The sequence below is a fragment of the Eretmochelys imbricata genome, chromosome 14, assembly GCF_965152235.1.
Source record: "Eretmochelys imbricata isolate rEreImb1 chromosome 14, rEreImb1.hap1, whole genome shotgun sequence".
Taxonomy (NCBI): Eukaryota; Metazoa; Chordata; order Testudines; family Cheloniidae; genus Eretmochelys; species Eretmochelys imbricata.
Window position 1 is genome coordinate 48,551,778 of NC_135585.1, and position 69,354 is coordinate 48,621,131.

General features: G+C 49.9%; 4 protein-coding genes, 1 long non-coding RNA gene and 2 pseudogenes across 5 annotated transcripts in view; 2 read left to right on the top strand and 5 right to left on the bottom strand.

The window, feature by feature from the left end:
- The first annotated feature begins 4,196 nt into the window (after positions 1-4,196).
- Positions 4,197-9,143, top strand: LOC144275127 (uncharacterized). Its single transcript, XM_077834262.1, is given in 4 exon segments — positions 4,197-4,283; positions 4,817-4,943; positions 5,450-5,563; positions 5,873-9,143. Coding segments are annotated over 4 exon segments (3,270 nt in total). The 5' UTR covers positions 4,197-4,259; the 3' UTR covers positions 8,878-9,143.
- Positions 9,144-12,624: 3,481 nt separating this feature from the next.
- LOC144274131 (zinc finger protein RFP-like) lies at positions 12,625-17,886 on the bottom strand (annotated as a pseudogene).
- An 8,185-nt stretch (positions 17,887-26,071) lies between these two features.
- On the bottom strand, positions 26,072-30,502 carry LOC144275128 (uncharacterized). The gene is given in 9 exon segments (XM_077834263.1): positions 26,072-26,431; positions 26,669-26,702; positions 26,705-26,780; positions 27,025-27,083; positions 27,086-27,421; positions 27,424-28,602; positions 28,940-29,054; positions 29,559-29,696; positions 30,254-30,502. Coding segments are annotated over 9 exon segments (2,208 nt in total). The 5' UTR covers positions 30,377-30,502; the 3' UTR covers positions 26,072-26,283.
- A 16,422-nt stretch (positions 30,503-46,924) lies between these two features.
- On the top strand, positions 46,925-51,469 carry LOC144275125 (uncharacterized). The gene is made up of 4 exons (XM_077834261.1): positions 46,925-47,170; positions 47,704-47,830; positions 48,337-48,450; positions 48,760-51,469. The coding sequence occupies exons 1-4, from the start codon at positions 47,048-47,050 to the stop codon at positions 51,108-51,110; spliced, it is 2,715 nt and encodes a 904-aa protein (XP_077690387.1). The 5' UTR covers positions 46,925-47,047; the 3' UTR covers positions 51,111-51,469.
- Positions 51,470-54,951: 3,482 nt separating this feature from the next.
- LOC144274463 (zinc finger protein RFP-like) lies at positions 54,952-60,526 on the bottom strand (annotated as a pseudogene).
- Positions 60,527-65,038: 4,512 nt separating this feature from the next.
- LOC144274464 (uncharacterized) lies at positions 65,039-66,928 on the bottom strand. Its single transcript, XR_013347881.1, has 2 exons — positions 66,607-66,928; positions 65,039-65,621 (listed from the first exon to the last, which is right to left on the bottom strand). It is a non-coding gene; the product is annotated as an uncharacterized LOC144274464 (long non-coding RNA).
- A 1,787-nt stretch (positions 66,929-68,715) lies between these two features.
- Positions 68,716-69,354, bottom strand: part of LOC144274462 (uncharacterized) — a 6,382-nt gene continuing 5,743 nt past the window's right edge. The window contains 1 exon segment of the mRNA XM_077833301.1: positions 68,716-69,354. This exon segment is cut by the window's right edge and continues 373 nt beyond it. The gene's annotated coding sequence lies outside the window, so the exon portion shown is untranslated.

Sequence of the window (69,354 nt, forward strand, 5' to 3'; positions counted from 1 at the left end):
GACCTGTGCACACACAGCGCCTTTCAAGGGCATCAACCTTGGAATCTCGCCCAGATGACATGAACCGTGGGAAGCCTCCCAGGACTGGGCTCAAGGCCCGAGAGCAAGGAATGCGGTAGATAGAAACTGGTAAATAAGAATGTTGAACAAAGCCAGTGTATTCCTTTTATCTGTTGGAGAATGTAATGCGCGGGGGGAGAGAAAGAATAAAGGGGAAGGTGGAAAGCTGACAGGCAGAAGCCCATTAGCAGACCAGCCGCTTGCTTGCTAAAAGCTCTGTGCTGTCTTGTCATTGAACCGCCACAATCTGATGTAGCTAATTCCTACAGAGAGCAGTTTCTCACACCACAGGTACGTGAGACTGCTATCTGTAGGAAGTAACTTCATCAGATTGCAGTGTTACAGATAGCACATCCCTGCAGATTGCAATTTCTGACCCGTATATGGGTGTGAAAATGCTATCTGTAGGACCAGGCTACCTGCAGCAGCAACAGGTCCTACGATGCTAACAAAGGCCATCTGATGTAGCTAATTGCTGCAGAGAGCAGTCTCACCTACCTACAGTGTTGAGAAACTGCTATCTGGAGGAATTAGCTTCATCAGATTGCAGTGTTGCAGGTCTCCCATGACCTTCTCATAAACAAACTATGGAAATGCCACCTAGATGGAGCTAAAATAAGATGGGTGCAAGTGACTCACAGGCTGAAAGGGCTGAGTCAGGTTGAAAGGGCATAACCAGTGGGGTTCTGCAGGGATCAGTTCTGGATAAGCTTCTATTCAAAATCTGAATGAATGATTGAGATAATGGCATAGAGAGTACAATTATAAACTTTTGTGAATGATAACAAGCTGGAAGCATACAAAATGGGAAATGACTTCCTAGGAAGGAGTCATGCGGAAAGGGATCGGAGGGTCATAGTGGACCACAAGCTGAATCCGAGTACTGTGGAAAGGGACCTATGCAAGAAAACAGACGGTCACTCTGGGATATCGGCTCTCCTCTGGGCTGATGAGCTCTCAGCTGGAGTAAAAATTGGAGAGAGGCCAGAGAAGAGAAAAAAAATTAAGGTTTAGCAAACATGACCTGTGCGGGAAGGAGCCTCTGTTTACAAAAGCTGTTTCTTACAATCTACACATAGAAATAACTGCTACAGGGAGCGAGAGGGAGAGGGAGAGAGCGAGCGAGCACATTTCTACGCGTAGCAATTTCACCTACACTGCAGTGGAAGAAGCTGCTGCCCGTAGGCATTTGCTACATCAGGTAGCAGTTTACTACACTAGCAGTTTCTTACCCTCCACTAGGTATCGGTAACCGCTCCCGGTAGCACATTCCTAGGCGGAGCACTTGAAAACACGACACCTGACACAGAGAGGGGAGGCGCAATTGACGGGTTGATCGCTAGGACCCAGGAGCGGCTGGGGGGCGGCTCTGGGGGGAGCGATCGCGGGGCTCAGGCCCGGCCGCAGGAAGTGACTCGCAGCCGCTGCGGGGACTCTGGCTCCCGGCGAGATCCCCGCGCCCCGGCGGCTGGTGCTGGGAGCCCGGAGCCCGGGCTGCAGCCGGGAGAGGGGAACCTCCAGCCGGGCCCTGCCCGCTGCTTCCCGGGAGCCTCTCCCAGGGCAGAGCCCCCAGCCCGGCCAGGGCCCCTTCCCGGCCCGGCCCCTGCCCCGGGGCCCCGCTCGGAGGGAAGGTAAGAGAGACCCGCTCCCCCGTCACCCCCGGGCTGCAGGGGGCGGGTTTGGCCCCGGGCTGCTCCCCGCGGAGCCGGCTGCGATTCCCTGCCCCGGGCCGGGAAAGCTGCCGCAGCTCCCGCCGTGTGCGGGGCGGGGGCAGGATCACGTTACCCCTCCCCCCCCAATCTGCTGGTTTGTTTCCCTGCCCCTAGCCGGGCTGGTGTGGACGGGGGCTGCAGATCAGGGAGATGGGAGGGGGGCAAATAGGGAGGGGCAGAAGGTTGGCAGGGGCTGAACTGGATGCAGGATGGGGGGCCCCAGCTGGGGGTCGGGGAGGGAGCGGGGCCCAGGGGTACAATCGGGGGGGGGGGCAGCACAGGCTCTGGATCTGGGCTGGTGGGGCCCTGCTGCACCCCCTGGCTTGAAGGGGTTTCCATCCTATCCAGGCTTTACAGTTTGGTTCAATGGCTCTCAGCCCCCCTGTTATAAATATAAAGGGAAGGGAAACCACCTTTCTGTACACAGTGCTATAAAATCCCTCCTGGCCAAAGGCAACATCCTGTTACCTGTGAAGGGTTCAGAAGCTCAGCTAACCTGGCTGGCACCTGACCCAAAGGACCAATAAGGGGACAAGATACTTTCAAATCTTGGGGGGAAGGCTTTTGTTTGTGCTCTTTGTTTACGTGGTTGTTCTCTCTTGGGACTGAGAGAGGCCAGACAGAAATCCATCTTCTCCAACCCATCCTAATCCAAGTCTCCAATTTTGCAACCAGTATAGGTAAGCCAGGCAACGCAGATTCGTTTATCTTTTGTTTTATGTGAATTTTCCCTGTGTTAAGAGGGGGGTTTATTCCTGTTTTCTGTAACTTTAAGGTTTTGCCCAGAGGGGGATCCTCTGTGTTTTGAATCTGAATGCCCTGTAAAGTATTTTCCATCCTGATTTTACAGAGATGAGTTTTACCTCTCTCTCTTTTTTTTTTTAATAAAATCCTTCTTTTAAGAACCTGACTGATTTTCCCATTCTTTCAAGATCCAGGGGTTTGGGTCTTTGATGATTTTGTAACCAATTGGTTAGGATATTATTCTCAAGCCTCCCCAGGAAAGGGGGTGTGTAGGGTTTGGGGGGCTATTTTGGGGGGAAGACGTCTCCAAGTGGTCTCTTTCCCTGTTCTTTGCTTAAAACATTTGGTGGTGCCAGCATACTGTTCAAGCACAAGGCAAAGTTGGTACCTTGGGGAAGTTTTTAACCTAAGCTGGTAAGAATAAGCTTAGGTGGTTTTTCATGTGGGTTCCCACTTCTGTACCCTAGAGTTCAGAGTGGGGAAGGAACCTTGACACCCCACTGTACAGATTGTTTCAGCCCCCCTGCCTGGGACTAGGAGCTGGGAAGAAGAACGAGGTACAGCTGCTGGGGGATGAATCTAGGGCTGGGGGAGGCAAGTCCCCCTCCCACTGCAGGGGCAGGACCCCAGACCCTGAGCACCCCCAACATCTCCCCCGACCTGCTGAGCATGTGGCCCCAGCCTTCCCGGTCCTGGGGCCCAGGGAGGGCACATGGCCCGAGCCTGAACCCCCGGGGGCAGCCTAAGGAGAAGCCTGACATGCTCCTCACAGGGGCTGTGCACCCCACCTCCGCAGTCCGCTGTGACTCTCAGCCAGCTTGGAAAACAGAAGGGTTCATTGGTTGCTGAGAAAACCGTGTGGAACAGAGCTCGTTAGCACAGAAATCAGGAGCATTCAGCAAAGTCCATCTTGGGGGAAATCCAGAGTCCCGAGCCCTGGGCTCTCCCCGCTGAGTCCCAAATCAGGAGACTGACCCACTTCCAGCCCCGCATCCTCAGAGACCTCAGGATACAGGCTGTGTCTGTGAGTCCCAGAGCTCCTGCCCTCAGTGACACAGCCAGCTTCAAACCCCTGTTACCAGTGTGAGTGGCTGAGCTGCCTAATGAGAGCAGAGGCCCATGGCAATGGGACAGTCACCCGTTCTCCCAGGTTGAGGGAAGAAGATAAAAAAGGAGAGCGGAGAGACTTGAAGGGCAGCAGCAGCAAGAAGTGGGGAGGGAGGTTCCCAGCTCCCAGCCCTGCCCAGATCCATTCCCTGCACCCCCGGGCAGTCCGCTCTCCTGGGAACAAGAGCAGGGGCTGAGAGAGGAAAAGCCAGTTGCTCGCTCTGCTGAGCACCGCACTACGGATGGAGATGGGGGAGAGCTGGAGGGGGTCACAATACACTGTGGGGCAGTACCCTGAAGTGACTCCTTTGATCTGCTCTTTTTCCAGCATTTGGCTCGGAGATGCTGCTGTGGGGAGGTTTAGAAGGGAGGTGGTGGGTTAGTTCTAAGCGGGGGGGGGGGGGGGGGGGGGCTGGCCGGGGAGGTAATGAACTAACTGGGTTTGTTCCCAGCATGGCAGAGTCATAGAATCAGAGCGTCTGTCTGCAGGGAGAGAGCCTGGGGGGAATTGGGGAGTGACATGGACTCCAGCCCCTTATGAAACCTGCCCAATCTCCCATCTCCTCTTACAGGCTGAGGAATCGCGTCCACATTTTGCTTCAGATTGTCCCATCTTGCAGGGGACAGGGCAGGGAAATGGCTGTGATGGAGCCAGCTGAGGTAGGGGATTTTCAGGGAGCTTTTGGTGGTGGGGGAGGGGCATCGTAGGGGGGTTAATCACCCGGGGTGGGACGGGGTGCGATAAACCTGCTGGAACGTGATCAACCTGGGCCTGATTTTCTGAACAGGCCCATTGGCGAGTGGGGGGGAGGGGAAACAATCCCCCATTTCTGAACCAGAAAACACCCCCCTGGGGAGGGCTGGGAAAATGGACCAGACTCCCAGTGCTGGAACCTGACCCACTGACCAGAGGCTGCTGTGAAATACGAAGGGAAGCTGTCAAGGTTCCTGTCCCTGTCCCCGGCTCAGAGCTCTGCTTCCCGTCTCAGCCTATGGCTGGCAGGCATGTGGGAAATGAGACGACCCTGCCCCGCTCCGTGTGCTGGGGAGGACAAGGAGCTCTCACCTTCTCCCACCCCCTGAAGCCTCCCAGCTACTCTGAGCAGGGTGCGCGGAGGATTCTGCTTCTCTCTCCGTCCTACCCCATGACTAGTGGGATTGTGGCTGGGGCAGCAGGTGCTTTGTTGTTTCAGATGCCAGTGACCTTCGAGGAGGTGGCTGTGTATTTCACCCAGGGGCAGGGGGCTTTGCTGGACCCTGCTCAGAGAGCCCTCTACAGGGATGTCATGCAGGAGAACTACGAGACAGTGACCTCGCTGGGTAAGGGATTCTTGGCCCCTTGGTTATTGGAAACTGGGGAGGTCTGCGTGTCTGACACCGGTCAGGTTCTTCCCTCATCATGCTCCAATGAGAAGAGGGTGTCAAAACATAAGGCACATACTAAATCATCCCCACCCAACCCCCCTAGCTTGCACGGTGGAGAAGCCGTGCATTGTCCTGTCTGTGTTGTTTCTCGGTCGCACACAGAATCCCTCTTCTCTCTCCTCCTTGGGAACAGCTCCAGTCATGTGGAGGGCTCTGGACTTCGCAGGTTTAGAAATAGGCAGGGGTTTAACACGAGAGCTGGGTGTGCATCACAATTGCCCTCACCTCCCCAGACGTCTGCCTCCCGCAAGGGGGTTAAGTGACCACGTTCCTGTCCTCTTAGATTCCACATTCCCCAGCACAGCACTGGGACAGGTGCCACCCACGGAATGTCCTTTCTGACAGATGCTCTCTCAATCCTCCACAAACCCTGATCTGGTCTGATATCACTCCCTGCACAGGATTTCCCCTTCCCAAACCTGATCTGATCACCCGGCTGGAACGAGGGGAAGAGCCGTGGGTGCCCGATCTCCAGGCCTGTGAAGAAAGAGAGATCCCAATTGGTGCCCACACAGGTGAGCGCTGACATACAAATCATCTAGTGAATGAAAGAAAAAGTTGAGAATCCCAAAAATGACATATTAGTAAGTGCCCTCGGTTCCTTCCTCATCTCACCCAGAGCAGGGCTGCAGGCAGCAGATATCACTGACATCGCTTCCCATGTGTCCTGTTCACTGCAGGAGTTTCCTTCCGAACTGGGAAGTGGAGGCAGAATCCAATTGCTCCATCTCTCCAACCTTTAGTATGTTGGGTTTTCCCTCGGTTCTATTCCTCTTAATTTCTCCTCAGCAGAATGACTCCTGTCTGCATTGTCTCTCTCCCAGCAGGTGATGAGAGAGTGAGTGAGAAGAAGGAGGGGAATCAACATCAGGAAATTCCTGGGCACGGGGAACCACAGGGGATTTTTGTGGGAAGAGCTGAAGGGAATTTTTCCCAGTGCTTGGCACAGGGAGAAGCCTGGGGAAATTGGCAGAGGTCAAAGAGGCTGCTGGGAAACCACTCAAGGGAGCAACTGGATGGATCTATTATATGTGGGGAAGGACACAGGGATCCCACAGCCCGGCAGACAACCCCCAAGGAAGACAAACGCTATGAATGCCTCGGTTATGGGAAAGGATTCATTCTGAGACCGGCGCTTCTTACGCTTCAGGCAATAAATACTGGAGAGAAAACACTTCAATGCTTGGACTGTGGGGAAAACCTCAATAAGCGCTCAGATCTTACTAATCATGGGAGAAGCCACATGGGAGAGAAACCCTCTGGGTGCCTTGAGAGCAGGAATTGTTTGAATTGGAAGTCAGCACTGATTACACATCAGCTAATCCACACAGGAGAGAGACCCCACAAGTGCTTAGACTGTGGGAAAAAATTCGTACGAAGGTCAGGCCTAATTAAACATCAGAAAATCCACACAGGAGAGAGACCCCATCAGTGTTTAGACTGTGGGAAAACTTTCATACACAGGTCAGACCTTGTTAAACATCAAGCAGTCCACTCCGGAGAGAGACCCCATAAGTGCTTCGACTGTGGAAAAAGTTTCACACAAAGGCCAACCCTTCTTAAACATCAGGTAATCCACACAGGAGAGAGACCCTATAAGTGCTTGGACTGTGGGAAAAGTTTCACATGGCGATCTGCCCTGGTTACACATCAGAGAATACACACGGGAGAGAGACCCCATAAGTGCTTAGACTGTGGGAAAAGTTTCATACAGAGGTCAAACCTACTTAATCATCAGGCAATCCACCCTGGAGAGAGACCTCATAAGTGTTTAGACTGTGGAAAAAGTTTCACAGAAAGGCCAACCCTTCTTAAACATCAGGCAATCCACACAGGAGAGAGACCGCACAAGTGCTTAGACTGTGGGAAAAAATTTGTACGGAGGTCAGGCCTAACTAAACATCAGAAAATCCACACAGGAGAGAGACCCCATCAGTGTTTAGACTGTGGGAAAACTTTCATACACAGGTCAGACCTTGTTAAACATCAAGCAGTCCACACTGGAGAGAGACCCCATAAGTGCTTAGACTGTGGAAAAAGTTTCACAGAAAGGCCATCCCTTCTTAAACATCAGCTAATCCACACAGGAGAGAGTCCCCATAAGTGCTTGGACTGTGGGAAAAGTTTCACATGGCGATCAGCCCTGGTTACACATCAGAGAATACACATGGGAGAGAGACCCCATAAGTGCTTAGACTGTGGAAAAAGTTTCACAGAAAGGTCAACCCTTCTTAAACATCAGGTAATCCACACAGGAGAGAGACCCCATAAGTGCTTGGACTGTGGGAGAAGTTTCACATGGAGATCAGCCCTGGTTACACATCAGAGAATACACAAAAGAGAGAGACCCCATAAGTGCTTAGACTGTGGAAAAAGTTTCACAGAAAGGCCAACCCTTCTTAAACATCAGGCAATCCACACAGGAGAGAGACCCCACAAGTGCTTAGACTGTGGGAAAAGTTTCACATGGCGATCAGCCCTGGTTACACATCAGAGAATACACATACAGCCCTGGTTACACATACAGAGGTCAGACCTTGTTAAACATCCAGCAGTCCACACCGGAGAGAAACCCCAAAAGTGCTTAGACTGTGGAAAAAGTTTCACAGAAAGGCCAACCCTTCTTAGACATCAGGTAATCCACACAGGAGAGAGACCCCATAAGTGCTTGGACTGTGGGAAAAGTTTCACATGGCGATCAGCCCTGGTTACACATCAGAGAATACACATGGGAGAGAGACCCCATAAGTGCTTAGACTGTGGAAAAAGTTTCACAGAAAGGTCAACCCTTCTTAAACATCAGGTAATCCACACAGGAGAGAGACCCCATAAGTGCTTGGACTGTGGGAGAAGTTTCACATGGAGATCAGCCCTGGTTACACATCAGAGAATACACAAAAGAGAGAGACCCCTTAAGTGCTTAGACTGTGGAAAAAGTTTCACAGAAAGGCCAACCCTTCTTAAACATCAGGCAATCCACACAGGAGAGAGACCCCACAAGTGCTTAGACTGTGGGAAAAGTTTCACATGGCGATCAGCCCTGGTTACACATCAGAGAATACACATACAGCCCTGGTTACACATACAGAGGTCAGACCTTGTTAAACATCCAGCAATCCACACCGGAGAGAAACCCCAAAAGTGCTTAGACTGTGGAAAAAGTTTCACAGAAAGGCCAACCCTTCTTAGACATCAGGTAATCCACACAGGAGAGAGACCCCATAAGTGCTTGGACTGTGGGAAAAGTTTCACATGGCGATCAGCCCTGGTTACACATCAGAGAATACACACGGGAGAGAGACCCCACAAGTGCTTAGACTGTGGGAAAAAATTTGTACGGAGGTCAGGCCTAATTAAACATCAGAAAATCCACACAGGAGAGAGACCCCACAAGTGCTTAGAATGTGGGAAAAGTTTCATACAGAGGTCAGACCTTGTTAAACATCAAGCAGTCCACACCGGGGAGAAACCCCATAAGTGCTTAGAATGTGGAAAAAGTTTCACAGAAAGGCCAACCCTTCTTAAACATCAGATAATCCACACAGGAGAGAGACCCCATAAGTGCTTTGATTGTGGGAAAAGTTTCACATGGAAATCAGCCCTGGTGACACATCAGAGAATACACACAGGAGAGAGACCCCACAAGTGCTTAGACTGTGGGAAAAAATTTGTACGGAGGTCAGGCCTAATTAAACATCACAAAATCCACACAGGAGAGAGACCCCATAAGTGCTGAGAATGTGGGAAAAGTTTCATACAGAGGTCAGACCTTGTTAAACATCAAGCAATCCATACCGGAGAGAAACCCCATGAGTGCTTATGTTTATAATGTTATATATGCTTAGAATGTTTTTCTATGTTTTCATATCTATTGATTTCTCTCACAACAAAGAATAGAAAGTGCACAGTGCTCACTTTCTATTATTTTTGATTTCAAATATTTGTACTGCAAACATGCAAAACAAAAATAGTATTTTTCAGTTCCCCTCATACAAGTGCTGTCGTGCAATCTCTTTATCAGGAAAGTGTAACTTAGAAACATAGATGATTTTAATTATATAAGTGCACTGAAAAATAAAGCAATTAAAAACTTTAGAGCCTAGAAGTCCACTCAGTGCTACTTCTTTTTCTGCCACTCGCTAAGACAAACAAGTTTGTTTACATTTACGGGAGCGAATGCTGCCTGCTTCTAATTTATGATGTCACCGGAAAGTGTGAGAAGGCGTTCCCATGGCATGTTTGTAGCTGGCAGCGCAGGTATTTAAGTGCAAGATATGCTAAACATGCCTATGTCCCTTCATGCTTCGGCCACCATTCCAGTGGAGGATGCTCATTTAAAAAAAATAATGCATTAATTCCATTTGTGACTGAACTCCTTGAAGGAGACTTGTATGTCCCCTGTCCTGTTTTACACACCTTCTGCCAAATATGTCATCATATCGAAGTCCCGGAGAATGACCTAGCACATGGGGGGACACTTTCACTGCAGATTTGACAAAACGCAAAGAAAGTAACTATCTGAGATTTCGAAAGATAGCTACAGCACTCGGCCCAAGGTTTAAGAATCTGAAGTGTCTTCCAAAATCTGAGAGGGATGAGATATGGAGCATGCTTCCAGAAGTCTTAAAAGAGGAAGACACTGATTGGGAAACTACAGAACCCGAACCACCAAAATAGAAAATCAACTTTCTGCTGGTGGCATCTGACTCAGTTGAAGAAAATGAGCATGTGTCGGTTATTGATTAGATACCCGTCATTAGCATGGAGGCATGTCCTCTGGAATGGTGGTTCCAGTGGGAAGGGACCTAGGACCCTTTAGAGCATCTGGCACGTAAATATCTTGCGACGCCGGCTGCAACACTGCCATGCGAACGCCTGTTCTCACTTTCAGGTGACCTTGTAAACAAGAAGCGGGCAGCATGATCTCCTGCACATTGTAACCAAACTTGTTCTTCTGAGTGATTGGCCCAACAAGCAGTAGGACTGAGTGGAGTTGTAGGCTCCAAAGTTTTACATTGTTTTATTTTTGAATGCAGGTATTTTTTGTACATAATTCTACATTTGTAAGTTCAACTTTCATGATAAAGAGATTGCATACGGTACTTGCAGTTGGTGAATTGAAAAATACTATTTCTTTTGTTTTTTACAGTGCAGGTATTTGTAATAAAAAATATAAAGTGATCACGGTACACTTTGTATTCTGTAAAAACAACAAGGAATCCTTGTGGCACCTAAATAAAATAATAAAAATAAATAATAATAAAGCTTAAGAAGATCTGAGATAAAAGGATCAGGTCCCAAGAGTTTATATAGAAGTTTTTGCAGCCTCTCGACAGCAGCAGGACCAAAGAACCCCTCCTCACCTATGCTCTTGAAGCAAGAGCTTGCAATTCCAAGGGCCTCAGAACAGCGCAGGTGCCTGCCCACACCTTACAAAGTGACCAGAAGGGGAGCTGGTGCTGCTTACCTTGTCACCCAGTGATTAGTGCACTCCGCTGTGATGTAGGAGTGCTAGGTTCAATTCCCCCATCTTCTGAAGATGGGAAAGCATGTGAGCAGGGATTTTCCAGGTGCATGTTTTAGGCAACAGAACAATTCTCATTCTCGCTCCCCCGAATTCGATGACTCTTCAAGTATTTATTCTCAATGGAACAGCTTCAACAGGAGAGAGTGAGGGAGCCCCACCTGAGAATAGCCCATGGGTAGGGCATGCTCTTGAGAGATGTGGGAGGCCCATGTCCAAATCTTTTCTCCTCCCCAGGCAGAGGGGGTATTGAATGCAGGTCTCTGACATCCTGGGTGACTGCTTTAATCAGTGGGCTGAAAACTATAATATGGGCATCTTCCCCACCAGGTCCTCCTTGATTTTAATGGCACCTCTTCCAGGAGAGGTGCTCAGAGCATGCATACCAGATCTGTCCTCACAGGGGTTACAGGCAGGGGAGTTGTGCATACCTTCCCCTGGTGTGTGGATCATGCTGGAGCTTACATGAGAGACAGGCATCCAGATGAGGCATGACGATAACCTAAAACTGGAAATTAGAGGCCTAAATCTGGGGTTTAGGTGCTCAACTACCTGTGTAGACCTGGACCATATTTTCTACTGATAACGTGAACATAAATTCAGAAGCAAAACTTTGTTAACATAAAGTAAAACTGCGTCTTTGGTGCCCCCCGCCATTTGTTAAACTTTTGTCACAAACAGTACCCCGAGCTCAGCGCCACCCAAGTCCGGCATCCCAGGCAGTCACCTGGATCGCCTGCCCCTACATTTGAACCCGTGAGAAACTCTTCTGCCAGGAAATAGTCGGTAGCAATGATGCAACAAAGCAGGAGCTAGAAGCCTTGTGGTTAAATACACCTCTCCTTTTTGTTCTTTATATTTCCATGCACTTCACAACCCTTATCGCTAATGAAAAACCACACCCCCACACCAGAGAGGCATCAGACACTTCCACAGCCCCTAGGGGTGCGTGGAGAAGCAGTGTTTGAGAGGGGGTGTGAGCAGCAATGCCAGCTGCACCATGCATCCAGATCAGGTTCTGCAGGTGGGTGCCGGGAGGAGAGGGGGGGTTACAGGGATTGGCATGAAGGGGGCTCGGTGCGGGGAGCCCACGGGGGCCAACGGCGCCAAAATACAAGTTCACCCAGGGCATCATTTTCCCTAGGGCTAGCCCTGGACATACATGCTGACACAAAGCACAAGGCCCTGTGTGCAGGCTGGATAGTAACATACTACTGTAAGGTCCAGGCTAGCATCATAGTGACCTACACGGCTCTCCTCACTGGTGTTGGGTTCACACAACCAATTTAAGGGAAAAAAATCCCACATCTGCCTTCAAAATTCAAACATCACAGGTGGAAATTAAAGTTCTTCCCCCTCCCATCCCTGGGGTGGCAGGGAGGGAGAGGGAGGAGCTTCCAGGGGCCATAGAGATGAGGTATCCGGCTTTGGGTAGACAGGGGTCCTCCAGGGGCACAGAGACGAGCTAGAAGGCTGGGTAGATGGGAATGGTTCAGGTCATAGGCGCTAGGAGGACTGGGGCTAGAGAAGCCCATTTTTGCATTCCCATGGGGCTGTTCCCCCTCATGCCTCAGTGGCAGTGGCTGACCCAGGATCCTCAGAGTCCCCTTGGATCACAGAGGACAGTGGCAAAGAGTCTGCACAGTCCCGGGGGCAGTGAAATTGACCTCTCTGCCTCCCTCACTCAATGCTCTCTATGGTTTGATAGTCCAGAGACTGCACAGAGCTGAGACCTGATGCAACTTCCAGGGTCATAGAGAAAGCATGACAGAAAGTCCACAGGAGGAGGTCATAGAGCCTATGGTCTAAGGCCAGAGAGGCTGATCTCAGGGCCCCCAGGGGAGGGGGTGGAAGTCAGAAAGAGGCGAGGGGCAGGCAGGGGCGCAGGGGAAGAGGTGGAATGGGAGTGGGGAGGGGACAGAGCAGGGGCAGGAAGAAGTGGGGCGGAGACTTAGGGGAAGGGGTGGAGTGGGGGCAGGGCTGGGGCTGAGGGGGAGTTGTCCCAGGCCCCACAGCCCCCTAGGGATGGCCCTGCCCCTCTTCCCCCGTGTCTCAGGGACACAGTCTGAGCCGGGAATTACCCCCACCACCCAGAGACAGGGTCAGATTCTCGCCCCAGGGACGGAGCCCGGCAGGAAAGTGAAGATCGGGGCCTCGTCACCAGCATCAATAAATGTCACCTGCCCCCGGTCACAGTCCAGACAAACCCGGATCCTGCTGGGGACCCAACTCAGGGGCAGAGTGGTCACAGGGGAGGTGAGAGCCCAGAACTGATCCAGCGCATACCCCACAGCCCAGATCCCCTATTTGGGGCATATCTCTCCCTTCCTCCTCACAGACTCTCTGGCCAACCCCACAACCCAGGATCCCTCATCCCCCACCTCCACCTCCCAGCAATGTCTCCCCGAGATGAATCCCTCACAGCCCAGCATAGAGGGCTCAGTGTGAAATCTCTCAGGGTTGTCGGGCAGATGCTGCTGCATTTCTTCCCACTTCCCACTTTTCAAATCCTCAGACAGCACAAGGTTGGGATGAGCCGTGTCTGGATCCAGAGTCACATTCGCTGTGGGGGAGAGAGAATCAGAGCATTTGTGGCAGAGCTCAGCCCTGGGGGAGGCTGGGACCATTTTTCACTCTCCCCAGCAGCCCTGTTCTGGCTGGGACGGGCCTGGATTCCAGGGAGCTGCCTCTGTGCTGGGCACCCGAGACTGAGCAGAGATGTCACTGGAGTTCCCCACTCTGTTTCTCATTTGCCTGAAGAAGCTTCAGCTCCCAGCTTCCCCTGCTGGGCCTTCTCCATTCCCAGCAGCAGAGAAACTGGGGTAAAGGAGGGGGATGTGTCAGCCCTCAGGGCAGAGAGCTTTCAATTTAGTATTAAAGGTTCTGTGAATGTCCATGAGAACCCCATGGTCAGAGTTAAGGGTGTTTGGATGCTGCTCAGGGAGAGTGTTTCTGTTCATCAGCATAGGCATGAACTCAGCACTAAGGTTGGTGTCAGGATCTTTTGTGTGACTTCAGCTCGGGATCTCCTCTGGATTTCATGGCTTCATTGTAGTGCTGGGTGTGTCATGACTGGTGTTGGTTTGGTTGGTAACTTTAGGTGCAATGTGTTTTCATGGGAATTTTCTTATAATTTAAAGACCGTTTCCACCTGCAACCTCACCCTGTCTTTGTGCTCCTAGGGTTTCCCCTCTTTTTGTCCCCAGTGCAAATGGCAGAGTGTCTGGAGGGGGAAAGGCGAAAAGAGGCGAGATTTCTTGCTTTCATGTTTGTAACAATATCCCCACTCTTAACTGACCTAACTTGGTTTGAATTTTGACAGAGAAACAGAGAGGGACAGGGACACACTCAGATCTTTAATATAAATAGAAACAAATCTGAAACCTTCTTTTACCTCTCTCATTCAGGCATCTCACAGCAATGAAAGCAACAGCCATTAGGTCTCACAACCACCCTAGGAGATACAATCTGTCAGAGAGATTTCCTTTCCTCTCATCAGCCCCTCCCAACCTCCAGACTCCAGCTGGTTTGTCTCATTCGCCTATTGCCTTTTCTCAGACCGGAGACCCAGATCCTGAAAAGACTTTAGCAGACTTTGGTCCCTTTGTTGCATCCGATGAAGTGAGCTGTACTAACGAAAGCTTATGCTCAAATAAATTGGTTAGTCGCTAAGGTGCCACAAGTACTCCTTTTCTTTTTGCAAATACAGACTAACACGGCTGTTACTCTGAAATTTGGTCCCTTTGACATTAATGGGATGTTAAGAGTTTGCAGGCTCAGGGCTCGTAGTTGTAGGTCCCTTGGGTTTATTCACTCAGCATCTCTACAGAGCTCAGCACAATGGGGCCCTCGTCCTCCAAAGAATAATAAAATTGTTTAATAAGTGTTGAGATTGGAGCTGGGAGAGTGTTGGCTCAATGGGCCAAATTCACCCTAATTGGCAGAGAAATAGAGCGGGCAGTTTGCGACTCCCCCAGTCAGTGGCTCCAGAGGCCCGTGCAGACCTTGGCACAGGCAAGGCAAGTCCTGAGATGCAGCCAGAGTAGCATCCCTGTGTCTGTGACCCCCACGGGCTTTGCCAGTTGGGAGAGAAAATCAGGGACTCAAAATTAGGCCATTTTGCTAAATTTGGGCCTCAATGTTGTGACCTTTGTTAACTCATGAATGAATGTGAGACATCCTGACACCTGGGCACCTGTTACACCAGCTCAATTGCTTTCCTGTCATTCAATAGATATGACCCCCGTGGCCAGAGCCCATCCCCTCCCACAGTCTCAGGGGCTCATCCCACTTTCCCCACCTAGATCCCTTCTCAGCACCTTTGCATTTCCTCAGAATCTCCATTAGGGCAACAGTTTTCTGGGAGAAATTGTTGAGTCTCGCTTCTAGTTCAGGAGAAATCTCCACTGGCTGCTGGAACTTCCCCTTCTCCCACCTGGAGAGAAAACTTCACGTTTGTACATTTCATTTAGTGACACGTTATAATTTGTTGTTAGTGAAAGCTGCTGCTCTAATGGGCCTGGAGTCAGAGCAGGTGGAGCACAGGCTGTGGTCGTGAAATCTTCCCCCAAAGGTCTCATTAATATTCTTCAACTCTGTCCTGGAGAGACCAGCTCTGGGGATAAAAGGAGGCAATTGAGTCTCCGTGGCCAATTCACTCCTTGGCCTCCATGCTCTGAGGGACAGGAGGTTCCCAGGTGAAGTGTTGTAGAAATCTGTCCTCTAGGAACTAGATTGAGACACTAGCTCCCCACTCCCCAGCTCATTCCACACAGGGCTTCAAACAGCCCTCACGTGGGAAAGACTCTTGATCGCTGCTGCCCTGGGCTGAATGGTGTCCAGTACCCCAGCAATGATAGGCCCATATTCCATCCCCACAATCTTGAGGCAGCCACTCCCCGAGCGATGTGACATCTCTAGGAAATACTGGGTCAGTCTTTCCCACTGAATGGAGAATTCCAGAGTCTTCTGTAATATGGTGAGAACCTCAGGATTAAACAGATCAGAAAGATTTGTATCCAAAATGTGACCTTCCCTACACATTTTGCTGTAGAGCCCTTGGGAGATGCGGTGCTAACATCATCATCACCACCACCATCACCATCACCAAGCTCTTTCCCAGCATTGTGAAGTGTGAGGGGGAGTGAGAGAGAGCCATGTACCTGCTCAAGGTGCATCTGACATCCTAGAGAAGAGAGAGAGAGAGAGAGAGAGAATGTCAGTCCCACTTGACAGAGGCAGTGGTTCCCAGGGAAGGGATTTTGCAAATATAGGGAACAGAGGCCATGGATTCCCTGAGCTAATGGGGCTTTCCCTTCTCGCATATCTCTGTGTCTTTAATTCTGCAATGACCAGTTGTCATTCACATGTCAGCAATGTACACGCCAAGTTACAGTGAGATCTCTGACTGCTGGACCCCCGTGCTTATGATTCTGAAGTCCTCCCTTCCCTGTGTGGGGATCTCCAATGTTTCTAACTCAGTCTCACCTGCAGGAATTCACTTGCTGGCTTCTGATACTTCCCCTCCAGCTCACTCATCAGCTCACTGAGACGGGAAATCTCATCCGAGAGTATGGTGTCATTTTCTTTCTGTATCTTCACTATCTCCTTGTCCAGCTTTTCCAGCCGGGCCAGCAGGAGTCACTCTTGTTGCTCCAGGAACTGCCTCAGTTGCTGAAATTCAGAAACAATTTTCTGCCTCTCCTCTTGTATCTGTTTCTGTAAAGCAACAGGGAAAGGGCTGGTCAGGGACAAGGAAGCAGCCTGGGGTCTTTTATGGAGTGCTGAGTGTGCAGGAGGGAGAATTTCTTTGCAAACCTGAGATTTCTGACACTTGATTCTACCCTGTGGTTACTTGGGAGAGGATTCTCTTACACCTCTTTCATTTCTCCCCAATGTATCTGGAAAGGGATGTTTCCATGTCTGACGTGCTTAGGACGTTGTGTTATCAATGGCCTCTGAGAATGGAGATCCAGAGCAGCAGGAGGCAGGACTCAGCATTACACTGACAGAAGTTCCAAGGGAAAAAAGAAATCAAAGAATTCACCAACCCAAGAAATGACGCAGACAGGGAAAGTCACAAGGGCTAGAAATTAACTCATTCACTGACACAAGAGCTTAGATTCTGCACATGAACCTAACACAGAAAATCTAGGATCATGGAGAAACGTACTGAATTTTTTCCTGTAGAAAGAGAAATTATTTGGGAGGTTTCATTCTGAGGGTTCAGAAGGGTGGGTAGGGGGATGTTTTTCCACCCAAACCCAAGGTGACTGTTTGTCCTAATGGATTTATGACATCGGGGCACCAAGGGAATGAAACCGAACAACGGAAATAGAGAGAGTGTCATATTCCAACTTGTTTCCAATTCAGTCATTTTATAGATTAGAGAGAGACCTCAATTATCTGAGTTTGACTGGTATTTATTCATTCACTAATTAGTAGCATAGCACATAACAGGAAACTGGAGTCACATGGTGGTGAATCAATTAAGGTGGTTTTCAGATTACAGAAGTGATACTAATCCCAGAAACCAACCGGGCTCCAAATATGAGCTGGGATTCTCCAAGGAGCCCAACTCCCAGTTGAATTTCAGCTCTGAAGCCCTGGGGACTGCACTGGTGTGACAGAGCGGGACTAAGTGTTAGGGCAAACTCCCAACTCGCAAATATAGACAGGCCTGCAGCTCTTGTGTTTTAAGCTGCACTGATCATTGAACAGCTTCTGTTCTGTAAAAAGTTCCCTTGTTTCACCAGTGGAAGTTGGGTTTCACAAGGATTCAACTTCTCAGTTAAAGGTTTCCCATGTCAGGTATCTTTAAAGACTTTTTTTTTTTTTGAAAAAAATTAACCTGTCATTAAAATCTAAAGTTATTGCCCATTAAACTTCACAGCAACTTGACAGGACTCCTGGGCAGCCTCCTCCATGGGAAACACCTTAGGAGCGCGGTGAGCCTGGGATCTGTCACACACCACACAGATGGGGGTTTGATCCTCTTCACAGAACAGTTTCAGAGCCTCCTGGTGTTCCCCACACACCCCACCACCTCCTGCTCCCTTTGCTGCCTGGAAACTCAGCCGCTTGGCGATTTCTACCATGTTTGCCAGCTGCTTGTTGGGCCTGAGGTTTCTCTGTTGCACAGTTTCTCTGCACTGAGAGCAAGAGGCGGCTGTATTGGATCCCTCCCAGCACTGGCTGATGTAGGCTGGGCAGAAATTGTGCCCAGTCTATAATCACTGGGTCCTTAAAATACTCCAGACAAATGGGACAAGCAACTTCATCCTGGAGACATTCCACAGGGTTCTCTGAGGCCATGGTTCCCTCTGGGCAGTGTAACAGGGTTGGCTTCACTTTCCTGAGCTCAGAAATATACCCAGGATCCCCCTGTCATAAAGAGCTTGCATGAGCAGGGGCTGTGTGTCTGGAGCGATATTTAGGCTTGAAAGAATTATGTATATATATTTTACAGTATTTTTTCAATATTTATTAAGTTACATTTTCACAGTTGCACAAAAATCTGGGTCTCAGCATTTCCCCCCCAATTTTTATCAACTTAAATTTTCACTTGTGGGAAATTATGGGGGGATACGACAATAGTGGGTCAGTCAAGAATTCTTTAATGACAGTAGACACTGAGATTCAAAAAGTGAGGGCTTTATAACCATGAAAACACAGACTGTCAACATCCCCTGTCAAAATATGCAAAGTAACTCTCCTTAAATCAAACCTGAATAAGTTTTCAAGCAGCGTTGTCCTTAATTTCCATATCTGTAATTTTCATTTATTATCAATTGAAATATTTTGCCATTGGTTTGTGTGTATACAGCTATATCAGTAAAAAGCTAATCCTTCCACCCCAGTGATATTAAACTCACAGGCTAAAAGCTTGGTTAAGCTGAAATCCATGTTTTCAAGACCTGATTCTCATTTACAATAAGGGCTGCTCTGGCTCAGCGTAAAGGGGCTGCAGCGTCACCAACTTTCATGATTTTATCATGAGTCTTGCAATATTTGTTGTGTTTGTTGAATCCCCACCTCCTGGATGCAGGTGATGAGGTGAGGCGTTCGGCTTCTGTTTTCTAAACAAAGGATGTTTCTAGCTCTCTTCCTTGCAGAGAAAAACTTTTAAATATCACCCCAGTAGCTCTCCTTCAGCCTCTTCAACTCCTCCCCCTCCTTCCTGTTTCCTGTCCTTTTAGACTCCCAACAGCCAGTGCTCCCAATTCTAATCATTACAAGCAACATCTAAACACCACAAGACACTGGAAAGAAAGCAGTTCTACAACTTTAATTCATTTCCCTTTCAATGTCCTAATGCTCCAATGTTTGGGTTTCAAATGCTGACCAAGACTCTTGGTCTAAGAAATATTTTCAGTCAGATACAGAGCCTTTAAAAGTAAGTTTTAAGTGCTGGAAATAGGGGTACTGGGGATGCAGCACCCCCTGGCTTGAAGTGGTTTCCATCATATACAGGGCCAGCACAGTGGCTACATGATCTCTAGATTATTCTTGGACATGATATTTTTGGAGATCTTTCTGTTTCGTCATGGACTGAACATTTTCACATTATGTGTTGTAACTTGATCTTTCACCCTTAATATAAATGAGCTGATGCTGAGCTACAGGGGTTAAGATGTTTTCCGGAACGAAATATTCTCTAATGTTTCCCTGCAGAAATGTGGAAACAGAAAATGTGGACAGACATTTTAGACTGCAATTGAAATGATTCCACAATTTGCAATTACACGTTGATACTCCTGATCAGAATCTAGCCTACTGTCGTAAAAAGCAACATTTCCAGGGAAACCCTGATTTTCCTGAAGCCACACTTTCAGATGAGAAACATTTCTGTGTGAAAAATGTCAACTAGCTGTAATTATGGAGGGCTTTAGCTATGGAGGAATAGAGATCTCTAATAGAGATTGTTCAAATTGTTCATGTTTTAAACATAGGTGCCGACTCCATGGGTGCTCCGGGGCTGGATCACTCACTCAGGGGAAAAAATTAGTGAGTGCTCTGCACCCACTGGCAGCTCCCCGGCCCAGCTCACCTCCACCTCTGCTCTGCCTCCTCCCCTGAGCGTCCCTTCCCCGCTTCTCCCCCTAGCTCCCAGCGCTTCCCGCTGCAAAACAGCTGTTTCGCGGAGGCAAGTGCTGGGAGGGAGAGAGAGGAGGGGGAACGCGGCGCCCTCGGGGAAGAGGCGGGGCCGGGACAGGGATTTGGGGAAGGGGTCCAATAGGTGCAGGGAGGAGGTGGAGTTGGGGAGGGACTTTGGGGAAGGGGTTGGAATGGGGGTGTGGCAAGGGTGGAGTCAGGGCGGGGAATGGGGGTTGAGCACCCACCAGCACCGGGAAAAGTTGGTGCCTATGGTTTTAAAGAAAACTATTTGGATTATTGACTAAGTAAATATAAGTACTGCAGAAAGGGATCTAGGGGTCACAGTGGACTACAAGCTAAATATGAGTGAACAGTGTGACACTGTTGCAAAAAAAGCAAACATGATTCTGGGATGCATTAACAGGAGTGTTGTGAGCAAGATACAAGAGGCCATTCTACCGTTCTACTCTGCATTGATTAGGCATCAACTGGAGTATTGTCTCCAGTTCTGGGCACCACATTTCAAGAAAGATGTGGAAAAATTGGAGAAGGTCCAGAGAAGAGCAACAAAAACGATAAAAGGCCTAGAAAACATGAGCTATGAGGGAAGACTGAAAGAATTGGGCTTGTTTAGTTTAGAAAAGAGAAGACTGAGGGGGGACATGATAGCAGTTTTCAAGTATCTAAAAGGGTGTTACAGGGAGAAGGGAGAAAAATTGTTCTCCTTGGGCTCTGATGATAGGACAAGAAGCAATGGACTTAAATTGCAGCAAGGGAGGTTTAGGTTGGACATTAGGAAAACTTCCTAACTGTCAGGGTGGTGAAACACTGGAATAAATTGCCTAGGGAGGTTGTGGAATCCCCATCACTGGAGATATTTAAGAACAGGTTGGATAGACATCTACCAGGGATGATCTAGATGGTGCTTGGTCCTGCAGTGAGGGCAGGGGACTGGACTTGATGATCTCTCAAGGTTGTTATGCCAAGAAAACTACACAGGATCATTTCAGGGGACAAGACAAGAAAATGCCACGTTTATTATAATAACACAATTTGATTTATAACCAATAACTAATATCTTGGGTTCGATGCCTGTGACGGCTAACTGGCCAGGAAAGCCGGGCACAAGGAAGAGCTGGGTCTCTGTTGGGCATGCACCGATGCCCTTCCATGTTGGCTGCAGAATGGTACCCTCCAAAGTCTTCCATCTCATCCATCCTTTTTTGTAGGCTTTAGTTTCAATCTAGAGTCTATAGGTCTTGCTGTGTCACGCTGCCTCTAGGTTCGGTGTGATTGATCACCCGTCAATTGCAGACATGACTTTCAGCCTAGGACCTGGCTTTGATGTTTCTTCAATTGTACTTTTGTTCTTTTCTTTTGAGGGTGGACTCCTCTTACTTTGTCAGGGCTGTTGTCCGCATCTTCAGACACTGGGTGTTTACACTTTATTTTATCAGGACAGGCTGGGGCTAGAGGTTGATTCCATCATCCATACATACCTCATTCACACATCTAAACTAAACTAATAAGATTACATTAGGCTTTTGCAAAATGGAGTAAGCATTTTTAAAATGGAGTTTGGGACAAATTAAAATGGAGTTTGAGTTACAATATGGACAAGTGTAAGAAATGGCAAACAGTGAGCAGAAGTTACAATGTTGAAACAGTTCAAGTTTCAGTGATTTAAGCAGCAATTGGATTGAAAGTGAAACTCAATTAACCAGTTACTGGGGTAACCGATTTTATGAATGAATGTTGCAATGCCAGACAGCTACCAGTAAGTCGGGAATCAATTTGCAGTGGGCAAATCTACTGTGGGGGTTGCTGAGATGCAAGTAGCCAACATAATCATTGAGCTGCTGCTATCAAAGGTAGTGACTCTGGGAAATGTGCAGGTCACACGAGATGGCTCTGCTGCAATGGGATTCCCTAACTGTGGTGGGGCTATATACGGAATGCATATCCCTATCTTGGAACCGGACCACCAGGGCAGCCAGTACATAAACCGCAAGGGGTACTTTTCAATGGTTCTGCAAGCACTGGTGGATCACAAGGGACATTTCACTAACATCAACGTGGGATGGCCAGGAAAGGTTCATGATGCTCGTGTCTTCAGGAACTCTGATCTGTTTCAATGGCTGCAGGAAGGGATTTACGTCCCACACCAGAAAATAACTGTTGGGGATGTTGAAATGCCTACAGTTATCCCTGGGGACCCAGCCTACCCCTTAATGCCCTGGCTCATGAAACCGTACACAGGCACCTTGGACAGTAGTCAGGAGCTGTTCAACTATAGGCTGAGCAAGTGCAGAATGGTGGTAGAGTGTGCATTTGGATGTTTAAAGGGTCGCTGGCGCAGTTTACTGACTCGCTCAGACCTCAGCGAAACCAATATTCCCATTGTTATTGCTGCTTGCTGTGTGCTCCACAATCTCTGTGAGAGTAAAGGGGGAGACGTTTATGGCAGGGTGGGAGGTTGAGGCCAATCGCCTGGCCACTGAATACCCGCTGCCAGACACCAGGGAGGTTAGAAGAGCACAGCAGGAAGTGGTGCACATGAGAGAAGCTTTGAAAACCAGTTTCATGACTGGCCAGGGTACCGTGTGACACTTCTGTTTGTTTCTCCTTGATGAAAACCCGCCCCCTTGGTTGCCTCTAAATTCCCTGTTAGCCACCCACCCTTCCCCCTTCGATCACAGCTTGCTTGCAAGGGAAATAAAGTCAGTATCATTTAAAAAACATTCTTTATTAATTGATTATAAAAATAGGGAGATAACTCACAAGGTAGCCCAGGTGAGGTATGGGAAGAAGGCAGGAGGGAAGGAAAAGGCCACTTTAAAACTTCTTGAATGACAGCCTTCTGTTGCTTGGGCTGTCCACTGGGATGAAGTGGTTGGGTGCCCGGAGCCTCCCCACCTCCCTCCCCCCATGTTCTTGGGCATCTGGGTGAGGAGGCTATGGAACTTGGGGAGGAAGGAGGGCAATTAAACAGCGGCTGCAGCGGCAGTCTGTGATCCTGCTGACGTTCATGAACCTCCACCAGAGGCCGGAGCATGTCCGTTTGATCCTGCAGTAGCCCCAGCATTGCCTCATGTCTCCTCTGATCTTCCTGCCACCACCTCTCCTCACGTTCATCGGCCACTTTCCTGTACTCTGCTATTGTGTCCCTCCACACATTCTGCTGAGCTCTGTCAGTGCCAGACGACTGCATGAGCTCAGAGAACATTTCATTGCGCGTGCGTTTTTTTCGCCGCCTTATCTGAGATAGCCTTTGGGACGGAGGAGGGAGGCTTGAAACATTGGCAGCTGCTGGAGGGAAAAAAAGGGAGTGACGTATTTTAAAAGATACATTTTACAGAACAATGGCTATACTCTTCCACGGTGAACTGAACTATTCACATTACAGAGCACGTGTGATTTTGGTGCGAGGTCGCATTTTGCATCTTATGTTGAGTGCCTGCGGCTTTGGGGTGAGAGATCACACACGCCGCGCCGGGCAGCAGAATTCGGCTTGCAGGCGGCCACGGTAAGCCATAGTCTTTCGGCTTCTGCAACCTTCATAACAGCAGCGCCCTCCTCTCCCATACCAAGCAAAGCAGGTTGAGTTGGCCATTTAGTGCTGCGGTTTTCCTGTTAACGTGCAGCAGCAAAAACCAAACTAACCCGCCCCGCCATTCAATTTTCTGGGATGATTGCTTTATCTCTCCCCACACTGTGTGGCTGGTATCAGGGAAGATCCCTGCTAGCCAAACATGAACAGCTCAGCGCCAAAGCTCCCCCCTACCTCCACCGCGTGGCTAGCTGTGGGGAGGATTTCCTTTCAGCCACAGGCAAACAGCCCAGTAGGAATGGCCACCTCTCAATGTCGCCTTAATTAAATTCCCCTATTTCAACTAGGTTACCATGAATGATATCACTCTCCTGAGGATAACACAGAGAGATAAAGAATGGATGTTGCTTGAATGCCAGCAAACACCGGGACCATACGCTGCCAGGCTTTGTCATGCAATGATACCAGATTACTTGCTACTAGCATGGCGTGGTAAAGTGTCCTACCATGGAGGACGGAATAAGGCTGCTCTCCCCAGAAACCTTCTGCAAAGGCTTTTAGAGTACCTCCAGGAGAGCTTCATGGAGACGTCTCTGGAGGATTTCCACTCCAACCCCAGACACGTTAACAGACTTTTCCAGGAGCAATACTGGCCACGAATGCATCCCCCGTCCTCAGGGCTACTTAATCATTAAAAAATGCTTGCTTTTATAACATGTATTATATTTAAAAGGGTAAACTCACCAGAGGTCCCTTCTCTGGCTTGGTTGGGTTGGGAGGGTATTTCAGTCAGGGTGATAAAAAGATCCTGGCTGTCGGGGAGAACGGTGTGCTGTGTGCTCTCCTTAAGCTCGTCCTCCTCCTCCTCATTTTCCCCATCTGCAAAATCCTCAGGCATGGAGGAGAGTATCCCATCCTCGGAGTCCACAGACCGGAATGGGGTAGTGGTGGCGGCCCCCCCTAGAATGGCATGCAGCTCAGCGTAGAAGCAGCATGTCTGGGGCTCTGTCCCGGAGCGTCCGTTTGATTCTTTGGTTTTCTGGTACGCTTGTCTGAGCTCCTTAAGTTTCACGCGGCACTGTGTTGCGTCCCTGCTGTAGCCTGTGTCCCTCATGGCCTCGGAGATTTTTTGAAATGTTTTGGCATTTCGTCTTTTGGAACGTTGTTCTGATAGCACGGATTCCTCTCCCCATACAGCGATCAGATCGAGTACGTCCTGTTTGGTCCATGCTGGAGCTCTTTTTCAATTCTGAGACTGCATGGTCACCTGTGCTGATGAACTCGCCTGGGGCGAACAGGAAATGAGTTACAAAAGTTCCTGGGGCTTTTCCTGTACACCTGGCCAGTGCATCCGAGTTCAGAGTGCTGTCCAGAGCGGTCACAATGGTGCACTGTGGGATAGCTCCCAGAGGCCACTACCTTTGAATTGCATCCACACTAACCCTAATTCGAAACAGCGATGTCGATTTCAGCGCTAATCCCCTCATTGGGGAGGAGTACAGAAATCGGTTTTAAGAGCCCTTTTTTTATGTTGAAAAAATGGCTTCATTGTGTGGACGGGTGCAGGGTTAATTCGATTTAACGCTGCTAAATCCAACATAAACTCGTAGCATAGACCAAGCCTTAGCGATTGGCAGAAAAAGAAGTAGCACCGAGTGGACTTCTAGTCTCTAAAGGTCTTAATTGCTTTATTTTTGAGTGCACTTATATAATTAAAATCATCTATGTTTCTAAGTTACACTTTCCTGATAAAGAGATTTCACTACAGTACTTGTATGAGGTGAATTGAAAAATACTATTTTTGTTTTGAATGTTTATAGTACAAATATTTGTAATAAAAAATAATATAAAGTGAGCACTCTACACTTTCTATTCTTTGTTGTGAGAAATCAACATATGAGAAAACGCAGAAAAATATCCAAAAACATTTAACAAATTCCAACTGGTATTCTATTGTTTTACAATGTGATTCATTGAGATTAATTTTTCTAACCCCGATGAATTTTTTTGAGTTAATCACGCGAGTTAACTGCAATTAATCAACAGCCCTACTATCTTCTTCCAATATTTTAACAACACCAGTTTACATTTCAAAGTTCTACTCTATATTACTTGGAGTGGCCCCAAATACCATTTACACACTTTTCTAACATGTCTCTAAAGGTTGAATCTGGGTCAATTAGCCTGCAAGGTTCTTAACTCTTTTGGGCCAGGTGTCACAGAAGTTTAGATCGTGTGTGAATTTTCCCGTGTTTAATGAGGTGTGATCTCTGTGTACAACTTTTGCTCAGTCCAAGCACTTATGGAGTCTTGTGGATTCCTTGATGTAGAACAAGGACTCATCAGTTTCTGAAATGTATCCCACAGTCTAAGCCAGGGGTGGCCAAACTACGGGCTGCGGGCCACATCCGGCCTGCCTGAGCGCCCGGTGGGGGAGGCTGCTCCCAGCCCATCCCCTACCTTCCCCGCTCTCCCGGAGCCTCAGCGCACTGTGTGGGCAGCGCTCTGAGGGGTGGGGCTGCGTGCTCCTCCGGGAGAGTGGTGCAGCGTGTCTGGCTCCTGCCGGGCCACCAGCAGCGTGGTAAGGGGGCCGGGGCCGGAGGGTTGGATAAGGGGCAGGGAGTCCCAGGGGGGAGTAAGGGGACGGAGGCTGTTGGGGGGGGGCGGTCAGGGGATGGGGTACATGGGGGGGATTGGATAGGTGTGGGAGTCCCGGGGGCCTGTCAGGGGGCAGGGGTGTGGATAGGGGTTAGGGCAGTCAGGGGACAGGGAGAATGGGGGATTGGGAAGGGGGTGGGGTTCTGGGGGGGTGGTTTGGGGCAGGGGCCCCTGGAGGGGGCAGTCAGGGGGTTTAGATAGGGGATGAGGTCCTGGGGGGTGGTTAGGGGTGGGTGGGGGGTCTCTGGAGGGGGCGGTCAGGGGACAAGAAGCAGGAGGGATTGGATGGATCAGGGATACTGAGGGGGGCAGTCAGAAGGCAGGAAGTGGGAGGGGGTCAGATGGAGGCGGGTCCAGGTTGTTTGGGGAGGCACAGCCTTCCCTGACGCAGCCCTCCATACAAGTTTTCAACCCCGATGTGGTCCTCGGGCCAAAAAGTTTGCCCACCCCTGGTCTAAGCACTTATCGGACCTCTCTTCAGTGTGGATTGTCTGATGTTTAACAAAGTCTGACCTCTGTATGAAACTTTTTCCACAGTCTAAGCACTTACGGAGTCTCCCTCTTTTGAGGACTGCCTGATCATTAAGAAGCCTTGACCACGGTATGAAAGTTTCTCCATAGTCTGAGCACTTATGGGGTCTCCTGTGTGGATTCTCTGATCTAAAACATGAGCTGAGCTCCTTATAAAACTTTACCCACAGCCTAAGCTCTTAAGGGATCTCTCTTCTCTGTGGATTAGCTGATGTTTAACAAGGTCTGACCTATGTAGGAAACTTTTTCCAGTCTGAGCACTGATGCAGTCTCTCTCCTGTGTGGATCTTCTGAGTGTTATAAGATTCGATCTTTGTGTGAAACTTTTCACATGGTCCAAACACTTATAGGGTCTCTCTCCTGTGTGAATTGCCTAATTTGAAACAAGTTCTGACCTCCATTTAAAAGGTCTTTCACAGGCTAAGCTGTTATGGGGTCACTCCTCTGTGTGAATTCTCTGATGTAAAACAAGGGATGACATCTATTTGAAACATTTTTCCATAGTCTAAGCACTTACGGGGTTCTCTCGTGTGTGTGGATAGCCTGATCTTTAGAAGGGCTAATCTGTTTCTGAAACCTTTCCAAGAGTCTTATGGTCTCCCTCTTGTATGGATTGCTTGATGTTTAACAAGGTGGGACCTATGTATGAAACTTTCCCCACAGTCTAAGCACTTTGGGGGCTCTCTCTGGTGTGGATTGCCTGATGTGTAAGAAGGTTTGACCTCCGTATGAAACTTTTCCCACAGTCCAAGCACTTATGAGGTCTCTCTCCAGTGTGGATTGCCTGATGTTTAACAAGGTCAGACCTCCATATGAAACTTTTTCCACAGATTAAGCACTTATGGGCTCTCTCCCCAGTGTGGATTGCCTGGTGTCTAACAAGGCGGGACCTCTCTATGTAACTTTTTTCACAGATTAAACATTTAAGGGGTCTCTCTCCAGCGTGGATTGCCTGATGGTCAAGTACGGTTGACAGCATTATGAAACTTTTTCCACAGTCTAAGCACTTATGGGCTCTCTCCCAGTGTGGATTGCCTGGTGTCTAACAAGGTGGGACCTCTGTATGAAACTTTTCCCACAGTCTAAGCACTGATGAGGTCTCTCTCCAGTGTGGATTGCCTGATGTTTAACAAGGTGGGACCTCTGTATGAAACTTTTCCCACAGTCTAAGCACTGATGAGGTCTCTCTCCTGTGTGGATTGCCTGATGTCTAACAAGGCAGGATCTCTGTATGAAACTTTTCCCACAGTCTAAGCACTTATGAGGTCTCTCTCCTGTGTGGATTGCCTGATGTTTAAGAAGGTCTGACCTCCGTATAAAACTTTTCCCACAGTCCAAACATTTATGGGATTTCTTTCCTGTGTGGATTAGCTGATGTTTTGCGAGGACTGAACTCTGTATGAAACTTTTTCCACAATCTAAGCATTTATGAGGTCTCTCTCCAGTGTGGACTGCTTGATGTTTAACAAGATCTGACCTCCGTATGAAACTTTTTCCACAGATTAAGCATTTTTGGGCTCTCTCTCCAGTGTGGATTGCCTGATGATCAAGTAGGGTTGATCGCTGTATAAAACTTTTTCCACAATCTAAGCACTTATGAGGTCTCTCTCCAGTGTGGACTGCTTGATGTTTAACAAGGTCTGACCTCCGTATGAAACTTTTCCCACAGTCTAAGCACTTATGAGGTCTCTCTCCAGTGTGGACTGCTTGATGTATAACAAGGTCTGACCTCCGTGTGAAACTTCTCCCACAGTCTAAGCACTTATAGGGTCTCTCTCCTTTGTGGATTGCCTGATGTCTAACAAGGTGTGACCTCCGTATGAAACTTTTTCCACAATCTAAGCACTTATGAGGTCTCTCTCCAGTGTGGACTGCTTGATGTTTAACAAGGTCTGACCTCCGTGTGAAACTTCTCCCACAGTCTAAGCACTTATGGGGTCTCTCTCCGGTGTGGATTGCCTGATGTATAAGAAGGTTTGACCTCCGTATGAAACTTTTCCCACAGTCTAAGCACTTGTGGGGTCTCTTTCCTGTGTGGATTCGATGATGTAAAACAAGTTGTGACCTCCATATGAAACTTTTTCCACAGTTTAAGCACTTATGGGGTCTTCCCACAAAGGTGCCCTGTGATTCCCTGTACCCAGGAATCTCCTGCTGTTGATTCCCCTCCTCGTTTTCACTCACTCTCTCATCACCTGCTGGGACAGAGAGACAATCCAGACAGGAGTCATTTTGCTAGGGAAAAATTAAGAGGAATAGCACCGAGGGAAAACCCAACATAGTAAAGCTGCACAGATGGAGCAATTGGATTCTGCCTCCAAATCCCACCCAAACTTTCACAGAGAAGGAACGTTGGGAAGGAAACACCTGCAAGTAACAGGACACGTGGGAAACAATGTCAGTGATAGCTCCTGACTGCAGCCCTGCCCTGGGTGAGATGAGGAAGGAACTGAGGGAACTTACTGATACCACATTTCTGGGATTCTCAATTTTTTCCTTCATTCCCCAGATGGTTTCTGTGTCAGTCCTCACCTGTGTGGGTGACTCTCGGGATCTCTCTTTCCTCACCGGCCTGGAGATCGGGCACCCACGGCTCTTCCCCTCGTTCCAGTTGGGCGATCAGGTCAGGTTTGGGAAGGGGGAATCCCTGTACAGGTGGTCAATTCAGATCAGAGGAGGGTATGGAGGACTGAGAGAGCGTCTGTCAGAAAGGACATTCCGTGGGTGGCACCTGTCCCCGTGCTGTGCTGGGAGAACGTGGAATCCAAAGGGACGGGAACGAGGTCACTGAGCCCCCTCGGGGGAGGCAGATGTCTGGGGAGGTGAGGGGAATTGTGATGCACACCCAGCTCTCGTGTTAAACCCCTGCCTATTTCTAAACCTGCGAAGCCCAGAGCCCTCCACATGACTGGAGCTGTTCCCAAGGAGGAGAGAGAAGAGGGATTCTGTGAGTGACCGAGAAACAACACAGACAGGACAATACAAGAGTTCCTCACCTTGCAAGCTACGGGGCTCTGGTGGGGATGATTTAGTATGTGCCTTAGGTTATGACACCCTGGTCTCATTGGAGTGTGATGAGGGAAGAACCTCAGCGGTGCCAGACACACAAACCCTCCCCGCACCCCGCAGCTTCCAATAACCAAGGAGCCACGAATCCCTTACCCAGCGAGGTCACTGTCTCGTAATTCTCCCGCATGACGTCCCTGTAGAGGGCTCTCTGAGCGGGATCCAGCAGAGCCCCCTGCCCCTGGGTGAAATACACAGCCACCTCCTCGAAGGTCACCAGCATCTGGAACAAGAGTTGCCCACTAAGCATCTGCTGCCCCAGCCACAATCCCACTAGTTACGGGGGAGAAGGGTGAGAGAAGCAGATTCCTCCCCCCACCCTGCTCAGAGCAGCCAGGAGGCTCCAGGGGGTGGGGAGAAGGTGAGAACTTCTTATCCCCACCCTCCAGCAGATGGAGCAGGGCAGGCTCTTCACATTTCCCACATACCTGCCAGCAACAGGCTGAGATGGGAGGCAGAGCTCTGAGCCGGAGCTGGGGACAGGGACAGGAATCCCGACAGCTTCCCTTTGAATTTCACAGCAGCCTCTGGCCAGTGGGTCAGGCTCCAGCACTGGGAGTCTGGTCCATTTTCCCAGCCCTGCCCAGGGGGGCTGTTCCCTGTTTCAGAAATGGGGGAATGTTTCCCCCTTCCCCCCTACCCACCAGTGGGCCTGTTCAGAGAATCAGGCCCAGGTCGATCATGTTCCAGCAAGTTTATCACACCCCGTCCCACCCCGGGTGATTAACCCCTCTACGATGCCCCTCCCCCACCACCAAAAGCTCCCTGAAAATCCCCTACCTCAGCTGGCTCCATCACAGCCATTTCCCTGCCCTGTCCCCTGCAAGATGGGACAATCTGGAGCGAAACGTGGACGCGATTCCTCAGCCTGTCGGAGGAGCAGGGAGATTGGGCAGGTTTCATAAGGGGCTGGAGTCCATGTCACTCCCCGATTCCCCCCAGGCTCTCTCCCTGCAGACAGACGCTCTGATTCTATGACTGCCATGCTGGGAACAAACCCAGTTAGTTCATTACCTCCCCGGCCACACCACCAGCCTCACCCTCCCTCCCCCCCTGCTTAGAACTAACCCACCACGTCCCTTCTAAACCTCCCCAGAGCAGCATCTCTGAGCCAAACGCTGGAAAAAGAGCAGAATCAAAGGAGTCACTTCAGGGTACTGCCCCACAGTGTATTGTGACCCCCTCTAGCTCTCCCCCGTCTCCCTAAGTGGTGCGGTGCTCAGCAGAGTGAGCAACTGGCTTTTCCTCTCTCAGCTCCTGCCCTTGTTCCCAGGAGAGCTGACTGCCGCGGGGGTGCAGGGAATGAATCTGGGCAGAGCTGGGAACCTCCCTCCCCACTTCCTGCTCCTGCTGCCCCTTCAAGTCTCTCCACTCTCCCTTTTTGTCTTCTTCCCTCGCTCTGGGAGAACTGGCGGCTGCCCCATTGTCTTGGGTCTCTCCATCATCTGCAGGCTCAGGTTCAGGGGCTGGTATGGTCAAAGTGGTTCCAGCCACTGGAGAAAGTGCCCCTGGGCTGGTCTCAGAGGGGTTGATGAAGCGGGATTGTTCTTAATGTTTTCTCTGAATACTGTGTGTGTGCCTCAGTTTCCCCATGTGTTACACAAGTACCAAGCTGGTGGGATACAGGGGTGTGATCATTGCAGAGACCTCTAGAGGGCAGGCGTGATGGCAGAGTGGCTGCTGGGCATAGAGAATGGCCAAAATTCTCTATCCTGGCAAGTGATGGCCAGAGCTCATCCTCTGCAAGGAGCCAGCCGAAGATGTTGGAGAACAAAGAGAGAGGGGGAGGCCAGGTGACCTGTTTTCCTGGGAAAGAGAGAAAGCATGGGGGAGGGGCAGCTGGGTGTCAGTGAGGATGGGGGGCTGGAAGCGGCTCAGTCTCCTGGTTTGGGACTCAGCGGGGAGAGCCCAGGACTCAAGACTCTGGATTCCCCCCAAGCCAGACGTTGCCGAACGCTCTTGATTTCTGTGCTAACAAGCTCTGTTCTGTGCCGCCTTCCCAGCGACCAATAAACCCTTCTGTTTTCCAAGCTGGCTGAGAGTCACAGTTGACTGCGGAGGTGGGGTGCACGGCCCCTGTGAGGAGCATGTCAGGCTTCTCCTTCGGCTGCCCCTGGGGTTCAGACTGGGGCTATGCGCCCTCCATGGGCTCTGGGGCTGGAGAGGCTGGGGCCACATGCTCAGTGGGGGGGATGTTGGGGGTGCTCAGGGGTTAGGGTCCTGTCCCTACAATGCGAGGAGGGCTCACCCCCCACCAGCTGTACCCATTGTTATCCCCAGCTCCTAGTCCCAGGCAGGGGGCCTGAAACAATCTGTACGGAGGGGGAAGCACTGAGAGCCATTGAACCAAACCGTAAAGCCTGGATAGGATGGAAACCCCTTCAAGCCAGGGGGTGCGGCAGGGCCCCGCTAGCCTAGATCCAGAGCCTGTGCTGCCCCCCCCCCACCCACCCTGACTGTGCCCCTGGGCCCCGCTCCTTCCCTGGCCCAGGATGGGGCACCCACCCTGCATCCAGTTTGGCCCCGGCCCACCTTCTGCCCCTCCCTATTTGCCCCCCTCACAACTCCCTGAGCTGCAGCCTCCGTCCGCACCAACCCGGCCGGGGCAGGGAAACAAAGCAGCAAGTGGGGGGAGCGGGGGGTAACGTGATCCTGCCCCCGCCCCGCACACGCCGGGAGCTGCGGCAGCTTTCCCGGGCCCGGGGCAGGGAATCGCAGCCGGCTCCGCGGGGAGCAGCCCGGGGCCAAACCCTCCCCCTGCAGCCCGGGGGTGACGGGTCTCTCTTACCTTCCCTCCGAGCGGGGCCCCCCGGGGCAGGGGCCGGGCCGGGGCCCTGGCCGGGCTGGGGGCTCTGCCCTGGGAGAGGCTCCCGGGGAGCAGCGGCCAGGGCCCGGCTGGAGGTTCCCCTCTCCCGGCTGCAGCCCGGGCTCCGGGCTCCCAGCACCAGCCGCCGGGGCTCGGGGATCTCGCCGGGAGCCAGAGTCCCCGCAGCGGCTGCGAGTCACTTCCTGGGCCGGGCTGAGCCCCGCGATCCTCCCCCCAGAGCCGCCCCCCAGCCGCTCCTGGGTCCTAGCGATCAACCCACGGCGCTTCAGCATTTCTGTGCCCCGCTTCTGTTACACTCACAGGCTCTAAGGTCAGAAGGGCCCCTCATGAGCATCGAGCCCAGGGGTTCTCACGGCCACATTTTTGGTGGCCTCAGAGTGTGGCCAGCTCTGACACTTTTCCCTAAAATATTGAATGAACTTTAGGGGAAGCCAGTAAACATGCAGGGAGGTAAGCGGGGAAATGGTCCCATTACTGTGGGGAACTTTCCTGACTTTACCCCCCACTGCTGTGGAATCAAACAGCAGAAGGATCTGAGTCCTCGCTCCCTCTTCCCTCACCCAGAGCCTGCCTCACCTTGAGGGCTCCCCTTCCACTCTCTTGTGTGGTAAAGTCCTTATAACCCCGACAAGGCTGGGCCCAGGCTTCCTGGGGGGCTTGGCCCCCAACCTTGGTGTGACCACGCAGGACACGCGCTGGAGCGTGCCCACTCCAGGGAACTTTCTCTGCTCTGGACGCTTCCCTGACCTCCTCCCTGACCATTGTCTATACTCCAGAACAAATGCAATTTACTAAACAGCAACTAATTAAAAAAATAATCAGGAAACAATGAGAAAGGCGAAAGGAAAACACTTAGCCCCACTCTGTGGGCACGGGGGCAGTTCACAGTCCATCCCTCCCACGTCCCAGGCCTCCTGCCCAGGCCCTGGCTGTGCTGCAGGGATGCCGCAGGTCAGACATGTGCTCTGGCAGTGGCCACACGCCCTCAGGCTCTAGGTGACAGGACCTTTTTCCCGGTGTCCCCGGAAAGGTGCAAATCCAGAGGACAAATAAAAAGCCCCCACACTTGGTAATCTCTGTAACTGATTGGGGGGAGGGGAGCAGGGGGTTGGACTCATGATCTTTGAGCACTTCTGGCTGCTGACCTAGTTCTGTCCCTGCCCTCCCGCTGGGTTCCACGGGACGGAGGCCTTGATCTGGTGTTATACCAATAAAATAAAAACCAACAGGATCTTATTAAAGGGAAAAAGGCAAAATACCACATTTATTGGGAATACAGAAAGAATCATAGTAAGCAGTTAGTTATAGCTATAACATTCCATTCCATTCTCATATTTATTCACACATTCATTCATACAAACACACACACACACAGGTTCTGCAAGGTTGTTATCATAGTTACCAGCCTTAGAGTTGCTCATGCCAAGCCACTGGCCAGGTGGCCTGGACATGAGGAGGGAGCAGGGCCTTGTCAGATGCTCATCTGATGCTCCTGGAAGTTGGTTTGCAGAATCAGACCCCAAAGTTCTCACTTTTTAGAGTCTATATTTATAGGAATTTCTTCCTATGCCAGTCTATTGGAATTGCTTCATCATGCTGTTGCTGAATCAATCAGCAGATAGCACATTCCTGACGGCTCTGTGCTGCTAGATGTTATCTTGTTCTTTGGTTCTCCCATTCTTGAGGCTGTTGGGTGGATTCCAGTCTGCCCTCCGGGGGTCCTCTGGTTATTTCCACTTGACGCCTTCTTCAGCCGATGGACACTGGATTCTTAGGCTGGCACCACCCTGATCATTCAGTTATTATCCACACCAAGCATCCATCCACATACATCCTCTATCTCTATTTTAATCACAATTGTTAATACAACAAAAGGGCGGGGAGTCTCTGGGTGCTGTTTCTGTTGTTACAGAGTATTGCTTTGAGTCTCTCTCTCTGTGAATTGCTTTGAGAACAGACTCTGTCTTAGAATGTACTAACGCAATTAGCAGCTTCCAAGTTTCACGCATAGAGGGAGAGAAACAGTACCAAAAACCAAGAGACCTCTTAATTAGTAATACCCTGGAATTTAAACTATGGGGAATCAAACTCATTTGTGATTTTAATACAGAACTTCTTTAATATGATCCAACACTGGAACACCGCCGGGGGGCAGGGGAAATGCCAGTACGATGGGGATGACTTCATCAGCTTCCACGTCCAGCTTTGGGTCTCTTATCCCTGTCTGTGTCCCATCTCCCACCCTCCCGGAGCCATGGCCCGGCTCCCGGCCCCACCTCGAGGGGGTAGAAGGGCACAGAGAGGGATAAGGGGGAGGCAGTGTAGCTCTAAAAATCGCTCCACTGGGCCCAGAGCAATTCCAGCCTCTCCACCTGTGCTTTGCCGGGATAAACCCGTCATGATGGCAGCCGGGATGCTGGGCAGATGCCCATGTTGTGAACTCCTTAACAGGTTACCAGTAGAATTGTAATAGGTGAAAGGGTTACTTTTTACATGCTATTTTCATCCCTAGTCTGGACACCTGCCTTGCAGCTTCTGAGCCCTCAGGCAGAAGCCTCCACAAACCCCCAAAGCTTCCCTGACTATTTGGAATGATTTTAGAGTACGGGTGTGGTGCCCCGCCCCCGAATCCCATTGAGGTGGGGCCAGAAGCAGGGCCACGGCTTCAGGAGGGGGGCGTCGGGATGCAGACAGGGGTAAGGGGCCTGAGGCTGAATGTGGAAGATGATGAAGTTATCCCCGTCATACTGGCATTTCCCCCACCCCTCGTGGGTGTCCCAGTCCATGGCCTGCACCCCATGGAACCCTGGGGGGCAGGGACAGAACTTGGTCAGCAGCCAGAAGTGCTGAAAGATCACGAGTCTGCCCCACTTCCCCCCCCCCATCAGTTTACAGAGATTACCAAGTGGGGGGGGCTTTTTATTTGTCCTCTGGTTTGCACCTTTCCGGGGACACTGGGAAGAAAAGTCCTGTCACCGAGAGCCTGAGGGCGTGTGGCCACCACCAGAGCACCTGTCTGACCCGCAGCATCCCTGCAGCACAGCCAGGGCCTGGGCTGGAGGCCTGGGACGTGGGAGGGACAGACTGTGAACTGTCCGGGCATCCCAGAGATGCTGTTTGTGCTTCCCCAGAGCCCATAGAGTGGGGCTAAGTGTTTTCCTTTCACCTTTCTCATTGCTTCCTGATTGTTTTAAATTACTTGCTGGTTAGTAAATTGCACTTGTTCTGGGGCATAAACAATGGTCAGGGAAGAGATCAGGGAAGCATCCAGAGCGGAGAAAGTACCCAGAGTGGGTTTGCTCTAACCTGTGTCCTGAGTGGTCATAACCAGGTCAGGGGGCCGAGCCCTTCAGGAAGCCTGGGCCCTGCCTGGTCGGGGTTATAAGGACTTTGCCACACAGGAGAGTGGAAGGGGAGTGTCATAAATATAAAGGGAAGGGTAAACACCTTTAAAATCCCTCCTGGCCAGAGGAAAAACCCTTTCACCTGTAAAGGGTTAAGAAGCTAGGATAACCTCGCTGGCACCTGACCACAATGACCAATGAGGAGACAAGATACTTTCAAAGCTGGAGGGGGGGAGAAACAAAGTTTCTCTCTGTCTGTGTGTTGCTTTTGCCCAGACCAGAGCAGAAATGCAAGTCAGATCTCCTGTAAAGAGTTAATAAGCAATCTAGTTAGATATGCCTTAGATTGTGTTTTGTTTAAATGGCTGATAAAATAAGTTGTGCTGAATGGAACGTATACTCCTGTTTTTGCGTCTTTTTGTAACTTAAGGTTTTGCCTAAAGGGATTCTCTATGTTTTGAATCTGATTACCCTGTAAGGTATTTACCATCCTGATTTTACAGAGGTGATTCTTTTACTTTTTTTCTTCAATTAAAATTCTTCTTTTAAGAACCTGATTGCTTTTTCATTGTTCTTAAGATCCAAGGGTTTGGGTCTGTGGTCACCTATGCAAATTGGTGAGGATTTTTATCAAGCCTTCCCCAGGAAAGGGAGCATAGGGCTTGGAAGGATTGGGGGGAAAGACGTTTCCAAGCGGGCTCTTTCCCGGTTATATATTTGTTAAATGCTTAGTGGTGGCAGCAATAAAGTCCAAGGGCAAAAGGTAAAATAGTTTGTACTTTGGGGAAGTTTTAACCTCAGCTGGTAAAAATAAGCTTAGGGGGTTTTTCATGCAGGTCCCCACATCTGTACCCTAGAGTTCAGAGTGGGGAAGGAACCTTGATAGGAGCCCTCAAGGTGAGGCAGGCTCTGGGTGAAGGGAGTGGGAGCGAGGACTCAGATCCTTCTGCTATTCGATTCCACCCAGGAGGTGTTTAAGTTAGGAAAGTTCCCCACAATAGCGGGACCATTTCCCCACTTACCTCTGCGCATGTTTAGTGGTTTCCCCTAAAGTTCATTCAGTATTTTAGAAAAATGTGTCACCCATTCCCCACACTAGATGGAAGACGGTCCCTCCCTTCTGTCCTCAGTACAACTGCTGAAGCCACTGCCCTTCACCCTGCCCTTATTAGCAGTAAAAATCTGCTGACTGCTATTTACAGGGGTTAAAAAGGGGCAAAGGGGGCAAAATGGAGCAGGGGGGTGGCCAGGGTCTGAGCAGGGGGTGGAAATTGACTGATGGGGGGTCAAGCAGCTGGAGGCAGCATTAGGAGAGGGGCTAAAAGGCAAAATCAGGGCTGGGGGGGTGGAGCAGGAGTTAAGCTTGGGGTGAGGTGCTGGCAGAGGGTGACAGAGGGCAAAACCCGGCACAGACGGGGGCACGGGGAGTAACAGTTACCCCAGTGGGACTGAGACACCAGTGCTTGCAAAAATGGTGGGGGGCAAAGGGGCTTTTTAATTTCCCCTCCCACAGACAGCACCTCTCAGCATGGGCTTCCCAGGGCTGGGTTCTTAAAGGCACAGGCATCCCAATGCCTAGTCAGTGCCGCTCCTCTTGGTCTGATCTAACCCACTGAGGCTACATCTACACGAGAAAGTTCAAAGCGCTGCCGTGGGTGCCAGTGCTCCTGGTAATCCACCTCGACGAGGGGATTAGCTCCGAGCACCGGGAGCCGAGCCTGTCCACACGAGCGCTTTAAAGAGCTCACACTTGCTGCGCTCAGGGGGGTGATTTTCACCCTCCTGAGCCAGCAAGTTAGAGCACTTTAATTTGTCAGTGTAAATAATCCCTGAGACTTAATTCAGTGAAACATTTTACATATATCCCCTCAGAAACAAAGAATCCCTTATCACTGTATCTGATTGCATAGAGTCTCCTCGCAGTTGTCTTGTCTGTTGCTGGGATTCCCTGAATTCCCTGAATTTTTAAATTTAATTTTTTTTCTTCTCAGTTTAGAGCTCACTGAATTTCTGGCCTAGTGTCAAAACTTTTGGAGTCCAGCCACCAATGGGGATTGCATTGTTGCAACTGTTATTTTGCCTCTCAGTCTAGCCCTGAGTGTTTTTCCTCATGCCACTGTGTACAACTTGATTCTCAAATATTGAATAAAGACAGTATATTAGCTCATATAATGTCTTTCTCCATGGAAAAAAATCTATTGTAATGACTGCCATCATGGGTCAGACCAATAGTCCGCCTAATCTAGTATCCTGTCTTGTGAGAGTGATAGTGATGTGCCCCATGAGGGTTAATGTGTATACAGGGCCTTGTACCGTACAGGGCCTTGTACCATCCAGAAACATATGCAGCTGCGATAGGTCCTACTTTGCTAAAAGAGGCCATCTGATGTAGGATTCATACAAGGTTTATGCGCTTGGCAACATTCAGGGCACACCTGGATTGTTGTGCTGGACCTGTGCACACACAGCTCCTTTCAAGGGCATCAACCTTGGAATCTCGCCCAGATGACATGAACCGTGGGAAGCCTCCCAGGACTGGGCTCAAGGCCCGAGAGCAAGGAATGCGGTAGATAGAAACTGGTAAATAAGAATGTTAAACAAAGCCAGTGTATTCCTTTTATCTGTTGGAGAATGTAATGCGCGGGGGGAGAGAAAGAATAAAGGGGAAGGTGAAACGCTGACAGGCAGAAGCCCGTTAGCAGACCAGCCGCTTGCTTGCTAAAAGCTCTGTGCTGTCTTGTCATTGAACCGCCACAACTGGCGCCCAACGTGGGGCCCTCAGCACTCACCTCGCCCGGCAAGGGTTTCAGACGCGTCACTCATCCGCTTCGCGGATCCCGGTGAGTATTTTTCGTTGTGGTAGGCATGGGAAGCTCCCTCTCTGCTTTGCAAGTGCAACACCGCAGTGAGCTACAGCATTTGCTGCGTAAGGCGCAGCATGACTGCCCCACTCGAGAACTCACTCTCCTGCTACAGGAGGTGAGTGCCCAATGCCCGTGGTACCCTGAAGCTGGAAGTCTTAAGCTAGCGGACTGGGAGCGGTTGGGCCAGACATTGCACAAAGAGCCTCGGGCGCCTGTGCAGGCTCTACATGCCTGGCATCTCTGCCGCGACGCGATACAGCGTGTCGCCTCGGACAGGCCCTCCCTCGCGAGGCTGGTGCTCTCGCCACGCCCGTCCGCTCCTGCAGCCATCCCCCCTCCTGGCAATGCGACACAGCGTGTCGCCTCGGAAAGGCCCACTCCCGCACCAACAGAGGGGCTGCCGATCCCGCCACCCCGTCCGCTCCTGCAGCCATCCCTCCCCCTGCTTCGCCCCCAGTGCCTCTATTACCACCGCCTCCCTGGCCTTCCCCACCGGAGCCGGTGTGTGATCACCCTCCCCCCGTGGGGACCCATGCGGCTTTCGCTGGTGCAACAAATGGTTCACGCAGCGAAGACTCGCTCAGATCTTACAGCAGAGGAGCTGGCTGATCTGGTCTCAGTTCGTCCGGTGACCTGGCAGGATGATGGCCAGAGCAACCAGGTTGCAAACTGGGTCAGTTTGCCCTATTCGGTGGTCAGAGACGTAAAGAAAGCGATTCGCGAGTTCGGCCTCACTAGCACGTATGTAAGTGGTCTCATTGAAGGGCTAGGTACTGGGTACACCCTGATCCCTGAAGATTGGAAGGCACTGTTGCGCATGATGCTGACGCCCAGTCAGTATGTTATTTGGCTTAGTGAGTATTGGCAGATGGCGGAACGCCAAGCCCAGGTATATAGAGAGCAAGGTGTCATTTATGAGCATTTGGCAGAGGAGGGCCTGTTTGCTACTGTTCAGATGCAGTCTCAACTCCCTCAGGCCGTCTTCCCCATTATTCCTACCTGTGCCCAGCATGCTTTCCGGAAGGTCCCGGATTCAGGCAAGCCTACCAAAAGCTTTGCCAGTATCCGTCAGGGTGCATCAGAGTCCTTTACGGATTTTACCAACAGATTGCAGGAGGCTATCCTCCAACAGGTGGATAACCCTGCGGCAGCTCAGGAGATCCTGTTAAAAATGGCGGTTGAAAATGCGAACGAGGATTGCCGCCGTGCTCTCCAGGTGGCACAAGCCGCTGGTGTTCTAGAGCTGTCGGACATGCTGCGGGCGTGCCAAAACATCGGCACACAAGCACATAAAGCTGGGGTTATGGCCGCCGCCCTGCGGAAAAGCGGGAAGGAGGGGAAGCGTTGTTACCGCTGTGGTAAGGAGGGTCACTTTCAGCGGGAGTGCCGCTCATCGACAGCGCCTGCCCACCCCTCAAAGAAGTGCCCCAAGTGTCGGAAGGGCTATCACTGGGCTAATCAGTGTCGTAGCGGGTCGGGAAACCGCATGACGGGTTCCCCCCGAACCCAGGGCCAAACAGGGGTGTTTCCCACTCAGACAACTGTTCCTCTGCTTTAAAACCCATAGACTCCATGAAGGCGGCGACTGCCGGAAGTGCAGGGCTTGATTTGATTATGCAGGAGGACGCTGATTTTCAGTTGCCGGGGGAGGTTTGTGCCATACCTACCCAGGTGACGGGACCTCTCCCTGCCGGATTTGTGGGTCTTGTTCTCCCTTGCTCACACACTGGGAAACAGGGCTTTTTTGTCATCCCAGGGGTCATTGATGGCGATTACAACAGCGTTATTAAGGTTCAGGTGTGGACCCATCTTCCGCAGTCGCTCCCGCATGGACGGTCAATTGCGCAATTGATTTTAGTCCCCTATCAGGTGCCAGCTGCAGAGGATCGAGCCTGGGGCGGAGGCGGCTTTGGATCGACACTGGCTCAGTCGCCATCTCACAACACGTCCTCTCCACTTGTTGCTCTAACAATGTCGGTCCACCCCTCGAAACCTCAGTTAACACTTCTCTTAAATAATGTTCCTTTTACAGGGCTGGTGGACACTGGAGCTGACGTTACGGTGATTCGTGATCCGGAGTGGCCGGTCGGTTGGCCAACAGTTCCTTCTAAAGAGTTGTGGGGATCGGGGGTAGCAAACCCGGGCGCCAAAGTTTGTCCTGGGTCACGGTCTCCAAACCAGGAGGCCGTGCCCTTGCTACAATCCGCCTTTTTGTACTCCCTGTCCACCTCAATATTTGGGGCCCTGACTTACTTACAAAGCTGGACACCACCCTCGATATTAATATATAATGGCCCGAAATCCTCCCTCACCCACCTTGCCATCCGCAGTACCATTAGTATGGCAATCCTTAGAGCCCGTATGGATTGACCAGTGGCCCCTCCCCCTAGAAAAGCTGAAAGCGCTTCATTCGCTTGTACAATAATATTTGCATGCACAGCGCTTGGAGAGCTTTACTAGTCCTTGGAATTAGCTGCTGTTACTTTGGCCTTTTAACTTTTTGCTGATTGTCCCTTTAATTTGATCGTGGACACGCATTATGTTTATCAGGTAATTGATCATTTACCCCTTGCCCTCATTACCCCTCAGGTCGATGCAGACCTTCTTCGCCTGTTTTTGTCCTTACAGTATCTCCTCACCACTCGTAATTTCCCTTATTTTGTTGCTCATATTCGCAGTCATACCCCTCTGCCTGGGCTACTTACTGAAGGCAATGCGCGCGCCGATCGCGCGTTACGTGGTCAGGTAAATTCCCTTTTTTCTGACCCCATTGAAAGCCATGCCTTTTTTCATCAGTCTGCCTCTGTTTTGGCCCGGCAGTTTCATATTCCTGCTGATCATGCACGTTCTATTGTTCGTTCTTGCCCCCACCATGCCGCTGCTGCCCCTACCTTTTTTTATGCCGTTAACCCCAGAGGCACCGCAGCGAATCAGCTGTGGCAAATGGATGTTACTCACGTGCCACAATTCCGTCCCTATTCGTTTTTACATGTTTCCATTGATACCTATTCAGGATTCCTCTGGGTGACCCCACAGCGTGGGGAAGCCACTCCCAAAGTTATGCACCATTTGCTAGCCTGTTTTGCTGTTATGGGTCGCCCGAGCCAGAAAATATAGATAATGCCCCAGCCTACTGCTCCACAGCCCTTTCCTCCTTTTGTGTCCAATGGGACGTCCATCTCACACACAGGATCCCTTATAATTCCATGGGCCAAGCCATTGTTGAACGTGCAAATCACACGCTAAAAACCTTGCTCGACAAACAATTAAAACAAGGGGAGCTGCGTCTCCGAACCTTAGGAGACATTCAGCAACAATTGCGTATCCTTTTGTTCACTTTAAATAATTTAACGCTGAACGCAGATCAGCAGACCCCCACGGATCGGCATTTTCACAAATCCGAGGTACTGGAAAGACCGCGTGTCTATTACCATCAGCTGCCCGATCCGCAATGGTTGGGCCCAGTGCCTCTAATTACTTGGGGTTGGGGATATGCTGCTGTGTCTCTCCCTGCAGGACCGTTGTGGGTTCCGGTCCGGTGTGTGCGACCGGCACTGAAACAGCATGGCGTGGCACCAGAGGCTGTCGAACCCCATACCGGAGTTTTAGCTGACCTCGGAGTAGAATGCGGTGCCTCCTGGGTCGACAACGGCAGGACGGAAACGGAGGAGGCGTAGCGTCCCAAGCCAGCCCGTGACATGGGGAGCAGTAAAAGCATTGGTCGCCGCGGCTCAACGAAGACTGGCAGCAAAGCAACAGCCAGAGACTTCTGAGACTTTGTTTGTGGCAATTCTTGCCCAAATTACTGCTAATTCTGTATTGATTGTATGCCTTTTGTGCCTGCTATTTCCTGTAGGGGTTGGCTCGGGAGCGCTTTCTCCGTTACGAGCCCGAATGACATATAACCTATGGGAAAGATTGGCTACAATAGAAAATGTTACCCACTTTTGTTTATTTGATTTTGTAGCAGCTGAAGAATTGTTAGGTATGTGCCTTATTCCAGTATGTCATCACCCTGAGGAAATCGGAAATGAGATGATGCTCGCTGCTTACGCGAACCTCTCTTCCCAGTACTCTAGCATGGCTAATTGGGGCCCGGCCAATTACACTTTACCTTCTTAAGCTCATTTTTTGCTGTTGCTGTGTGCAATGTATCTCCTTTTTGTTAAGGCTTTGTCGAGAACCGCCCTGGCAGGCTCCACGAGTTATGACCTCGTCTGTCCGGCAGTTAATTGGCTTGCAAAAGCAAATTGATGGCTACCATGAGATGGCCGAGCACAAATAAACAAAAAAGGAGGGGATGTAGGATTCATACAAGGTTTATGCGCTTGGCAACATTCAGGGCACACCTGGATTGTTGTGCTGGACCTGTGCACACACAGCGCCTTTCAAGGGCATCAACCTTGGAATCTCGCCCAGATGACATGAACCGTGGGAAGCCTCCCAGGACTGGGCTCAAGGCCCGAGAGCAAGGAATGCGGTAGATAGAAACTGGTAAATAAGAATGTTGAACAAAGCCAGTGTATTCCTTTTATCTGTTGGAGAATGTAATGCGCGGGGGGAGAGAAAGAATAAAGGGGAAGGTGGAAAGCTGACAGGCAGAAGCCCATTAGCAGACCAGCCGCTTGCTTGCTAAAAGCTCTGTGCTGTCTTGTCATTGAACCGCCACAATCTGATGTAGCTAATTCCTACAGAGAGCAGTTTCTCACACCACAGGTACGTGAGACTGCTATCTGTAGGAAGTAACTTCATCAGATTGCAGTGTTACAGATAGCACATCCCTGCAGATTGCAATTTCTGACCCGTATATGGGTGTGAAAATGCTATCTGTAGGACCAGGCTACCTGCAGCAGCAACAGGTCCTACGATGCTAACAAAGGCCATCTGATGTAGCTAATTGCTGCAGAGAGCAGTCTCACCTACCTACAGTGTTGAGAAACTGCTATCTGGAGGAATTAGCTTCATCAGATTGCAGTGTTGCAGGTCTCCCATGACCTTCTCATAAACAAACTATGGAAATGCCACCTAGATGGAGCTAAAATAAGATGGGTGCAAGTGACTCAGAGGCTGAAAGGGCTGAGTCAGGTTGAAAGGGCATAACCAGTGGGGTTCTGCAGGGATCAGTTCTGGATAAGCTTCTATTCAAAATCTGAATGAATGATTGAGATAATGGCATAGAGAGTACAATTATAAACTTTTGTGAATGATAACAAGCTGGAAGCATACAAAATGGGAAATGACTTCCTAGGAAGGAGTCCTGCGGAAAGGGATCGGAGGGTCATAGTGGACCACAAGCTGAATCCGAGTACTGTGGAAAGGGACCTATGCAAGAAAACAGACGGTCACTCTGGGATATCGGCTCTCCTCTGGGCTGATGAGCTCTCAGCTGGAGTAAAAATTGGAGAGAGGCCAGAGAAGAGAAAAAAAATTAAGGTTTAGCAAACATGACCTGTGCGGGAAGGAGCCTCTGTTTACAAAAGCTGTTTCTTACAATCTACACATAGAAATAACTGCTACAGGGAGCGAGAGGGAGAGGGAGAGAGCGAGCGAGCACATTTCTACGCGTAGCAATTTCACCTACACTGCAGTGGAAGAAGCTGCTGCCCGTAGGCATTTGCTACATCAGGTAGCAGTTTACTACACTAGCAGTTTCTTACCCTCCACTAGGTATCGGTAACCGCTCCCGGTAGCACATTCCTAGGCGGAGCACTTGAAAACACGACACCTGACACAGAGAGGGGAGGCGCAGCTTGACGGGTTGATCGCTAGGACCCAGGAGCGGCTGGGGGGCGGCTCTGGCGGGAGCGATCGCGGGGCTCAGGCCCGGCCGCAGGAAGTGGGTCGCAGCCGCTGCGGGGACTCTGGCTCCCGGCGAGATCCCCGAGCCCCGGCGGCTGGTGCTGGGAGCCCGGAGCCCGGGCTGCAGCCGGGAGAGGGGAACCTCCAGCCGGGCCCTGCCCGCTGCTCCCCGGGAGCCTCTCCCAGGGCAGAGCCCCCAGCCCGGCCAGGGCCCCTTCCCGGCCCGGCCCCTGCCCCGGGGGGCCCCGCTCGGAGGGAAGGTAAGAGAGACCCGCCCCCCCCCGTCACCCCCGGGCTGCAGGGGGCGGGTTTGGCCCCGGGCTGCTCCCAGCGGAGCCGGCTGCGATTCCCTGCCCCGGGCCCGGGAAAGCTGCCGCAGCTCCCGGCGTGTGCGTGGCGGGGGCAGGATCACGTTACCCCGCCTCCCCAATCTGCTGGTTTGTTTCCCTGCCCCTAGCCGGGCTGGTGTGGACGGGGGCTGCAGATCAGGGAGATGGGACGGGGGCAAATAGGGAGGGGCAGAAGGTTGGCAGGGGCTAAACTGGATGCAGGATGGGGGGCCCCAGCTGGGGGTCGGGGAGGGAGCGGGGCCCAGGGGTACAATCGGGGGGGGGGCAGCACAGGCTCTGGATCTGGGCTGGCGGGGCCCTGCTGCACCCCCTGGCTTGAAGGGGTTTCCATCCTATCCAGGCTTTACAGTTTGGTTCAATGGCTCTCAGCCCCCCTGTTATAAATATAAAGGGAAGGGAAACCACCTTTCTGTACACAGTGCTATAAAATCCCTCCTGGCCAAACGCAACATCCTGTTACCTGTGAAGGGTTCAGAAGCTCAGCTTACCTGCTGGCACCTGACCCAAAGGACCAATAAGGGGACAAGATACTTTCAAATCTTGCCGGGGGGGGGGAAGGCTTTTGTTTGTGCTCTTTGTTTACGTGGTTGTTCTCTCTTGGGACTGAGAGAGGCCAGACAGAAATCCATCTTCTCCAACCCATCCTAATCCAAGTCTCCAATTTTGCAACCAGTATAGGTAACCCAGGCAACGCAGATTCGTTTATCTTTTGTTTTATGTGAATTTTCCCTGTGTTAAGAGGGGGGTTTATTCCTGTTTTCTGTAACTTTAAGGTTTTGCCCAGAGGGGGATCCTCTGTGTTTTGAATCTGAATGCCCTGTAAAGTATTTTCCATCCTGATTTTACAGAGATGAGTTTTACCTCTCTCTCTTTTTTTTTTTAATAAAATCCTTCTTTTAAGAACCTGACTGATTTTCCCATTCTTTCAAGATCCAGGGGTTTGGGTCTTTGATGATTTTGTAACCAATTGGTTAGGATATTATTCTCAAGCCTCCCCAGGAAAGGGGGTGTGTAGGGTTTGGGGGGCTATTTTGGGGAGAAGACGTCTCCAAGTGGTCTCTTTCCCTGTTCTTTGCTTAAAACATTTGGTGGTGCCAGCATACTGTTCAAGCACAAGGCAAAGTTGGTACCTTGGGGAAGTTTTTAACCTAAGCTGGTAAGAATAAGCTTAGGTGGTTTTTCATGTGGGTTCTCACTTCTGTACCCTAGAGTTCAGAGTGGGGAAGGAACCTTGACACCCCACTGTACAGATTGTTTCAGCCCCCCTGCCTGGGACTAGGAGCTGGGAAGAAGAACGAGATACAGCTGCTGGGGGATGAATCTAGGGCTGGGGGAGGCAAGTCCCCCTCCCACTGCAGGGGCAGGACCCCAGACCCTGAGCACCCCCAACATCTCCCCCGACCTGCTGAGCATGTGGCCCCAGCCTTCCCGGTCCTGGGGCCCAGGGAGGGCACATGACCCCAGCCTGAACCCCCGGGGGCAGCCTAAGGAGAAGCCTGACATGCTCCTCACAGGGGCTGTGCACCCCACCTCCGCAGTCCGCTGTGACTCTCAGCCAGCTTGGAAAACAGAAGGGTTCATTGGTCGCTGAGAAAACCGTGTGGAACAGAGCTCGTTAGCACAGAAATCAGGAGCATTCAGCAAAGTCCATCTTGGGGGGAATCCAGAGTCCCGAGCCCTGGGCTCTCCCCGCTGAGTCCCAAATCCGGAGACTGACCCACTTCCAGCCCCGCATCCTCAGAGACCTCAGGATACAGGCTGTGTCTGTGAGTCCCAGAGCTCCTGCCCTCAGTGACACAGCCAGCTTCAAACCCCTGTTACCAGTGTCAGTGGCTGAGCTGCCTAATGAGAGCAGAGGCCCATGGCAATGGGACAGTCACCCGTTCTCCCAGGTTGAGGGAAGAAGATAAAAAAGGAGAGCGGAGAGACTTGAAGGGCAGCAGCAGCAAGAAGTGGGGAGGGAGGTTCCCAGCTCCCAGCCCTGCCCAGATCCATTCCCTGCACCCCCGGGCAGTCCGCTCTCCTGGGAACAAGAGCAGGGGCTGAGAGAGGAAAAGCCAGTTGCTCGCTCTGCTGAGCACCGCACTACGGATGGAGATGGGGGAGAGCTGGAGGGGGTCACAATACACTGTGGGGCAGTACCCTGAAGTGACTCCTTTGATCTGCTCTTTTTCCAGCATTTGGCTCGGAGATGCTGCTGTGGGGAGGTTTAGAAGGGAGGTGGTGGGTTAGTTCTAAGCGGGGGAGGGGGCGGGGGGGGGGGGGCTGGCCGGGGAGGTAATGAACTAACTGGGTTTGTTCCCAGCATGGCAGAGTCATAGAATCAGAGCGTCTGTCTGCAGGGAGAGAGCCTGGGGGGAATTGGGGAGTGACATGGACTCCAGCCCCTTATGAAACCTGCCCAATCTCCCATCTCCTCCTACAGGCTGTGGAATCGCGTCCACATTTTGCTTCAGATTGTCCCATCTTGCAGGGGACAGGGCAGGGAAATGGCTGTGATGGAGCCAGCTCAGGTAGGGGATTTTCAGGGAGCTTTTGGTGGTGGGGGAGGGGCATCGTAGGGGGGTTAATCACCCGGGGTGGGACGGGGTGCGATAAACCTGCTGGAACGTGATCAACCTGGGCCTGATTTTCTGAACAGGCCCATTGGCGAGTGGGGGGGAGGGGAAACAATCCCCCATTTCTGAACCAGAAAACACCCCCCTGGGGAGGGCTGGGAAAATGGACCAGACTCCCAGTGCTGGAGCCTGACCCACTGACCAGAGGCTGCTGTGAAATACGAAGGGAAGCTGTCAAGGTTCCTGTCCCTGTCCCCGGCTCAGAGCTCTGCTTCCCGTCTCAGCCTATGGCTGGCAGGCATGTGGGAAATGAGACGACCCTGCCCTGCTCCATGTGCTGGGGAGGACAAGGAGCTCTCACCTTCTCCCACCCCCTGAAGCCTCCTAGCTACTCTGAGCAGGGTGCGCGGAGGATTCTGCTTCTCTCTCCGTCCTACCCCATGACTAGTGGGATTGTGGCTGGGGCAGCAGGTGCTTTGTTGTTTCAGATGCCAGTGACCTTCGAGGAGGTGGCTGTGTATTTTACCCAGGGGCAGGGGGCTTTGCTGGACCCTGCTCAGAGAGCCCTCTACAGGGATGTCATGCAGGAGAACTACGAGACAGTGACCTCGCTGGGTAAGGGATTCCTGGCCCCTTGGTTATTGGAAATTGGGGAGGTCTGTGTGTCTGACACCGGTCAGGTTCTTCCCTCATCATGCTCCAATGAGAAGAGGGTGTCAAAACATAAGGCACATACTAAATCATCCCCACCCAACCCCCCTAGCTTGCACGGTGGAGAAGCCATGCATTGTCCTGTCTGTGTTGTTTCTCGGTCGCACACAGAATCCCTCTTCTCTCTCCTCCTTGGGAACAGCTCCAGTCATGTGGAGGGCTCTGGACTTCGCAGGTTTAGAAATAGGCAGGGGTTTAACACGAGAGCTGGGTGTGCATCACAATTGCCCTCACCTCCCCAGACGTCTGCCTCCCGCAAGGGGGTTAAGTGACCACGTTCCTGTCCTCTTAGATTCCACATTCCCCAGCACAGCACTGGGACAGGTGCCACCCACGGAATGTCCTTTCTGACAGATGCTCTCTCAATCCTCCACAAACCCTGATCTGGTCTGATATCACTCCCTGCACAGGATTTCCCCTTCCCAAACCTGATCTGATCACCCGGCTGGAACGAGGGGAAGAGCCGTGGGTGCCCAATCTCCAGGCCTGTGAAGAAAGAGAGATCCCAAGAGGTGCCCACACAGGTGAGCGCTGACATACAAATCATCTAGTGAATGAAAGAAAAAGTTGAGAATCCCAAAAATGACATATTAGTAAGTGCCCTCGGTTCCTTCCTCATCTCACCCAGAGCAGGGCTGCAGGCAGCAGATATCACTGACATCGCTTCCCATGTGTCCTGTTCACTGCAGGAGTTTCCTTCCGAACTGGGAAGTGGAGGCAGAATCCAATTGCTCCATCTCTCCAACCTTTAGTATGTTGGGTTTTCCCTCGGTTCTATTCCTCTTAATTTCTCCTCAGCAGAATGACTCCTGTCTGCATTGTCTCTCTCCCAGCAGGTGATGAGAGAGTGAGTGAGAAGAAGGAGGGGAATCAACATCAGGAAATTCCTGGGCACGGGGAACCACAGGGGATTTTTGTGGGAAGAGCTGAAGGGAATTTTTCCCAGTGCTTGGCACAGGGAGAAGCCTGGGGAAATTGGCAGAGGTCAAAGAGGCTGCTGGGAAACCACTCAAGGGAGCAACTGGATGGATCTATTATATGTGGGGAAGGACACAGGGATCCCACAGCCCGGCAGACAACCCCCAAGGAAGACAAACGCTATGAATGCCTCGGTTATGGGAAAGGATTCATTCTGAGACCGGCGCTTCTTACGCTTCAGGCAATAAATACTGGAGAGAAAACACTTCAATGCTTGGACTGTGGGGAAAACCTCAATAAGCGCTCAGATCTTACTAATCATGGGAGAAGCCACATGGGAGAGAAACCCTCTGGGTGCCTTGAGAGCAGGAATTGTTTGAATTGGAAGTCAGCACTGATTACACATCAGCTAATCCACACAGGAGAGAGACCCCACAAGTGCTTAGACTGTGGGAAAAAATTCGTACGAAGGTCAGGCCTAATTAAACATCAGAAAATCCACACAGGAGAGAGACCCCATCAGTGTTTAGACTGTGGGAAAACTTTCATACACAGGTCAGACCTTGTTAAACATCAAGCAGTCCACACCGGAGAGAGACCCCATAAGTGCTTCGACTGTGGAAAAAGTTTCACACAAAGGCCAACCCTTCTTAAACATCAGGTAATCCACACAGGAGAGAGACCCTATAAGTGCTTGGACTGTGGGAAAAGTTTCACATGGCGATCTGCCCTGGTTACACATCAGAGAATACACACGGGAGAGAGACCCCATAAGTGCTTAGACTGTGGGAAAAGTTTCATACAGAGGTCAAACCTACTTAATCATCAGGCAATCCACCCTGGAGAGAGACCTCATAAGTGTTTAGACTGTGGAAAAAGTTTCACAGAAAGGCCAACCCTTCTTAAACATCAGGCAATCCACACAGGAGAGAGACCGCACAAGTGCTTAGACTGTGGGAAAAAATTTGTACGGAGGTCAGGCCTAACTAAACATCAGAAAATCCACACAGGAGAGAGACCCCATCAGTGTTTAGACTGTGGGAAAACTTTCATACACAGGTCAGACCTTGTTAAACATCAAGCAGTCCACACTGGAGAGAGACCCCATAAGTGCTTAGACTGTGGAAAAAGTTTCACAGAAAGGCCATCCCTTCTTAAACATCAGCTAATCCACACAGGAGAGAGTCCCCATAAGTGCTTGGACTGTGGGAAAAGTTTCACATGGCGATCAGCCCTGGTTACACATCAGAGAATACACATGGGAGAGAGACCCCATAAGTGCTTAGACTGTGGAAAAAGTTTCACAGAAAGGTCAACCCTTCTTAAACATCAGGTAATCCACACAGGAGAGAGACCCCATAAGTGCTTGGACTGTGGGAGAAGTTTCACATGGAGATCAGCCCTGGTTACACATCAGAGAATACACAAAAGAGAGAGACCCCATAAGTGCTTAGACTGTGGAAAAAGTTTCACAGAAAGGCCAACCCTTCTTAAACATCAGGCAATCCACACAGGAGAGAGACCCCACAAGTGCTTAGACTGTGGGAAAAGTTTCACATGGCGATCAGCCCTGGTTACACATCAGAGAATACACATACAGCCCTGGTTACACATACAGAGGTCAGACCTTGTTAAACATCCAGCAGTCCACACCGGAGAGAAACCCCAAAAGTGCTTAGACTGTGGAAAAAGTTTCACAGAAAGGCCAACCCTTCTTAGACATCAGGTAATCCACACAGGAGAGAGACCCCATAAGTGCTTGGACTGTGGGAAAAGTTTCACATGGCGATCAGCCCTGGTTACACATCAGAGAATACACACGGGAGAGAGACCCCACAAGTGCTTAGACTGTGGGAAAAAATTTGTACGGAGGTCAGGCCTAATTAAACATCAGAAAATCCACACAGGAGAGAGACCCCACAAGTGCTTAGAATGTGGGAAAAGTTTCATACAGAGGTCAGACCTTGTTAAACATCAAGCAGTCCACACCGGAGAGAAACCCCATAAGTGCTTAGAATGTGGAAAAAGTTTCACAGAAAGGCCAACCCTTCTTAAACATCAGATAATCCACACAGGAGAGAGACCCCATAAGTGCTTTGACTGTGGGAAAAGTTTCACATGGAAATCAGCCCTGGTGACACATCAGAGAATACACACAGGAGAGAGACCCCACAAGTGCTTAGACTGTGGGAAAAAATTTGTACGGAGGTCAGGCCTAATTAAACATCACAAAATCCACACAGGAGAGAGACCCCATAAGTGCTGAGAATGTGGGAAAAGTTTCATACAGAGGTCAGACCTTGTTAAACATCAAGCAATCCATACCGGAGAGAAACCCCATGAGTGCTTATGTTTATAATGTTATATATGCTTAGAATGTTTTTCTATGTTTTCATATCTATTGATTTCTCTCACAACAAAGAATAGAAAGTGCACAGTGCTCACTTTCTATTATTTTTGATTTCAAATATTTGTACTGCAAACATGCAAAACAAAAATAGTATTTTTCAGTTCCCCTCATACAAGTGCTGTCGTGCAATCTCTTTATCAGGAAAGTGTAACTTAGAAACATAGATGATTTTAATTATATAAGTGCACTGAAAAATAAAGCAATTAAAAACTTTAGAGCCTAGAAGTCCACTCAGTGCTACTTCTTTTTCTGCCACTCGCTAAGACAAACAAGTTTGTTTACATTTACGGGAGCGAATGCTGCCTGCTTCTAATTTATGATGTCACCGGAAAGTGTGAGAAGGCGTTCCCATGGCATGTTTGTAGCTGGCAGCGCAGGTATTTAAGTGCAAGATATGCTAAACATGCCTATGTCCCTTCATGCTTCGGCCACCATTCCAGTGGAGGATGCTCATTTAAAAAAAATAATGCATTAATTCCATTTGTGACTGAACTCCTTGAAGGAGACTTGTATGTCCCCTGTCCTGTTTTACACACCTTCTGCCAAATATGTCATCATATCAAAGTCCCGGAGAATGACCTAGCACATGGGGGGACACTTTCACTGCAGATTTGACAAAACGCAAAGAAAGTAACTATCTGAGATTTCGAAAGATAGCTACAGCACTCGGCCCAAGGTTTAAGAATCTGAAGTGTCTTCCAAAATCTGAGAGGGATGAGATATGGAGCATGCTTCCAGAAGTCTTAAAAGAGGAAGACACTGATTGGGAAACTACAGAACCCGAACCACCAAAATAGAAAATCAACTTTCTGCTGGTGGCATCTGACTCAGTTGAAGAAAATGAGCATGTGTCGGTTATTGATTAGATACCCGTCATTAGCATGGAGGCATGTCCTCTGGAATGGTGGTTCCAGTGGGAAGGGACCTAGGACCCTTTAGAGCATCTGGCACGTAAATATCTTGCGACGCCGGCTGCAACACTGCCATGCGAACGCCTGTTCTCACTTTCAGGTGACCTTGTAAACAAGAAGCGGGCAGCATGATCTCCTGCACATTGTAACCAAACTTGTTCTTCTGAGTGATTGGCCCAACAAGCAGTAGGACTGAGTGGAGTTGTAGGCTCCAAAGTTTTACATTGTTTTATTTTTGAATGCAGGTATTTTTTGTACATAATTCTACATTTGTAAGTTCAACTTTCATGATAAAGAGATTGCATACGGTACTTGCAGTTGGTGAATTGAAAAATACTATTTCTTTTGTTTTTTACAGTGCAGGTATTTGTAATAAAAAATATAAAGTGATCACGGTACACTTTGTATTCTGTAAAAACAACAAGGAATCCTTGTGGCACCTAAATAAAATAATAAAAATAAATAATAATAAAGCTTAAGAAGATCTGAGATAAAAGGATCAGGTCCCAAGAGTTTATATAGAAGTTTTTGCAGCCTCTCGACAGCAGCAGGACCAAAGAACCCCTCCTCACCTATGCTCTTGAAGCAAGAGCTTGCAATTCCAAGGGCCTCAGAACAGCGCAGGTGCCTGCCCACACCTTACAAAGTGACCAGAAGGGGAGCTGGTGCTGCTTACCTTGTAACCCAGTGATTAGTGCACTCCGCTGTGATGTAGGAGTGCTAGGTTCAATTCCCCCATCTTCTGAAGATGGGAAAGCATGTGAGCAGGGATTTTCCAGGTGCATGTTTTAGGCAACAGAACAATTCTCATTCTCGCTCCCCCGAATTCGATGACTCTTCAAGTATTTATTCTCAATGGAACAGCTTCAACAGGAGAGAGTGAGGGAGCCCCACCTGAGAATAGCCCATGGGTAGGGCATGCTCTTGAGAGATGTGGGAGGCCCATGTCCAAATCTTTTCTCCTCCCCAGGCAGAGGGGGTATTGAATGCAGGTCTCTGACATCCTGGGTGACTGCTTTAATCAGTGGGCTGAAAACTATAATATGGGCATCTTCCCCACCAGGTCCTCCTTGATTTTAATGGCACCTCTTCCAGGAGAGGTGCTCAGAGCATGCATACCAGATCTGTCCTCACAGGGGTTACAGGCAGGGGAGTTGTGCATACCTTCCCCTGGTGTGTGGATCATGCTGGAGCTTACATGAGAGACAGGCATCCAGATGAGGCATGACGATAACCTAAAACTGGAAATTAGAGGCCTAAATCTGGGGTTTAGGTGCTCAACTACCTGTGTAGACCTGGACCATATTTTCTACTGATAACGTGAACATAAATTCAGAAGCAAAACTTTGTTAACATAAAGTAAAACTGCGTCTTTGGTGCCCCCCGCCATTTGTTAAACTTTTGTCACAAACAGTACCCCGAGCTCAGCGCCACCCAAGTCCGGCATCCCAGGCAGTCACCTGGATCGCCTGCCCCTACATTTGAACCCGTGAGAAACTCTTCTGCCAGGAAATAGTCGGTAGCAATGATGCAACAAAGCAGGAGCTAGAAGCCTTGTGGTTAAATACACCTCTCCTTTTTGTTCTTTATATTTCCATGCACTTCACAACCCTTATCGCTAATGAAAAACCACACCCCCACACCAGAGAGGCATCAGACACTTCCACAGCCCCTAGGGGTGCGTGGAGAAGCAGTGTTTGAGAGGGGGTGTGAGCAGCAATGCCAGCTGCACCATGCATCCAGATCAGGTTCTGCAGGTGGGTGCCGGGAGGAGAGGGGGGGGTTACAGGGATTGGCATGAAGGGGGCTCGGTGCGGGGAGCCCACGGGGGCCAACGGCGCCAAAATACAAGTTCACCCAGGGCATCATTTTCCCTAGGGCTTGCCCTGGACATACATGCTGACACAAAGCACAAGGCCCTATGTGCAGGCTGGATAGTAACATACTACTGTAAGGTCCAGGCTAGCATCATAGTGACCTACACGGCTCTCCTCACTGGTGTTAGGTTCACACAACCAATTTAAGGGAAAAAAATCCCACATCTGCCTTCAAAATTCAAACATCACAGGTGGAAATTAAAGTTCTTCCCCCTCCCATCCCTGGGGTGGCAGGGAGGGAGAGGGAGGAGTTTCCAGGGGCCATAGAGATGAGGTATCCGGCTTTGGGTAGACAGGGGTCCTCCAGGGGCACAGAGATGAGCTAGAAGGCTGGGTAGATGGGAATGGTTCAGGTCATAGGCGCTAGGAGGACTGGGGCTAGAGAAGCCCATTTTTGCTTTCCCATGGGGCTGTTCCCCCTCATGCCTCAGTGGCAGTGGCTGACCCAGGATCCTCAGAGTCCCCTTGGATCACAGAGGACAGTGGCAAAGAGTCTGCACAGTCCCGGGGGCAGTGAAATTGACCTCTCTGCCTCCCTCACTCAATGCTCTCTATGGTTTGATAGTCCAGAGAGTGCACAGAGCTGAGACCTGATGCAACTTCCAGGGTCATAGAGAAAGCATGACAGAAAGGCCACAGGAGGAGGTCATAGAGCCTATGGTCTAAGGCCAGAGAGGCTGATCTCAGGGCCCCCAGGGGAGGGGGTGGAAGTCAGAAAGAGGTGAGGGGCAGGCAGGGGCGCAGGGGAAGCGGTGGAATGGGAGTGGGGAGGGGACAGAGCAGGGGCAGGAAGAAGTGGGGCGGAGACTTAGGGGAAGGGGTGGAGTGGGGGCAGGGCTGGGGCTGAGGGGGAGTTGTCCCAGGCCCCACACCCCCTTCGGGTTGGCCCTGCCCCTCTTCCCCCGTGTCTCAGGGACACAGTCTGAGCCGGGAATTACCCCCACCTCCCAGAGACAGGGTCAGATTCTCGCCCCAGGGACGGAGCCCGGCAGGAAAGTGAAGATCGGGGCCTCGTCACCAGCATCAATAAATGTCACCTGCCCCTGTTCACAGTCCAGACAAACCCGGATCCTGCTGGGGTCCCAACTCAGGGGCAGAGTGGTCACAGGGGAGGTGAGAGCCCAGAACTGATCCAGCGCATACCCCACAGCCCAGATCCCCTCTTTGGGGCATATCTCTCCCTTCCTTCTCACAGACTCTCTGGCCACCCCCACAACCCAGGATCCCTCATCCCCCACCTCCACCTCCCAGCAATGTCTCCCCGAGATGAATCCCTCACAGCCCAGCATAGAGGGCTCAGTGTGAAATCTCTCAGGGTTGTCGGGCAGATGCTGCTGCATTTCTTCCCACTTCCCACTTTTCAAATCCTCAGACAGCACAAGGTTGGGATGAGCCGTGTCTGGATCCAGAGTCACATTCGCTGTGGGGGAGAGAGAATCAGAGCATTTGTGGCAGAGCTCAGCCCTGGGGGAGGCTGGGACCATTTTTCACTCTCCCCAGCAGCCCTGTTCTGGCTGGGACGGGCCTGGATCCCAGGGAGCTGCCTCTGTGCTGGGCACCTGAGACTGAGCAGAGATGTCACTGCAGTTCCCCACTCTGTTTCTCATTTGCTTGAAGAAGCTTCAGCTCCCAGCTTCCCCTGCTGGGCCTTCTCCATTCCCAGCAGCAGAGAAACTGGGGTAAAGGAGGGGGATGTGTCAGCCCTCAGGGCAGAGAGCTCTCAATTTAGTATTAAAGGTTCTGTGAATGTCCATGAGAACCCCATGGTCAGAGTTAAGGGTGTTTGGATGCTGCTCAGGGAGAGTGTTTCTGTTCATCAGCATAGGCATGAACTCAGCACTAAGGTTGGTGTCAGGATCTTTTGTGTGACTTCAGCTCGGGATCTCCTCTGGATTTCATGGCTTCACTGTAGTGCTGGGTGTGTCATGACTGGTGTTGGTTTGGTTGGTAACTTTAGGTGCAATGTGTTTTCATGGGAATTTTCTTATAATTTAAAGACCGTTTCCACCTGCAACCTCACCCTGTCTTTGTGCTCCTAGGGTTTCCCCTCTTTTTGTCCCCAGTGCAAATGGCAGAGTGTCTGGAGGGGGAAAGGCGAAAAGAGGCGAGATTTCTTGCTTTCATGTTTGTAACAATATCCCCACTCTTAACTGACCTAACTTGGTTTGAATTTTGACAGAGAAACAGAGAGGGACAGGGACATACTCAGATCTTTAATATAAATATAAACAAATCTGAAACCTTCTTTTACCTCTCTCATTCAGGCATCTCACAGCAATGAAAGCAACAGCCATTAGGTCTCACAACCACCCTAGGAGATACAATCTGTCAGAGAGATTTCCTTTCCTCTCATCAGCCCCTCCCAACCTCCAGACTCCAGCTGGTTTGTCTCATTCGCCTATTGCCTTTTCTCAGACCCGAGACCCAGATCCTGCAAAGACTTTAGCAGACTTTGGTCCCTTTGTTGCATCCGATGAAGTGAGCTGTACTAACGAAAGCTTATGCTCAAATAAATTGGTTAGTCGCTAAGGTGCCACAAGTACTCCTTTTCTTTTTGCAAATACAGACTAACACGGCTGTTACTCTGAAATTTGGTCCCTTTGACATTAATGGGATGTTAAGAGTTTGCAGGCTCAGGGCTCGTAGTTGTAGGTCCCTTGGGTTTATTCACTCAGCATCTCTACAGAGCTCAGCACAATGGGGCCCTCGTCCTCCAAAGAATAATAAAATTGTTTAATAAGTGTTGAGATTGGAGCTGGGAGAGTGTTGGCTCAATGGGCCAAATTCACCCTAATTGGCAGAGAAATAGAGCGGGCAGTTTGCGACTCCCCCAGTCAGTGGCTCCAGAGGCCCGTGCAGACCTTGGCACAGGCAAGGCAAGTCCTGAGATGCAGCCAGAGTAGCAGCCCTGTGTCTGTGACCCCCACGGGCTTTGCCAGTTGGGAGAGAAAATCAGGGACTCAAAATTAGGCCATTTTGCTAAATTTGGGCCTCAATGTTGTGACCTTTGTTAACTCATGAATGAATGTGAGACGTCCTGACACCTGGGCACCTGTTACACCCGCTCAATTGCTTTCCTGTCATTCAATAGATATGACCCACGTGGCCAGAGCCCATCCCCTCCCACAGTCTCAGGGGCTCATCCCACTTTCCCCACCTAGATCCCTTCTCAGCACCTTTGCATTTCCTCAGAATCTCCATTAGGGCAACAGTTTCCTGGGAGAAATTGTTGAGTCTCGCTTCTAGTTCAGGAGAAATCTCCACTGGCTGCTGGAACTTCCCCTTCTCCCACCTGGAGAGAAAACTTCACGTTTGTACATTTCATTTAGTGACACGTTATAATTTGTTGTTAGTGAAAGCTGCTGCTCTAATGGGCCTGGAGTCAGAGCAGGTGGAGCACAGGCTGTGGTCGTGAAATCTTCCCCCAAAGGTCTCATTAATATTCTTCAACTCTGTCCTGGAGAGACCAGCTCTGGGGACAAAAGGAGGCAATTGAGTCTCCGTGGCCAATTCACTCCTTGGCCTCCATGCTCTGAGGGACAGGAGGTTCCCAGGTGAAGTGTTGTAGAAATCTGTCCTCTAGGAACTAGACTGAGACACTAGCTCCCCACTCCCCAGCTCATTCCACACAGGGCTTCAAACAGCCCTCACGTGGGAAAGACTCTTGATCGCTGCTGCCCTGGGCTGAATGGTGTCCAGTACCCCAGCAATGATAGGCCCATATTCCATCCCCACAATCTTGAGGCAGCCACTCCCCGAGCGATGTGACATCTCTAGAAAATACTGGGTCAGTCTTTCCCACTGAATGGAGAATTCCAGAGTCTTCTGTAATATGGTGAGAACCTCAGGATTAAACAGATCAGAAAGATTTGTATCCAAAATGTGACCTTCCCTACACATTTTGCTGGAGAGCCCTTGGGAGATGCGGTGCTAACATCATCACCACCACCACCATCACCAAGCTCTTTCCCAGCATTGTGAAGTGTGAGGGGGAGTGAGAGAGAGCCATGTACCTGCTCAAGGTGCATCTGACATCCTAGAGAAGAAAGAGAGAGAGAGAGAGAGAGAGAGAGAGAGAGAATGTCAGTCCCACTTGACAGAGGCAGTGGTTCCCAGGGAAGGGATTTTGCAAATATAGGGAACAGAGGCCATTGGATTCCCTGAGCTAATGGGGCTCTCCCTTCTCTCATATCTCTGTGTCTTTAATTCTGCAATGACCAGTTGTCATTCACATGTCAGCAATGTACACACCAAGTTACAGTGAGATCTCTGACTGCTGGACCCCCGTGCTTATGATTCTGGAGCCTTCCCTTCCCTGTGTGGGGATCTCCAATGTTTCTAACTCAGTCTCACCTGCAGGAATTCACTCGCTGGCTTCTGATACTTCCCCTCCAGCTCACTCAACAGCTCACTGAGACGGGAAATCTCCTCCGAGAATATGGTGTCATTTTCTTTCCGTATCTTCACTATCTCCTTGTCCAGCTTTTCCAGCTGGGCCAGCAGGAGTCACTCTTGTTGCTCCAGGAACTGCCTCAGTTGCTGAAATTCAGAAACAATTTTCTGCCTCTCCTCTTGTATCTGTTTCTGTAAAGCAACAGGGAAAGGGCTGGTCAGGGACAATGAAGCAGCCTGGGGTCTTTTATGGAGTGCTGAGTGTGCAGGAGGGAGAATTTCTTTGCAAACCTAAGATTTCTGGCACTTGATTCTACCCTGTGGTTACTTGGGAGAGGATTCTCTTACACCTCTTTCATTTCTCCCCAGTGTATCTGGAAAGGGATGTTTCCATGTCTGACGTGCTTAGGACGTTGTGTTATCAATGGCCTCTGAGAATGGAGATCCAGAGCAGCAGGAGGCTGTACTCAGCATTACACTGACAGAAGTTCCAAGGGAAAAAAGAAATCAAAGAATTCACCAACCCAAGAAATGACGCAGACACAGGGAAAGTCACAAGGGCTAGAAATTAACTCATTCACTGACACAAGAGCTTAGATTCTGCACATGAACCTAACACAGAAAATCTAGGATCATGGAGAAACGTACTGATGCCCACATTCACCAAGCCCACAGAGGAATCTGCTTAAAAACAGACCTCTCACCACAAGTCTCTGCAGGTCAGAAACAACAGGCACCTACCAGATACTCCCAGCTTTTCCCCTCTCCAGTCACTTGAAATCCCTGCAGTTTTTCTCTCTCTTCCCTCAAAGGCTTGCAATGGGCCTGAATTTTTTCCTGTAGAAAGAGAAATTATTGGGGAGGTTTCATTCTGAGGGTTCAGAAGGGTGGGTAGCGGGATGTTTTTCCACCCAAACCCAAGGTGACTGTTTTTCCTAATAGGTTTATGACATCAGGGCCACCAAGGGAATGAAACCAAACAACGGAAATAGGGAGAGTGTCATATTCCAACTTGTTTCCAATTCAGTCTTTTTATACATTAGAGAGAGACCTCAATTATCTGAGTTTGACTGGTATTTATTCATTCACTAATTAGTAGCACAGCACATAACAGGAAACTGGAGTCACATGGTGGTAAATCAATTAAGGTGGTTTTCAGATTACAGAAGTGATACTAATCCCAGAAACCAACCGGGCTCCAAATATGAGCTGGGATTCTCCAAGGAGCCCAACTCCCAGCTGAATTTCAGCTCTGAAGCCCTGGGGACTGCACTGGTGTGACAGAGCGGGACTAAGCGTTAGGGCAAACTCCCAACACGCAAATATAGACAGGCCTGCAGCTCTTGTGTTTTAAGCTGCACTGATCATTGAACAGCTTCTGTTCTGTAAAAAGTTCCCTTGTTTCACCAGTGGAAGTTGGGTTTGACAAGGATTCAACTTCTCAGTTAAAGGTTTCCCATGTCAGGTATCTTTAAAGACTTTATTTTTTTGCCTTTCTTGCCACTCTGCCAGATCATTTATTTTTCTTTATTATTATTTATTTATAATAGCAGCTCCCATACAGTGTAGGCTTTGCAGAGCTGCATGATACAGATACACTTGTGACGGCAACTTGCAGTGAAATTAACCTGTCATTAAAATCTAAAGTTATTGCCCATTAAACTTCACAGCAACTTGACAGGACTCCTGGGCAGCCTCCTCCATGGGAAACACCTTAGGAGCGCGGTGAGCCTGGGATCTGTCGCACACCACACAGGTGGGGGTTTGATCCTCTTCACAGAACAGTTTCAGAGCCTCCTGGTGTTCCCCACACACCCCACCACCTCCTGCTCCCTTTGCTGCCTGGAAACTCAGCCGCTTGGCGATTTCTACCATGTTTGCCAGCTGCTTGTTGGGCCTGAGGTTTCTCTGTTGCACAGTTTCTCTGCACTGAGGGCAAGAGGCGGCTGTATTGGATCCCTCCCAGCACTGGCTGATGTAGGCTGGGCAGAAATTGTGCCCAGTCTATAATCACTGGGTCCTTAAAATACTCCAGACAAATGGGACAAGCAACTTCATCCTGGAGACATTCCACAGGGTTCTCTGAGGCCATGGTTCCCTCTGGGCAGTGTAACAGGGTTGGCTTCACTTTCCTGAGCTCAGAAATATACCCAGGATCCCCCTGTCATAAAGAGCTTGCATGAGCAGGGGCTGTGTGTCTGGAGCGATATTTAGGCTTGAAAGAATTATATATATATATTTTACAGTATTTTTTCAATATTTATTAAGTTACATTTTCACAGTTGCACAAAAATCTGGGTTTCAGCATTTCCCCCCCAATTTTTATTAATTTAAATGTTCAGTTGTGGGAAATTATTGGGGGATACGACAACAGTGAGTCAGTCGACAATTCTTTAATGACAGTAGATGCTGAGATTCAAAAAGTGAGGGCTTTATAACCATGAAAACACAGACTGTCAACATCCCCTGTCAAAATATGCAAAGTAACTCTCCTTAAGTCAAACCTGAATAAGTTTTCAAGCAGCGTTGTCCTTAATTTCCATATCTGTAATTTTCATTTATTATCAATTGAAATATTTTGCCATTGGTTTGTGTGTATACAGCTATATCAGTAAAAAGCTAATCCTTCCACCCCAGTGATATTAAACTCACAGGCTAAAAGCTTGGTTAAGCTGAAATCCATGTTTTCAAGACCTGATTCTCATTTACAATAAGGGCTGCTCTGGCTCAGCGTAAAGGGGCTGCAGCGTCACCAACTTTCATGATTTTATCATGAGTCTTGCAATATTTGTTGTGTTTGTTGAAGCCCCACCTCCTGGATGCAGGTGATGAGGTGAGGCGCTCGGCTTCTGTTTTCTAAACAAAGGATGTTTCTAGCTCTCTTCCTTGCAGAGAAAAACTTTTAAATATCACCCCAGTAGCTCTCCTTCAGCCTCTTCAACTCCTCCCCCTCCTTCCTGTTTCCTGTCCTTTCAGACTCCCAGCAGCCAGTGCTCCCAATTCTAATCATTACAAGCAACATCTAAACACCACAAGACACTGGAAAGAAAGCAGTTCTACAACTTTAATTCATTTCCCTTTCAATGTCCTAATGCTCCAATGTTTGGGTTTCAAACGCTGACCAGGACTCTTGGTCTAAGAAATATTTTCAGTCAGATACAGAGCCTTTAAAAATAAGTTTTAAGTGCTGGAACTAGGGGTACTGGGGATGCAGCACCCCCTGGCTTGAAGTGGTTTCCATCATATACAGGGCCAGCACAGTGGCTACATGATCTCTAGATTATTCTTGGACATGATATTTTTGGAGATCTTTCTGTTTCGTCATGGACTGAACATTTTCACATTATGTGTTGTAACTTGATCTTTCACCCTTAATATAAATGAGCTGATGCTGAGCTACAGGGGTTAAGATGTTTTCCAGAACGAAATATTCTCTAATGTTTCCCTGCAGAAATGTGGAAACAGAAAATGTGGACAGACATTTTCGACTGCAATTGAAATGATTCCACAATTTGCAATTACATGTTGATTCTCCTGATCAGAATCTAGCCTATTGTCGTAAAAAGCAACATTTCCAGGGAAACCCTGATTTTCCTGAAGCCACACTTTCAGATGAGAAACATTTCTGTGTGAAAAATGTCAGCTAGCTGTAATTATGGAGGGCTTTAGCTATGGAGGAATAGAGATCTCTAATAGAGATTGTTCAAATTGTTCATGTTTTAAGCATAGGTGCCGACTCCATGGGTGCTCCGGGGCTGGATCACTCACTCAGGGGAAAAAATTAGTGAGTGCTCTGCACCCACTGGCAGCTCCCCGCCCCAGCTCACCTCCACCTCTACTCTGCCTCCTCCCCTGAGCGTCCCTTCCCCGCTTCTCCCCCTAGCTCCCAGCGCTTCCCGCTGCAAAACAGCTGTTTCGCGGAGGCAAGTGCTGGGAGGGAGGGAGAGGAGGGGGAACGCGGCGCCCTTGGGGAAGAGGCGGGGCCGGGACAGGGATTTGGGGAAGGGGTCCAATAGGTGCAGGGAGGAGGTGGAGTTGGGGAGGGACTTTGGGGAAGGGGTTGGAATGGGGGTGGGGCAGGGGTGGAGTCAGGGCGGGGAATGGGGGTTGAGCACCCACCAGCGCCGGGAAAAGTTGGTGCCTATGGTTTTAAAGAAAACTATTTGGATTATTGACTAAGTAAATATAAGTATTGCAGAAAGAGATCTAGGGGTCATAGTGGACTACAAGCTAAATATGAGTGAACAGTGTGACACTGTTGCAAAAAAAGCAAACATGATTCTGGGATGCATTAACAGGAGTGTTGTGAGCAAGATACAAGAGGCCATTCTACCGTTCTACTCTGTATTGATTAGGCATCAACTGGAGTATTGTCTCCAGTTCTGGGCACCACATTTCAAGAAAGATGTGGAAAAATTGGAGAAGGTCCAGAGAAGAGCAACAAAAACGATAAAAGGCCTAGAAAACATGAGCTATGAGGGAAGACTGAAAGAATTGGGCTTGTTTAGTTTAGAAAAGAGAAGACTGAGGGGGGACATGATAGCAGTTTTCAAGTATCTAAAAGGGTGTTACAGGGAGAAGGGAGAAAAATTGTTCTCCTTGAGCTCTGATGATAGGACAAGAAGCAATGGACTTAAATTGCAGCAAGGGAGGTTTAGGTTGGACATTAGGAAAACTTCCTAACTGTCAGGGTGGTGAAACACTGGAATAAATTGCCTAGGGAGGTTGTGGAATCCCCATCACTGGAGATATTTAAGAACAGGTTGGATAGACATCTACCAGGGATAATCTAGATGGTGCTTGATCCTGCTGTGAGGGCAGGGGACTGGACTTGATGATCTCTCAAGGTTGTTATGCCAAGAAAACTACACAGGATCATTTCAGGAGACAAGACAAGAAAATGCCATGTTTATTATGATAACGCAATTTGATTTATAACCAATAACTAATATCTTGGGTTCGATGCCTGTGACGGCTAACTGGCCAGGAAAGCCGGGCACAAGGAAGAGCTGGGTCTCTGTTGGGCATGCACCGATGCCCTTCCATGTTGGCTGCAGAATGGTACCCTCCAAAGTCTTCCATCTCATCCATCCTTTTTTGTAGGCTTTAGTTTCAATCTAGAGTCTATAGGTCTTGCTGTGTCACGCTGCCTCTGGGTTCGGTGTGATTGATCACCCGTCAATTGCAAACATGACTTTCAGCCTAGGACCTGGCTTTGATGTTTCTTCAATTGTACTTTTGTTCTTTTCTTTTGAGGGTGGACTCGTCTTACTTTGTCAGGGCTGTTGTCCGCATCTTCAGACACTGGGTGTTTACACTTTATTTTATCAGGACAGGCTGGGGCTAGAGGTTGATTCCATCATCCATACATACCTCATTCACACATCTAAACTAAACTAATAAGATTACATTAGGCTTTTGCAAAATGGAGTAAGCATTTTTAAAATGGAGTTTGGGACAAATTAAAATGGAGTTTGAGTTACAATATGGACAAGTGTAAGAAATGGCAAACAGTGAGCAGAAGTTACAATGTTGAAACAGTTCAAGTTTCAGTGATTTAAGCAGCAATTGGATTGAAAGTGAAACTCAATTAACCAGTTACTGGGGTAACTGATTTTATGAATGAATGTTGCAATGCCAGACAGCTACCAGTAAGTCGGGAATCAATTTGGAGTGGACAAATCTACTGTGGGGGTTGCTGAGATGCAAGTAGCCAACATAATCATTGAGCTGCTGCTATCAAAGGTAGTGACTCTGGGAAATGTGCAGGTCACACGAGATGGCTTTGCTGCAATGGGATTCCCTAACTGTGGTGGGGCTATATACGGAATGCATATCCCTATCTTGGAACCGGACCACCAGGGCAGCCAGTACATAAACCGCAAGGGGTACTTTTCAATGGTGCTGCAAGCACTGGTGGATCACAAGGGACATTTCACTAACATCAACGTGGGATGGCCAGGAAAGGTTCATGATGCTCGTGTCTTCAGGAACTCTGATCTGTTTCAATGGCTGCAGGAAGGGATTTATGTCCCACACCAGAAAATAACTGTTGGGGATGTTGAAATGCCTACAGTTATCCCTGGGGACCCAGCCTACCCCTTAATGCCCTGGCTCATGAAACCGTACTCAGGCACCTTGGACAGTAGTCAGGAGCTGTTCAACTATAGGCTGAGCAAGTGCAGAATGGTGGTAGAGTGTGCATTTGGATGTTTAAAGGGTCGCTGGCGCAGTTTACTGACTCGCTCAGACCTCAGCGAAACCAATATTCCCATTGTTATTGCTGCTTGCTGTGTGCTCCACAATCTCTGTGAGAGTAAAGGGGGAGACGTTTATGGCAGGGTGGGAGGTTGAGGCCAATCGCCTGGCCACTGAATACGCGCAGCCAGACACCAGGGAGGTTAGAAGAGCACAGCAGGAAGTGGTGCACATGAGAGAAGCTTTGAAAACCAGTTTCATGACTGGCCAGGGTACCGTGTGACACTTCTGTTTGTTTCTCCTTGATGAAAACCCGCCCCCTTGGTTGCCTCTAAATTCCCTGTTAGCCACCCACCCTTCCCCCTTCGATCACAGCTTGCTTGCAAGGGAAATAAAGTCACTATCATTTAAAAAACATGTATTCTTTATTAATTGATTATAAAAATAGGGAGATAACTCACAAGGTAGCCCAGGTGAGGTATGGGAAGAAGGCAGGAGGGAAGGAAAAGGCCACTTTAAAACTTCTTGAATGACAGCCTTCTGTTGCTTGGGCTGTCCACTGGGATGAAGTGGTTGGGTGCCCGGAGCCTCCCCACCTCCCTCCCCCCATGTTCTTGGGCATCTGGGTGAGGAGGCTATGGAACTTGGGGAGGAGGGAGGGCAATTAAACAGCGGCTGCAGCGGCAGTCTGTGATCCTGCTGACGTTCATGAACCTCCACCAGAGGCCGGAGCATGTCCGTTTGATCCTGCAGTAGCCCCAGCATTGCCTCATGTCTCCTCTGATCTTCCTGCCACCACCTCTCCTCACGTTCATCGGCCACTTTCCTGTACTCTGCTATTGTGTCCCTCCACACATTCTGCTGAGCTCTGTCAGTGCCAGACGACTGCATGAGCTCAGAGAACATTTCATTGCGCGTGCGTTTTTTTCGCCGCCTTATCTGAGATAGCCTTTGGGACGGAGGAGGGAGGCTTGAAACATTGGCAGCTGCTGGAGGGAAAAAAAGGGAGTGAAGTATTTTAAAAGATACATTTTACAGAACAATGGCTATACTCTTCCACGGTGAACTGAACGATTCACATTACAGAGCACGTGTGATTTTGGTGCGAGGTCGCATTTTGCATCTTCTATTGAGTGCCTGCGGCGTTGGGGTTCGAGATCACACACGCCGCGCCGGGCAGCAGAACTCGGCTTGCAGGCGGCCATGGTAAGCCATAGTCTTTCGGCTTCTGCAACCTTCATAACAGCAGCGCCCTCCTCTCCCATACCAAGCAAAGCAGGTTGAGTTGGCCATTTACTGCTGCGGTTTTCCTGTTAACGTGCAGCAGCAAAAACCAAACTAACCCGCCCCGCCATTCAATTTTCTGGGATGATTGCTTTATCTCTCCCCACACTGTGTGGCTGGTATCAGGGAAGATCCCTGCTAGCCAAACATGAACAGCTCAGCGCCAAAGCTCCCCCCTACCTCCACCGCGTGGCTAGCTGTGGGGAGGATTTCCTTTCAGCCACAGGCAAACAGCCCAGTAGGAATGGCCACCTCTCAATGTCGCCTTAATTAAATTCCCCTATTTCAACTAGGTTACCATGAATGATATCACTCTCCTGAGGATAACACAGAGAGATAAAGAATGGATGTTGCTTGAATGCCAGCAAACACCGGGACCATACGCTGCCAGGCTTTGTCATGCAATGATACCAGATTACTTGCTACTAGCATGGCGTGGTAAAGTGTCCTACCATGGAGGACGGAATAAGGCTGCTCTCCCCAGAAACCTTCTGCAAAGGCTTTTAGAGTACCTCCAGGAGAGCTTCATGGAGACGTCTCTGGAGGATTTCCACTCCAACCCCAGACACGTTAACAGACTTTTCCAGGAGCAATACTGGCCACGAATGCATCCCCCGTCCTCAGGGCTACTTAATCATTAAAAAATGCTTGCTTTTATAACATGTATTATATTTAAAAGGGTAAACTCACCAGAGGTCCCTTCTCTGGCTTGGTTGGGTTGGGAGGGTATTTCAGTCAGGGTGATAAAAAGATCCTGGCTGTCGGGGAGAACGGTGTGCTGTGTGCTCTCCTTAAGCTCGTCCTCCTCCTCCTCATTTTCCCCATCTGCAAAATCCTCAGGCATGGAGGAGAGTATCCCATCCTCGGAGTCCACGGACAGGAGTGGGGTAGTGGTGGCGGCCCCCCCTAGAATGGCATGCAGCTCAGCGTAGAAGCAGCATGTCTGGGGCTCTGTCCCGGAGCGTCCGTTTGATTCTTTGGTTTTCTGGTACGCTTGTCTGAGCTCCTTAAGTTTCACGCGGCACTGTGTTGCGTCCCTGCTGTAGCCTGTGTCCCTCATGGCCTCGGAGATTTTTTGAAATGTTTTGGCATTTCGTCTTTTGGAACGTTGTTCTGATAGCACGGATTCCTCTCCCCATACAGCGATCAGATCGAGTACGTCCTGTTTGGTCCATGCTGGAGCTCTTTTTCAATTCTGAGACTGCATGGTCACCTGTGCTGATGAACTCGCCTGGGGCGAACAGGAAATGAGTTACAAAAGTTCCTGGGGCTTTTCCTGTACACCTGGCCAGTGCATCCGAGTTCAGAGTGCTGTCCAGAGCGGTCACAATGGTGCACTGTGGGATAGCTCCCAGAGGCCACTACCTTTGAATTGCATCCACACTAACCCTAATTCGAAACAGCGATGTCGATTTCAGCGCTAATCCCCTCATTGGGGAGGAGTACAGAAATCGGTTTTAAGAGCCCTTTTTTTATGTCGAAAAAATGGCTTCATTGTGTGGACGGGTGCAGGGTTAATTCGATTTAACGCTGCTAAATCCAACATAAACTCGTAGCATAGACCAAGCCTTAGCGATTGGCAGAAAAAGAAGTAGCACTGAGTGGACTTCTAGTCTCTAAAGGTCTTAATTGCTTTATTTTTGAGTGCACTTATATAATTAAAATCATCTATGTTTCTAAGTTACACTTTCCTGATAAAGAGATTTCACTACAGTACTTGTATGAGGTGAATTGAAAAATACTATTTTTGTTTTGAATGTTTATAGTACAAATATTTGTAATAAAAAATAATATAAAGTGAGCACTCTACACTTTCTATTCTTTGTTGTGAGAAATCAACATATGAGAAAACGCAGAAAAATATCCAAAAACATTTAACAAATTCCAACTGGTATTCTATTGTTTTACAATGTGATTCATTGAGATTAATTTTTCTAACCCCGATGAATTTTTTTGAGTTAATCACGCGAGTTAACTGCAATTAATCAACAGCCCTACTATCTTCTTCCAATATTTTAACAACACCAGTTTACATTTCAAAGTTCTACTCTATATTACTTGGAGTGGCCCCAAATACCATTTACACACTTTTCTAACATGTCTCTAAAGGTTGAATCTGGGTCAATTAGCCTGCAAGGTTCTTAACTCTTTTGGGCCAGGTGTCACAGAAGTTTAGATCGTGTGTGAATTTTCCCGTGTTTAATGAGGTGTGATCTCTGTGTACAACTTTTGCTCAGTCCAAGCACTTATGGAGTCTTGTGGATTCCTTGATGTAGAACAAGGACTCATCAGTTTCTGAAATGTATCCCACAGTCTAAGCCAGGGGTGGCCAAACTACGGGCTGCGGGCCACATCCGGCCTGCCTGAGCGCCCGGTGGGGGAGGCTGCTCCCAGCCCATCCCCTACCTTCCCCGCTCTCCCGGAGCCTCAGCGCACCGTGTGGGCAGCGCTCTGAGGGGTGGGGCTGCGTGCTCCTCCGGGAGAGTGGTGCAGCGTGTCTGGCTCCTGCCGGGCCACCAGCAGCGTGGTAAGGGGGCCGGGGCCGGAGGGTTGGATAAGGGGCAGGGAGTCCCAGGGGGGAGTAAGGGGACGGGGGCTGTTGGGGGGGGGCGGTCAGGGGATGGGGTACATGGGGGGGATTGGATAGGTGTGGGAGTCCCGGGGGCCTGTCAGGGGGCAGGGGTGTGGATAGGGGTTAGGGCAGTCAGGGGACAGGGAGAATGGGGGATTGGGAAGGGGGTGGGGTTCTGGGGGGGTGGTTTGGGGCAGGGGCCCCTGGAGGGGGCAGTCAGGGGGTTTAGATAGGGGATGAGGTCCTGGGGGGTGGTTAGGGGTGGGTGGGGGGTCTCTGGAGGGGGCGGTCAGGGGACAAGAAGCAGGAGGGATTGGATGGATCAGGGATACTGAGGGGGGCAGTCAGAAGGCAGGAAGTGGGAGGGGGTCAGATGGAGGCGGGTCCAGGTTGTTTGGGGAGGCACAGCCTTCCCTGACGCAGCCCTCCATACAAGTTTTCAACCCCGATGTGGTCCTCGGGCCAAAAAGTTTGCCCACCCCTGGTCTAAGCACTTATCGGACCTCTCTTCAGTGTGGATTGTCTGATGTTTAACAAAGTCTGACCTCTGTATGAAACTTTTTCCACAGTCTAAGCACTTACGGAGTCTCCCTCTTTTGAGGACTGCCTGATAATTAAGAAGCCTTGACCACGGTATGAAAGTTTCTCCATAGTCTGAGCACTTATGGGGTCTCCTGTGTGGATTCTCTGATCTAAAACATGAGCTGAGCTCCTTATAAAACTTTACCCACAGCCTAAGCTCTTAAGGGATCTCTCTTCTCTGTGGATTAGCTGATGTTTAACAAGGTCTGACCTATGTAGGAAACTTTTTCCAGTCTGAGCACTGATGCAGTCTCTCTCCTGTGTGGATCTTCTGAGTGTTATAA

Coding starts and splice junctions, on each gene's coding strand:
- LOC144275125 (XM_077834261.1), top strand. CDS start 47,048: ATGAAACCTGCCCAATCTCCCATCTCCTCCTACAGGCTGTGGAATCGC. Junction 47,171..47,703: donor CTGTGATGGAGCCAGCTCAG/GTAGGGGATTTT, acceptor TTGTTGTTTCAG/ATGCCAGTGACCTTCGAGGA. Junction 48,451..48,759: donor CCCAAGAGGTGCCCACACAG/GTGAGCGCTGAC, acceptor TCTCTCTCCCAG/CAGGTGATGAGAGAGTGAGT.